The sequence below is a fragment of the Mauremys mutica genome, unplaced genomic scaffold, assembly GCF_020497125.1.
Source record: "Mauremys mutica isolate MM-2020 ecotype Southern unplaced genomic scaffold, ASM2049712v1 Super-Scaffold_100070, whole genome shotgun sequence".
Classification (NCBI taxonomy): Eukaryota; Metazoa; Chordata; order Testudines; family Geoemydidae; genus Mauremys; species Mauremys mutica.
Genome location: NW_025423259.1, coordinates 835,148 through 904,917, shown reverse-complemented (window position 1 = coordinate 904,917; position 69,770 = coordinate 835,148). Strand labels below are relative to the sequence as shown.

The 69,770-nt window shown below is 52.1% G+C and overlaps 2 protein-coding genes across 8 annotated transcripts; both read right to left on the bottom strand.

The window, feature by feature from the left end:
• Positions 1-27,129: 27,129 nt before the first annotated feature.
• Positions 27,130-29,029, bottom strand: LOC123358477 (erythroid membrane-associated protein-like). Its single transcript, XM_045000940.1, has 2 exons — positions 28,649-29,029; positions 27,130-28,127 (listed from the first exon to the last, which is right to left on the bottom strand). Exons 1-2 carry the CDS (start codon positions 28,731-28,733, stop codon positions 27,562-27,564), a joined length of 651 nt encoding a protein of 216 aa, XP_044856875.1. The 5' UTR covers positions 28,734-29,029; the 3' UTR covers positions 27,130-27,561.
• A 6,022-nt stretch (positions 29,030-35,051) lies between these two features.
• LOC123358482 (butyrophilin subfamily 3 member A2-like) lies at positions 35,052-61,147 on the bottom strand. 7 transcript variants are annotated; one of them, XM_045000943.1, is made up of 10 exons: positions 58,595-58,770; positions 55,572-55,853; positions 53,604-53,711; positions 49,476-49,508; positions 49,147-49,179; positions 49,010-49,042; positions 39,988-40,076; positions 38,363-38,382; positions 37,244-37,264; positions 35,052-35,223 (listed from the first exon to the last, which is right to left on the bottom strand). In XM_045000943.1, the coding sequence occupies exons 1-7, from the start codon at positions 58,758-58,760 to the stop codon at positions 39,991-39,993; spliced, it is 741 nt and encodes a 246-aa protein (XP_044856878.1). In that variant the 5' UTR covers positions 58,761-58,770; the 3' UTR covers positions 35,052-35,223; positions 37,244-37,264; positions 38,363-38,382; positions 39,988-39,990. The 7 variants fall into 7 exon arrangements, with proteins under 7 accessions (XP_044856878.1, XP_044856881.1, XP_044856877.1 ...); XM_045000946.1 differs by lacking the exons at positions 35,052-35,223; positions 58,595-58,770 and adding an exon at positions 60,987-61,147 and having other exon boundaries at positions 36,795-37,264; XM_045000942.1 differs by lacking the exon at positions 35,052-35,223 and having other exon boundaries at positions 36,795-37,264.
• Between the last annotated feature and the right edge of the window lie 8,623 nt (positions 61,148-69,770).

The following is a 69,770-nucleotide window of genomic DNA, read 5'->3' as shown; positions in this document are numbered from 1 at the left end:
GTTCAATAAGTGTTCTCTCCTGGATTTGGAGAAAAACAGATGCTGTACTGTACAGAAGCAAGAAGCCTGCTAAACAACCAGTGGGGCCCCTTGACGATGAAAATACAAAACGAGCGCTTAAAGATGATAAAGTCATTGCGGAGAAACTAAATGGATTCTTTGCTTCAGTCTTCACGGCTGAGGATGTTAGGGAGATTCCCAAACCTGAGCTGGCTTTTGTAGGTGACAAATCTGAGGAACTGTCACAGATTGAAGTGTCACTAGAGGAGGTTTTGGAATTAATTGATAAACTCAACATTAACAAGTCACCGGGACCAGATGGCATTCACCCAAGAGTTCTGAAAGAACTCAAATGTGAAGTTGCGGAACTATTAACTAAGGTTTGTAACCTGTCCTTTAAATCGGCTTCGGTACCCAATGACTGGAAGTTAGCTAATGTAACGCCAATATTTAAAAAGGGCTCTAGGGGTGATCCCGGCAATTACAGACCGGTAAGTCTAACGTCGGTACCGGGCAAATTAGTTGAAACAATAGTAAAGAATAAAATTGTCAGACACATAGAAAAACAAACTCTTGAGCAATAGTCAACATGGTTTCTGTAAAGGGAAATCGTGTCTTACTAATCTATTAGAGTTCTTTGAAGGGGTCAACAAACATGTGGACAAGGGGGATCCGGTGGACATAGTGTACTTAGATTTCCAGAAAGCCTTTGACAAGGTCCCTCACCAAAGGCTCTTACGTAAATTAAGCTGTCATGGGATAAAAGGGAAGGTCCTTTCATGGATTGAGAACTGGTTAAAGGACAGGGAACAAAGGGTAGGAATTAATGGTAAATTCTCAGAATGGAGAGGGGTAACTAGTGGTGTTCCCCAAGGGTCAGTCCTAGGACCAATCCTATTCAATTTATTCATAAATGATCTGGAGAAAGGGGTAAACAGTGAGGTGGCAAAGTTTGCAGATGATACTAAACTACTCAAGATAGTTAAGACCAAAGCAGATTGTGAAGAACTTCAAAAAGATCTCACAAAACTAAGTGATTGGGCAACAAAATGGCAAATGAAATTTAATGTGGATAAATGTAAAGTAATGCACATTGGAAAAAATAACCCCAACTATACATACAACATGATGGGGGCTAATTTAGCTACAACGAGTCAGGAAAAAGATCTTGGTGTCATCATGGATAGTTCTCTAAAGATGTCCACGCAGTGTGCAGAGGCGGTCAAAAAAGCAAACAGGATGTTAGGAATCATTAAAAAGGGGATAGAGAATAAGACTGAGAATATATTATTGCTCTTATATAAATCCATGGTACGCCCACATCTCGAATACTGTGTACAGATGTGGTCTCCTCACCTCAAAAAAGATATTCTAGCACTAGAAAAGATTCAGAAAAGAGCAACTAAAATGATTAGGGGTTTAGAGAGGGTCCCATATGAGGAAAGATTAAAGAGGCTAGGACTCTTCAGTTTGGAAAAGAGAAGACTAAGGGGGGACATGATAGAGGTATATAAAATCATGAGTGATGTTGAGAAAGTGGATAAGGAAAAGTTATTTACTTATTCCCATAATACAAGAACTAGGGGTCACCAAATGAAATTAATAGGCAGCAGGTTTAAAACAAATAAAAGGAAGTTCTTCTTCACGCAGCGCACAGTCAACTTGTGGAACTCCTTACCTGAGGAGGTTGTGAAGGCTAGGACTATAACAATGTTTAAAAGGGGACTGGATAAATTCATGGTGGCTAAGTCCATAAATGGCTATTAGCCAGGATGGGTAAGAATGGTGTCCCTAGCCTCTGTTCGTCAGAGGATGGAGATGGATGGCAGGAGAGAGATCACTAGATCATTGCCTGTAAGGTTCACTCCCTCTGGGGCACCTGGCATTGGCCACTGTCGGTAGACAGATACTGGGCTAGATGGACCTTTGGTCTGACCCGGTACGGCCTTTCTTATATTCTTATGTACTCGTATCATAAGATGTTGACGACGACATTCCTTCCATTCCAACAAGAACTCACAAGGACATTAAACAGCAGCTATTACAGTTAGACATGTTTAAATAAGCAGGTCCAGATAACTTGTATCCAAGAGTTTTTAAAGACCTGGTGGAGGAGCGTGGTGGACTATTAATGTTGATTGTAATTAGGACTTGGAACACTGGGGAAATTCCAGAAGACTGGAATTAAGCTAATGCTGTGCCAATACTAAAAAGTGTAAAAGAGATGACCCAGCTAATTACAAGAGTGTCAGTCTGATATCAATACTGAGCAAAATAATGGAGCAGTCGATACTGGATTTCGTTAATAAAGAATTAAAGGAAGGTAATATAATTAGTACCTATTAAAAAATGGTTACTTACCTTTGTAACTGTTGTTCTTCGAGATGTGTTGCTCATATCCATTCCAGTTAGGTGTGTGCGCGCTGCGTGCACTTTCGTCGGAAGACTTTTACCCTAGCAACCCCAGTGGGTCGGCTGAGCGCCCCCTGGAGTGGCGCCATAACGGCACCGCATATATACCTCAGCCGACCCACCCGACCCTCAGTTCCTTCTTGCCGGCTACTCCGACAGTGGGGAAGGAGGGTGGGTGTGGAATGGATATGAGCAACACATCTCGAAGAACAACAGTTACAAAGGTAAGTAACCGTTTTTTCTTCTTCGAGTGATTGCTCATATCCATTCCAGTTAGGTGATTCCCAAGCCTTACCTAGGCGGTGGGGTCGGAGTGAGACGTGGCGGTATGCAGGACCGCGGAGCCGAAGGCTGCATCAGCTCTCGACTGTTGGACCAGGGCGTAGTGTGAGGTGAAAGTATGGACGGACGACCAGGTCGCCGCTCGGCATATCTCTTGTATAGGCACTTGCGCCAGAAAGGCAGCGGAGGATGCCTGGGCCCTGGTAGAGTGGGCGGTGAGATGGCCCAAAGGGACATTAGCCAAAGTATAGCATGTGCGAATGCACTCTGTGAGCCACGAGGAGATCCGCTGTGACGAGACAGGAAGACCTCGCATCCGGTCAGCAATTGCCACAAATAGTTGCGGGGATTTGCGGAACGGTCTTGTCCGATCAATATAGAAAGCCAACGCTCTGCGAACATCGAGGGAGCGGAGTCGTTGCTCTCGCGGAGATGCGTGAGGCTTCGGAAAGAAAACTGGCAGGAAGATATCCTGGTTAATGTGGAACGCGGACACGACCTTTGGGAGAAACGCCGGATGTGGACGTAGCTGCACCTTGTCCTTATGAAAAATGGTGTACGGCGGGTCCACCATGAGTGCTTTGAGCTCAGAGACCCGCCTGGCGGATGTGATAGCCACGAGAAAAAACGTCTTCCATGAGAGGTACAGCAAGGAGCAGGTGGCCAGTGGCTCAAAGGGCGGAGACATGAGCATGTGGAGGACCAGATTGAGGTCCCAGGTGGGAGTTGGATGACGCACCTGGGGGTAGAGACGATCAAGGCCCCTTCTGAAGCGAGTAGTCAACGGGTGAGAGAACAGCGTATATCCCCCCTCACCGGGGTGGAAAGCGGAGATGGCCGCTAAGTGCACTTTGATGGAGGACAGTGCAAGACCTTGTTGTTTCAGCGACCAGAGATAGTCAAGGACCATCGGAAGCGGGAGTTCCGAAGGAATAGCGTCACGCGCTTGAGCCCAGCAAGCGAAGCGCTTCCACTTGGCCAGGTATGTAGACCGAGTGGAAGGCTTTCTGCTGCTCAATAAAACGTGCTGTACGGGAGCAGAGCAGCGCAACTCCATCTGGTCTAGCCACTGAGGAGCCACGCCGTGAGGTGGAGGGCCGGCAGGTCCGGGTGACGGAGAGTGCCGTGATCTTGTGTTATGAGATCTGGGTGAAGCGGCAGAGGAATTGGGCTGGCTACCGATAGACGGAGCAGCGTGGTGAACCAGTGTTGTCTGGGCCACGCTGGCGCAATTAAGATGAGACGTGCCTTGTCCCGTTGGAGCTTCAGCAGGACCTTGTGTATGAGGGGAAAGGGAGGAAAGGCGTAGAACAGGTGACGAGTCCATGGAAGGAGAAACCCGTCCGACAGAGAGCCCGGTGCCAGGCCTTGAAAGGAACAAAACTCCTGGCATTTGCGGTTCAATCGGGACGCAAACAAGTCTACACGGGGAAATCCCCACCGTTGGAAAATGGCATGAGCGATGTCCGCTCTCAGTGACCACTTGTGGCAGAGAAAGGACCTGCTCAGGCGATCCGCGATGGTGTTCTTGACGCCGGGAAGGAACGACGCTACCAGGTGTATTGAGTGGGCTATGCAGAATTCCCACAGTAGCATCGCCTCATGGCAGAGAGGGGAAGAGCGGGTCCCTCCTTGCTTGTTGATATAGTACATTGCCGTTGTGTTGTCCGTAAAGACTGAGACACAACGGCCGTGGAGGCGAGATCGGAACGCCTGGCATGCTAGGCGTACTGCCCTGAGCTCCCTGACGTTGATGTGCATATTCAATTCCTGCAGCGACCAAAGGCCTTGAGTCCGAAGATCGCCGAGATGGGCTCCCCATCCGAGGGACGAGGCGTCCGTTGTCAGGGATAGGGAAGGTTGAGGAGCCTGGAATGGGACCCCCGCACATACGTGGGAAGGGGTCAGCCACCAATCCAGGGATTGAAGGACACCCGCTGGGATGGTGAGTAGGGTATCCAGAGGGTCCCTGTGTGGGCGGTATCTGGAGTGAAGCCACAGCTGAAGCGGGCGGAGGCGGAGCCTGGCAAACGGAGTGACGTGTGTGCAAGCCGCCATGTGACCGAGGAGGCGGAGACAAGCACGGGCCGAGGTCATCCGAGAGGCCTGTAGGTCGCGGATTAGCTGTGTAAGGGCCTGGAACCTGAGCTGCGGAAGGAAGGCTCTGGCTAGAGAGGAGTCCAGGGTCGCGCCAATAAAATCCAACCTCTGAGTTGGAACTAAGGTAGACTTTTCTATGTTGAGAACTAGGCCCAGGCTCGTGAATAAGTGTCTGATCTCTGCGACCTGGTGCTGGACCGTGGCCTGCGAGTCCCCCCTGATAAGCCAGTCGTCCAGGTAGGGAAAAACGGAGATGCCGCGTCGACGGAGGTGGGCGGCGACAACGGCCATGCACTTCGTGAACACCCTTGGGGCCGTGGAGAGGCCGAAGGGGAGGACCGCAAACTGGAAGTGTAGGTGAGCGATTGTGAAGCGGAGAAAGCGTCTGTGCGGTGGGAAGATGGCGATATGAAAATAAGCGTCCTTCATATCGAGGGCGGCATACCAGTCTCCCGGATCCAAAGTAGGGATAATGATCCCGAGGGATACCATGCGGAACTTCAACTTCAGCATGTAGGCGTTGAGGTCTCGCAGGTCGAGGATGGGTCGAAGGCCTCCTTTGGCCTTGGGAATCAAAAAATAACGGGAATAAAACCCCTTGCCCCGTTCCGCATCCGGAACCCTCTCGACCGCTCCGATGGCTAGGAGCGAGTGCACCTCTTGTAAGAGGAGTTGCTCGTGAGAGGGGTCCCTGAAGAGGGACCGGGAAGAAGGGTGGGAAGGTGGAGGTGAAACGAATTGGAGTTGGTAACCATGCTCCACCGTGCGCAGGACCCAGGCATCGGTGGTCAGCCGAGCCCACGCTGGGAGGAAATAGGAGAGGCGGTTGGAAAAGGGTAGGGAGGGATCTGGAGAGAGATCCGATATGCCGTCCCCGGGCGCATCTTCAAAAGGATGGTTTAGGGCCCGATGGCTTAGAAGGGGTTCGCCCTTGGGACGGTTGGTTGCCAGGCCGTCGCCCACGGCCCCCGCGACCCCGCCGCCGACCAGAGTCTTGCCTGTAGCGAGGCATATAGTAAGGGCGGTTAAACTGGGGACAGAACGGACGCCTCTGGGTAGCCGGGGTATGCATCCCCAAAGTACAGATGATAACCCTGTTGTCCTTTAGATTTTGAAGCTTGGAGTCCGTCTTTTCTGAGAAGAGCTCCTTTGAATCAAAAGGAAGGTCCTGAATGGTGTATTGAACCTCAGGAGGAAGCGTCGAACTCTGGAGCCAAGAGATCCGGCGCATGGTAACACCGGAGGCTACAGTACGTGCTGCAGAGTCAGCCGCATCCAAGGAGGCCTGTAATGAGGTGCGTGCTACCTTTTTACCTTCCTCCACGAAGGCTGCAAACTTCTGTCGGGAATCCTGAGGCAGGAGCTCTTTGTATCTCTCTACCTCAGCCCAAGTGTCATGGCCGTAACGGCTTAGCAAGGCCTGCTGGTTAGCCACACGGATCTGAAGGACACCGGCAGAGTAAATCTTGCGACCAAGCAAGTCCATGCGCTTGGCCTCCTTCGACTTAGGAGCCGGGCCTTGCTGGCCGTGCCGCTCCTTGTCGTTCACAGATTGCACCACCAAGGACGAGGGGGCAGGGTGCACATACAAATGTTCGTATCCCCGGGAAGGGACCATGTATCTGCGTTCCACCCCTCAGGCTGTGGGCGCAATAGACGATGGAGTCTGCCATAAGGTATCAGCGTTCGCCTGGATAGTCCTTATGAAGGGGAGAGCTATGCGGGTTGGAGCGTCCGCGGACAAAATGGTCACTATCGGATCACTGACTTCCGATACCTCCTCAGCCTGCAGATCTATTCGCAGTGCCACCCTGCGGAGGAGCTCCTGGTGCGCCCCTAAGTCAATTGGCGGGGGACCTGCTGATGACGAGCCTGCCACCGTCTCATCCGGGGGAGAGGAGGAGGAGGAATTGCTGGGCAGGATGGCGTCTTGGTCAGCCTCCGGCCCCTGTGAAGGTTCTTGCCCCAGGGGTTCCTGGACAGGCTGGTTCCCGTCCTCCGCACCGGATGGCACCTCAGTGTCAAGTGGGGGGCGGCTTATAGTAGCCTCCGGGATGCGTGACTCGTGCGGTACGGTATGCATAGGAGGCACAGTAGGACCTTGGCTTTGGTGGTAGGCCCAAGGGGTCCAATAACCCCACTGGTTTGGGTCCTGGTCCGCGGGATGGGATTGTCGAAAAACTCCCGAAGGGGCCTGAGAGTCATGGTCATCGACATAGTAGCTATCGGCGTGTGAAGAGGCCGAGGCGTGTCGAGAGAGCCAAGGTGGAGCAGATAAGCCTTGTGCAGAAGTGCCCACGGATCTCATTTCCCGCCTTTGTGGTGAACGGTGCCGGGAGGCATCCCTATACCGAGAGCAGGAGCGAGAATGGGACCTGCGACCGGCGCGGTGCCGGGAGGTCGACCGGGATCTCCGTGTTCGGTGCCGGGAGCGACTCCGCGAGTGGCGGCGGCCATATCGGTACCGAGAGCTTGATCGGTGCCGGGAGTGACGACTCGGAGATCGAGAGAATGATCGGTGCCGCGAGTCTGACCGGCCCCGCGTGGTTGAGCGGTGCCGGGACTGCGAGCGGCGGTGCGATCGGTGCCCAGATCCGGATCGGGAGCGGCGTCGAGAGCGGGAGCGGGATCGGTGCCGGTGAGAGTCGGTGCCGGCAGGTGGCCTAAACATGGACGGCTTGCCCATGGAGCGGGGCGCCCGCACCGGCGGCGCCGGGGGCGGTGGCACAGCCGGTTCTGTCATAGCGATGAGGTCCCGTACCGCCTCGAATGTCTCCGGAGTCGATGGCAGTGGTATCTCTACCGCGGCCGGAGCTGGGGAGGTTACAGGTGCCGGGCTCGACGGCCTCTCAGGGGCTGGAGTCGCCGGTGCCGGCAGAAGCATCTGCGGCAGAGGAACCGGTGCCGTGGCAGGTTTCGGTGCCGGGCGGTCCGGACGGGGCGCACTCTGGTGCTTCGTGGCCGGCGGTGACGTGGAGGCAGCGGCCTTTCCCTTCTTCGCCTTCGGCGACAGAGAGCGTCTTTGGCCCGTTTTCGGTGCCAATGTCGCTTTAGGTGGCACAGTAGAGTGACCCGGCGCCGTGGCGGCGCTGCGAGAGTCTGTCAGAACAGCGGGCGGTGCCGCGGCCGGAGGGGTTGAGGCTGCCTCCATTAGGAGCTGTTTAAGCCTAATGTCTCTTTCCCTCTTAGTGCGAGGCTTGAAAGCCTTGCAAATCGGGCACTTAGAAGATAAGTGCGACTCTCCTAAACACTTCAAACAGGAGCTATGAGGATCTCCTATAGGCATAGGCCTGCGGCAGGCCGAGAACGGCTTGAAACCCGGGGAGCCGGGCATACGCTCCGGTCCCGGGTGCGGGTGGGGCTAACCCCCGAACCCGCTAACTATCTAATACTAAACTGTTTGAAACTATGAAAACAAGAAAACCTAAGCTAATATAAGAACTATGTACAAATTTTAACTGAGAAACTATGAGGAAGCTAGGGAAGCGGAGGTCAGACAAGCTGCTCTCCGCTGTTCCAACGACCGACACGGGCGGTAAGAAGGAACTGAGGGTCGGGTGGGTCGGCTCAGGTATATATGCAGTGCCGTTATGGCGCCACTCCAGGGGGCGCTCAGCCGACCCACTGGGGTTGCTAGGGTAAAAGTCTTCCGACGACAGTGCACGCGGCGCGCACACACCTAACTGGAATGGATATGAGCAATCACTCGAAGAAGAAAAAAGGTTTAGAGAAAATAGATCCTATCAAACTAACTGGATATCCTTATTAGATGAGATCAAAAGTTTGGTTGCAGCTAATATTATTGATGTAATATATCTAGACTTCTGTAAGGCATATGACTTGATTCAGCACAATATTTTGACTAAAAAACTAGAATGATACAAAATAAACACGGCATACATTAAATAGATTAAAAACTGGGATTGTAAATGGGGAACCATGGTCGAGTGGATTTATTTCTAGCGGGTTCCCACAAGGATTGCTTTTTGCCCGTGTGCTATTTAACATTCTTATCAATGACCTAGAACAGAATATAAAATCATCACGGATAAAATTTGCAGTTACCACAAAGATTGTGGGTGGTGGTAACTAATGAAGTGGCAGTAGATTCAGGCTCCAGCACTGGGAGTCTGGGAAGTTTTCCCAGCCCTGGCTGGAGGGTTATTTCCTGTTCCAGAAAGAGGAGAAGTTCCATTCCCAAATCCCGTGCCTTGAAATTAGGCCCTATCTGACACTACACCCCATATTCAGCATAGTGGTATGGTTATAATATGATTAGGACATAATTATGATGCATTTTGTGCAAGATGCGTCATGTGCTGAATATGATTATCCTATTTGTGTGCATGGATCATGTTTGTATTTGAAGTTATGGATATTGACTCTGTATCTGTATTTCAAATGTGCTTACTCTGGGTAACAACCACAACGAGCCTTTCAGGTACAACAATGAAGAAGCCAGACAGAGCTGATGGCTTATCAACAAAGACAATGGACCATGGAAGAGCTTAGCCTTCCAGTGATTGTTTCAGCCAGCCTATGAGTCATGGCTACTATGACTCGGCAGGACATGCTAGGACATGTGACCAGACCACATGACAACAAACTCCATTTTGGTACCTGTATTTTTCCACAAACTGGACTGGGAACTTAGTTTGGAACAAATGGTTCCCGCCATATGGAAAAGCTACATAAGGTGGGGTGTGATGGCATCCCTTGGTCTCATTCCCCACACAAGAGAACTCCTGGAAACACCTGAGGAACAAAGACTGAACTGGGGGAACTGCTGCTCCCAGGGTAAAGGGATTTCTAGCTTGTGTATGGAAACTTGGGGGACTGCTTGTATCATCAGTCAGGGTGAGAAATTGCTAATTCAAATTCTATCCATCTAGTATGTTAGGCTTAGTTTGAGGTTTTGGTTATCTGCTAAGTAATCGGCTTTGATCTGTTTGCTATCACTTAGAATTGTTGGGATACGTTAGGGTTCAGTAAAAGAGCTGGGAAGCTGCTAATGTGCTGACATGCATTGGGGACAAAGGCATAAGCAGGCAGTAATTCTTTGCTTAACAAATAAGTTGCCATATTTTTCCTCTCTCTGTTGCTTGTAAGAATTGACATTGATGCAGCTGCATGAGAAATGTAGTTGCTGGAATAAACGTCCTTTGTGTGAAAGAAAGTAAAAGAAATGTTATCTCCCCCTCCCTCCCTTTCCCAGCTACATAAACAAGCCCTGGCTTATGGCCCCTTCCTCCCTCCCCGAGAACTGCTCATTGACCCTTCCTCCATACCCTGAGAACTGCTGTTTAGGGAAATTTGTGGCAACACGTTATTGCAAAGAACGGTATTTTCAAGGTAAAAACGCCTCTATGATATGTGTAATACTGTGATAGTGGATAGGGGTGGGTATACTAATTGTATGAGTGTTTCTACTACTTAATAAGGAGTTTTGGGGTGTTGTAACAGATGTAGGTGTTTACATACAAACTTAGATAAAAGGCATGTGATGTAACTAATCCAGTGCTTACTCGATAGTTGGGTCAAGGGGAACAACTAATGCAATAAAGAAGCCTGTATTCATATCCGCCTCTGGATCAACCGGCTCCTTTTTTGTTCTAACAATAATTACTTAAAATCTACCTTTCTGCCATTAATAAACTTGTTTTATGCTTTATCTTAATCAGTGCATTTTGAGTGAAGTGTTTGGGGAAAAGCTGAGCTTGGTTAGCACAGGCTTGTTGTGCACATCTCTCCCATATCGAGGGGAAGGGGAACTATATTAATGAGCTTACATTATACAGATCCCTGTGCACTATAAGATGGGATAATTCTGAATTTATACTACAGCAAGTGTGCAAGGTTGGGGAGCTGGGAAATTGGCTGTCGTCGTCTATCTGTCCTTGAGTGGCTCAGGTAAAGCACTCAGGTAGCTTAGTTGGCTGCATGGCGCCACCTGCTGTCGTGTTGGGTGATAACAGGCCCTGGAGAGGCTGGCAGAATCTCCAGCAAAGCCGTGTGAGAAGGGCCAGCCCAGCTTGAGGGTTACAGGGCACAGCGGTTCCCAGAAGCCCCCCAGACTGCCCCCTGGGGGTGACAACCCATCACACCCTAGAGTACACAAGTCTCAGCAAGTTTGTCACATCCTGTCCCCTCCTTTCTCCACCCGAGATATTTCCTGCCTCCCACCACCTCCAGCAGCTCCTACCCTCCTATGCACGTACTGCTCCTCTCCCTCCAAGCAGAACCCACCACCAGCTCCCTGGTAATCCCTTACCTGAGCCAGCTCCATTGCAGCCATTTCCTTCCCTTTGGGAGGATGAAATGATCTGGAGCAAAACGTGGACGTTAATCTGTAGCCTGCCAGGACGAGAAGGGCAATGTGAGAGAATGCAGAGGGGGCTTTTGTCCATTCCATATGCTGATTCCCCCCTGATTTTTCCCTGTTAATGGACACTCTAGGTTCTGCCACACTGTGAAGCACAGAGTGACCTTATTCCAGTACAGGCCTAGCCCCCTCCCACCAGGGTGTAACCCTCTGAGACACGGTGAAACCCTCCCAGTAACATCCTCTGTTATACTTACCAAGTTTGCAGACAATACCAAGCTGGGAGGGGTTGCAAGTGCTTTAGAGGCTAGGCCAGGGAGGGAGAGCTCAGTGGTTTGAGCATCAGCCTGCTAAACCCAAGGCTGTGAGATCAATCCTTGAGGGGGCCATTTAGGGATTTGGGGCAAAAATCTGTCTGGGGATTTGTCCTGCTTGGAGCAGGGGCTTGGACTAGATACCTCTTATGGTCCCTTCCAACCCTGATATTCTATGATTAAAATTCAAAATGATCTGGAGAAAAGGCCTGAAGTAAATAGGATGAAATTCAATTAGGACAAATGCAAAGTGCTTCATTTAGGAAGGAACAATCAGGTGCACACGTACAAAATGGGAAATTCCTGCCCAGGAAGGAGCACTGCGGAAAGGGAGCTGGGGGCCAGAGTGGATCACAAGCTAAGTATAAGTCAACAGTGCAAACGGGCAAACATCATTCTGGGATGTATTTGAGGGAGTACTGTAAGCAAGACACAAGTAGTAATTCTTCCACTCCACTCTGTGCGGATTAGGCCACAACTGGAGTACTGTGTCCATTTGTGGGTGCCACATATGAGGAAAGATGTGGAGAAAGTCCAGAGAAGAGCAACAAAAATGATTAAAGGTCTAGAACACATGAGCTATGAGGGAAGATTGAAAAACCTGGGTTTGTTTAGTCTGGAGTAGAGGGGACATGATAATAGTTTTCAAGTACATAAAAGGTTGTTACAGGGATGTGGAAGAAACAATTGTTCTTAACCTCTGAGGATAGGAGAAGTAGTAATGGCCTTAAATTGCAGCAAGGGCAATTTAGGATGGAGATCAGGAAAAAAACTTCCTAACTGTCAGAGTGGTTAAACTCCAGAACAAATAGCGTAGGGAGATTGTGGAATCCCCACCATTGGGGATTTTTAAGAGGAGGCTGGACAAACACCTGTCAGGGATGCTCTAGATAATACTTAGTCCTGCCTTGAGGGCAGGGGACTGGCCTAGATGACCTCTCGAGGCCCCTTCCAGTTCTATGATTCTAAGAACCAAAGGCCAATGAAGAGCAGAATCAAAGGAGTCACTCTGGGGATTCTCCCTGTCACTGTCCCCAAGGCAGCTCTCTCAGGTTAACTAAGTTGTTGGATGCTTTAGCCTTTGTAGAGTCTCTCCTGGCAGTGCCCCTTTCATGGGCTGGGCCTAGTTTTAGCTTTTGGGAAGCGTGACCCCGGGGGCTCTGAGACTGGGCCTTCTTGCCTCAGCACATCTTGTTCCTTTCTGTGGCTCCCCAGTGAGTCCAAATGAGTAGATACTCCTCATACAGACTGTGAACATAAGAGCTGCCCACTGCATCAGACCAATGGTCCATCTAGCTCAGCGGCCAATGCCAGGTGCTTCAGAGGGAACTAACAGAACAGGTAACCATCAAGTGATCCACCCCGTCACCCATTCCCAGCTTCTGGCAAACAGAGGCTAGAGACACCATCCCTGCCCAGCCTGCCTGTGACACTGGCAGATGAGGTGTTAGCTCTCACACATGCCTCTGTGTCTTAACTGAACATGGACAAACACACAGTGGAATCAGTCTGACTCACCTGTGTTAGTATTGTTAAAACAGGTATTAGGATTATAAGAACATGTTTAGACTTCATTGAATGCTTGTGAGTTGCTGCCTGGGTTAATATCTGACTAGTTGCATTGGGAGCCTCTGTGGCTCTGTAAATCACCAGACAGGAGAGAGACTTTACCTAGGTGAAGTGCTGATTGGCAGCTGAATGCATTACACCCTGCCTGGCAGGAAAGGTCCATCCACACCAGAGAGACTATTATGGGACGTTAAAGACAACACAAGACTGTTGTTGTGCTCTTGACTTCCCATTAGCTGAGTTTCCAGCTCAGAGCACATGGCAGGAAGAGGATGAAAAACCCCCACACAGAAGGAACTGATGATCTGTAGCTGCTTGGACTCTGGGGAGCAAAGTTTTTACGCATCAGCAAGAGATCCCCAGCTGATTAGCCGGGGTTAGTCCTAAGGAAGATATAGAGCTTGCTTATTATAGAAGCTTCTATTACCTTTTGAAATTTAAGACTGCAACTCGTCTGCATCTATAGGATTACCTGCTTTAACTTTGTAAACAACTCTCCTTTCCTTTTAAATAAGTCTTAATACAGGTTATGACAGGACTGGCTACAAGTGTTGTCTTTGTTGGGAGAGCTAAGATTCAATCGACCTAAGGAAGTGACTGGTCCTTTGGGACTGGCAGTAACCTGAACATTGCTGTGATTCGTGGGGTAAGGCAGGGGTTCTCAACCAGGGGTCTGGGGCCCCCTGGGGGGCCGTGAGCAGCTTTCAGGGGGCTGCCAAGCAAGGCCGGCATTGGACTCGCTGAGGCCCAGAGCAGAAAGCTGAAGTCCCAGCGCATGGGGCTGAAGTCAGGGCCCTGAGCCCCACCACCCGGGGCTGAAGCCAAAGCCTAGGCCAGGGGTCTCAAACTCAAATGAGCACGAGGGCCACATGAGGACTAGTGCATTGAACCGAGGGCCGCATCACTGACACCCCCCTTTGCTGCCTCCGGCCCCGCCCACACTCCACCCCTTCCCTGCCCCAATCCAACCCCTACCCCGAAGTCCCCACCCCAACGCTGCCCCCAGGGGGTGCAGAAATGGAGCAGGGTGCGGCGGGGGCTCAGGGCAGGGAGCTGGGGTGCAGGAGGGTTGTGGGATGTGGCAGGGGGCTCAGGGCAGGGGGTTGGGGTGCAGGAGGTTTGTGGGATGAGGCAGGGGGCTCAGGGCAGGGAGCTGGGGTGCAGGAGGGGTGTGGGATGCGGCAGGGGGCTCAGGGCAGGGAGCTGGGGTGCAGGAAGGGTGTGGGATGCGGCAGGGGGCTCAGGGCAGGGGGCTGGGGTGCAGGAGGGGTGTGGGATGCGGCAGGGGGCTCAGGGCAGGGAGCTGGGGTGCAGGAGGGGTGTGGGATGCGGCGGGGGCTCAGGGCAGGGAGCTGGGGTGCAGGAGGGGTGTGGGATGCGGCCGGGGGCTCAGGACAGGGGGTTGGGGTGCAGGAGGGGTGTGGGATGCGGCAGGGGGCAAAGGGCAGGGAGCTGCAGTGCAGGAGGGGTGTGGGATGCGGCAGGGGGCTCAGGGCAGGGAGCTGGGGTGCAGGAGGGTTGTGGGATGAGGCAGGGAGCTCAGGGTAGGGGGTTGGGGTGCAGGAGGGGTGTGGGATGCGGCAGGAAGCTCAGGGAAGGGAGCTGGGGTGCAGGAGGGGTGTGGGATGCGGCAGGGGGCTCAGGGAAGGGAGCTGGGGTGCAGGAGGGGTGTGGGATGCGGCAGGGGGCTCAGGGCAGGGAGCTGGGGTGCAGGAGGGGTGTGAGATGAGGCTGGGGGCTCAGGTAAGGGGTTTGGGTGCAGGAGGGGTGTGGGATGCGGCAGGGGGCTCAGGCCAGGGAGCTGGGGTGCAGGAGGGGTGTGGGATGCGGCAGGGGGCTCAGGGCAGGGGGCTGGGGTGCAGGAGGGGTGTGGGATGCGGCAGGGGGCTCAGGGCAGGGAGCTGGGGTGCAGGAGGGGTGTGGGATGCGGCGGGGGCTCAGGGCAGGGAGCTGGGGTGCAGGAGGGGTGTGGGATGCGGCCGGGGGCTCAGGACAGGGGGTTGCGGTGCAGGAGGGGTGTGGGATGCGGCAGGGGGCAAAGGGCAGGGAGCTGCAGTGCAGGAGGGGTGTCGGATGCGGCAGGGGGCTCAGGGCAGGGAGCTGGGGTGCAGGAGGGTTGTGGGATGAGGCAGGGGGCTCAGGGTAGGGGGTTGGGGTGCAGGAGGGGTGTGGGATGCGGCAGGAAGCTCAGGGAAGGGAGCTGGGGTGCAGGAGGGGTGTGGGATGCGGCAGGGGCTCAGGGCAGGGAGCTGGGGTGCAGGAGGGGTGTGAGATGAGGCTGGGGGCTCAGGGAAGGGGTTTGGGTGCAGGAGGGGTGTGGGATGCGGCAGGGGGCTCAGGGCAGGGAGCGGGGGTGCAGGAGGGGTGTGGGATGAGGCAGGGGTCTCAGGGAAGGGAGCTGGGGTGCAGGAGGGGTGTGGGATGCGGCAGGGGGCTCAGGGCAGGGGACTGGGGTGCAGGATGCGGCAGGGGGCTCAGGGAAGGGAGCTGGGGTGCAGGAGGGGTGTGGGATGAGGCAGGGGGCTCAGGGCAGGAGGTTGGGATGCAGGAGGGGTGTGGGATGCTGCAGCGGGCTCAGGGCAGGGAGCTGGGGTGCAGGAGGGGTGTGGGATGCGGCGGGGGCAAAGGGCAGGGAGCTGCGGTGCAGGAGGGGTGTGGGATGCGGCAGGGGGCTCAGGGCAGGGAGCTGGGGTGCAGGAGGGGTGTGGGATGAGGCAGGGGGCTCAGGGAAGGGAGCTGGGGTGCAGGAGGGGTGTGGGATGCAGCAGGGGGCTCAGGGCAGGGAGCTGGGGTGCAGGAGGGGTGTGGGATGAGGCAGGGGGCTCAGGGCAGGGAGCTGGGGTGCAGGAGGGGTGTGGGATGCGGCAGGAGGCTCAGGGCAGGAGGTTGGGGTGCAGGAGGGGTGTGGGATGCGGCAGGGGGCTCAGGGAAGGGAGCTGGGGTGCAGGAGGGTTGTGGGATGTGGCAGGGGGCTCAGGGCAGGGAGCTGGGGTGCAGGAGGGGTGTGGGATGTGGCAGGGAACATTCCTTGGCCCCGGTGCCCACTGCTGCCACCCCGGAGCCGCTCTAGGTAACCGGCGCCGGGCTGGAGCCTGCACCCCAACCCCCTCCCCTGAGCCCCCTGCCATATCCCACACCCCTCCTGCACCCCAGCTCCCTTCCCTGAGCTCCCTGGGATGTGGCAGAGGGCTCAGGGCAGGGAGCTGGGGTGCAGGAGGGGTGTGGGATGCGGCAGGGGGCTCAGGGAAGGGCGCTGGGGTGCCGGGGGGGTGTGGGATGCGGCGGGGGGCTCAGGGCAGGGAGCTGGGGTGCAGGAGGGGTGTGAGATGAGGCTGGGGGCTCAGGTAAGGGGTTTGGGTGCAGGAGGGGTGTGGGATGCGGCAGGGGGCTCAGGGCAGGGAGCTGGGGTGCAGGAGGGGTGTGGGATGCGGCAGGGGGCTCAGGGCAGGGGGCTGGGGTGCAGGAGGGGTGTGGGATGCGGCAGGGGGCTCAGGGCAGGGAGCTGGGGTGCAGGAGGGGTGTGGGATGCGGCGGGGGCTCAGGGCAGGGAGCTGGGGTGCAGGAGGGGTGTGGGATGCGGCCGGGGCTCAGGACAGGGGGATGGGGTGCAGGAGGGGTGTGGGATGCGGCAGGGGGCAAAGGGCAGGGAGCTGCAGTGCAGGAGGGGTGTGGGATGCGGCAGGGGGCTCAGGGCAGGGAGCTGGGGTGCAGGAGGGTTGTGGGATGAGGCAGGGGGCTCAGGGTAGGGGGTTGGGGTGCAGGAGGGGTGTGGGATGCGGCAGGAAGCTCAGGGAAGGGAGCTGGGGTGCAGGAGGGGTGTGGGATGCGGCAGGGGCTCAGGGCAGGGAGCTGGGGTGCAGGAGGTGTGTGAGATGAGGCTGGGGGCTCAGGGAAGGGGTTTGGGTGCAGGAGGGGTGTGGGATGCGGCAGGGGGCTCAGGGCAGGGAGCTGGGGTGCAGGAGGGGTGTGGGATGAGCCAGGGGTCTCAGGGAAGGGAGCTGGGGTGCAGGAGGGGTGTGGGATGCGGCAGGGGGCTCAGGGCAGGGGACTGGGGTGCAGGATGCGGCAGGGGGCTCAGGGAAGGGAGCTGGGGTGCAGGAGGGGTGTGGGATGAGGCAGGGGGCTCAGGGCAGGAGGGTGGGATGCAGGAGGGGTGTGGGATGCGGCAGGGGGCTCAGGGCAGGGAGCTGGGGTGCAGGAGGGGTGTGGGATGCGGCGGGGGCAAAGGGCAGGGAGCTGCGGTGCAGGAGGGGTGTGGGATGAGGCAGGGGGCTCAGGGCAGGGAGCTGGGGTGCAGGAGGATTGTGGGATGAGGCAGGGGGCTCAGGGAAGGGAGCTGGGGTGCAGGAGGGGTGTGGGATGCAGCAGGGGGCTCAGGGCAGGGAGCTGGGGTGCAGGAGGGGTGTGGGATGAGGCAGGGGGCTCAGGGCAGGGAGCTGGGGTGCAGGAGGGGTGTGGGATGCGGCAGGAGGCTCAGGGCAGGGGGTTGGGGTGCAGGAGGGGTGTGGGATGCGGCAGGGGGCTCAGGGAAGGGAGCTGGGGTGCAGGAGGGTTGTGGGATGTGGCAGGGGGCTCAGGGCAGGGAGCTGGGGTGCAGGAGGGGTGTGGGATGTGGCAGGGAACATTCCTTGGCCCCGGTGCCCACTGCTGCCACCCCGGAGCCGCTCTAGGTAACCGGCGCCGGGCTGGAGCCTGCACCCCAACCCCCTCCCCTGAGCCCCCTGCCATATCCCACACCCCTCCTGCACCCCAGCTCCCTTCCCTGAGCTCCCTGGGATGTGGCAGAGGGCTCAGGGCAGGGGGTTGGGGTGCAGGAGGGGTGTGGGATGCGGCAGGGGGCTCAGGGCAGGGGGTTGGGGTGCAGGAGGGGTGTGGGATGTGGCAGGGGGTTGGGGTGCAGGAGGGGTGTGGGATGCGGCAGGGGGCTCAGGGCAGGGCGATGGGGTGCAGGAGGGGTGTGGGATGAGGCAGGGAGCTCAGGGCAGGGAGCTGGGGTGCAGGAGGGGTGTGGGATGTGGCAGGGGGTTGGGGTGCAGGAGGGGTGTGGGATGTGGCAGGGGGGTGGGGTGTAGGAGGGGTGTGGGATGCAGCAGGGGGCTCAGGGCAGGGAGCTGGGGTGCAGGAGGGGTGTGGGATGAGGCAGGGGGCTCAGGGCAGGGAGCTGGGGTGCAGGAGGGGTGTGGGATGAGGCAGGGGGCTCAGGGCAGGAGGTTGGGATGCAGGAGGGGTGTGGGATGCGGCAGGGGGCTCAGGGCAGGGAGCTGGGGTGCAGGAGGGGTGTGGGATGCGGTGGGGGCAAAGGGCAGGGAGCTGCGGTGCAGGAGGGGTGTGGGATGCGGCAGGGGGCTCAGGGCAGGGAGCTGGGGTGCAGGAGGGTTGTGGGATGAGGCAGGGGGCTCAGGGAAGGGAGCTGGGGTGCAGGAGGGGTGTGGGATGCGGCAGGGGGCTCAGGGAAGGGAGCTGGGGTGTAGGGGGGTGTGGGATGCAGCAGGGGGCTCAGGGCAAGGAGCTGGGGTGCAGGAGGGGTGTGGGATGAGGCAGGGGGCTCAGGGCAGGGAGTTGGGGTGCAGGAGGGGTGTGGGATGCGGCAGGGGGCTCAGGGCAGGGAGCTGGGGTGCAAGAGGGGTGTGGGATGCGGCAGGGGGCTCAGGGCAGGGGGTTGGGGTGCAGGCTCCAGCCCAGCGCCGGTTACCTAGAGCAGCTCCGGGGTGGCAGCAGTGGGCACCGGGGCCAAGGGAGGCTCCCTGCCTGCCTGCCCTGGCCCCCGGCCCCGCGCTGCTCCATGTCCCTGCAGCCTAGGGGGGGGGGCGGTCTGGGCTCCGGGCGTGCGCTCTCTTGCCGCTCCTCTAGGTACCTCCCGCGATGCTGCCATTGGCCGCGGTTCCCTGTTCCCGGCCAATGGGAGCTGTGGGGGGCGGTGCCTGGAAGGAGGCAATGCAGGAGCCCTCTGCCTCTTTCCCCCTCCCCCGGCCGGGAGGGGCGAGCTGCCAGCTGCTCCAGACAGCGGCACGGGGCTCGCAGCGCCACGGGGGCCATCCCGCGGGTAGGCAGAGGGGAGCTTGGTTGGCCACACCCAAGAGCCCCGCAGGCCGCATGCAGTCCGGGTGTTTGAGACCCCTGGCCTGAGCGATGGAACTTTGTGGGGGCCCCTGTGGCATCCCCCCTAACGCCAGCTCTGGTTACTGTGGCCCACGTGGGCCGTGGAGTTTTTATAGCATGTTGGGGGGTGGGGGGCCCCCAAAAGAAAAAGGTTGAGAACGCCCAGTTCAAGGGACCATCTGTCACGAAGGTGAGCTCACCTGCGTGGTGAGATATAGGGGATCACCCACGGGGACTGGCTGTGGTTCCACGTTGATGCTGTTACAGAGCCTGAAGCGTTTACACTGGATACTTGGTTGGTGAAATCTCCATACAGACCTCACACCCAATTTGGGGTTTGTTCCCAGCTTCTCACCAGTCTGCCTGAGGCTGGTGCTCGTGCTCTCCAGTCACTGGGGACAGCGCTACAGAGACTAACGGGCACAACGCCACCAGCAGCAATTGGCAGCAATGCAGAGCAGGCTTCACAGGGACACAGTGTGGGCCAAAGGGTCTGTGGTCTCCACCAAGCCCCCGTTCTCCTCCAGGGCACGTCAGCATCCCGGCAACCTTCTAGGAGGGTCAAGGCTGCCACCCATCTCCAGCACAGCATCACCCGTGCCCCACGATCCGCCTTGTCTCCTCAGACAGAGGTGAGTGACGGAGGGTGCACAAGGGGTCCGGTTCGGGGAGGGATAACAAAACACACCCTCTGGGGTCACCCCTCAGGAAGTGACGGTGACAGGCCCTGTGGTGGCAGTAAAGGGGGAGGGGAGGGCGTGGGAGCAGCACCCTCAAAGGCAATGCTGGAGACCCAGTAAACTCTGAAGGGGACTGAGAGTCTCCCAGGGCCCCATATCCTGTTGGGATCTGTCCAAAGTCCCCCCCACTTCTTTTCTTTCATTCCTTTATTTACCCTTGTATGCTGACAGTCGACTCTTGTGCTGTTTCACCTGGTGCCCCAAGAGAGGAAGAAAGGGCCCCGCGGCCTCAGGCAGGGTTGACAGCTTAGAACAGGGGTCCCCAACGTGGTGCCTGCGGATGCCACAGCGCCCACCAGGGCGTCTAAGTGCGCCCGCGTACTGGCCGGTGAACCGAAAATCAGCTGCATTTTGCTGGCAACGCCTCTGGGTGTGTCCCCTGGGTCAGGAGAAGTCAGTGTCCAGCCCTGTGGGGCTGTGCTCCTGGCTCATACCTCCAGCACTCACTGCTGCCCCTCCCTTACCAGCTGCACTGTTCAGCCAGCCCCAGGCCTCTGTGAGGTCACTTCCCCCCGCCCCCACCTCAAACCTTCAAACTGGGACATGGTGCACCAGTACCAATCAGAGTGCACTAGTGTAAATTCTGTCTACACTAAGGGTTTGCACTAGTGCCTAAAACACCAGGGTGGCAGAGACCTTCAGAAACAGCAGTACGGTGGCACTAGAACTGGGCTCTATTTCTAGCTCGGTCACAGACAGCCTGGGTGACCTTGGACACGTCAATGTTTCTCCTCCCAACTTCAGTCTCTTTACCCAGCTGCCACTCACTGGGGTCTCCTCTCTCCAGAGCTGCTCACCACTACAATCTGTGTGGGTGTCCCCAGAGCTAAGGCAGGTCAGCTCTGGAATAGTCTTACAAGGGGGGCTGGGGAGTCTCTTTCCCTGGAAGTTTTTAAGAACAGGCAGGACAAAGCTCTGTCAGAGATAATCTACAGATACTTGGTCCTGCCTCAGCAGAGAGAGCTGGACTTGATGACATCTTGAGGTCCTATCTAGCCCTACATGTCTAGGATGCCATGCGATATATAAGTATAAAACAACATACAGAGAAAAACCAAATGAAAACATGGTGTCAGGCCATTCAAAAAACAACAACAACAAAAAACTACACTGCACAGCATAAAATGACACAATACTAAGGAGAAGAAAGCAACACAATGCAAACTAACACACCTTAGAACAAAAGCACACAATGGAAAATAGCGCAACTCAATCCAGCACAGCACAGGCACCAACAAGCTGAGGCAAAACAATGCACCATAAAACTGCTACACAACATGGTGCCATCACAGTTCCAAATGGCCCCACGCAAAACAGCTCAGCGTAGAACAGGACACAACACAAAAGAGAATTATTTCAGTGTAGGCCTGGAAGGGGTCTTGAGAGGGCGTCTACTCCAGCCCCCTGTGATGAGGCAGGACCAAGTATCCATAGACATTCCCAGACTGGTGTATCTCTAATCTGGTCTTAAAAATCTCCAATGAAGGAAATTCCACAGTCTCCCTTGGAAGCCAATGCAAGGCAAACACAGACCAAACAACGCTGCACACACACAAGCTGGGCTTGGGGTTAAGGGGAGAGGCAAGAATTCAAACAATCTGGGTTCTGCCCCAAATTGTCCATGGAAACTTGAGCAAATTACTTCAGCTCTCTGAGCTTCAGTTTCCCCATCTGTAAAATGGAGAGTCGCCTCCCACCATTGGCCTATTTAGCCTTTGAGCTTTTTGTGGCAAGGCCTCTGTCCCTGTGGGCATGTCCACACTGCAGTCAGACACCGGCGGCTGGCCCGTGCCCGCTGACTTGGGCTCACACGGCTCAGGCTGTGGGGCTGTTTCATTGTGGTGTCCATGTTCCGGCTGGGGCTGCAGCTCAAGGTCTGGCACCCTCCCACCTCACAGGGTCCTACAGCCTGGCTCCAGCCTGAGCCCACACATCTACCTGCAATTAGACAGCCCCTTCGCCTGAGCCCGTGAGCCTGAGTCACTTGGCATGGGCCAGCTGGGGGTTTTTAATGGCAGAGTAGAGATACCCTTGGTGTCTGTGCAGCACCTGTCACAATGGGGACCCTGATCTTGGTCAGTGTCTGTGCAGAGCCCTGCACAACAGCGGCCTGACTTCAGTTGGGGACTCTGCAACTCCCGGCATTACAGGATCCCAGATTTTGTTTAGGGCCCCTGCAGCAACTGGTAAAATGTGAGGGCAGGATCTCTGCCAGGGTCTGTGCAGTGCTCAGTACAGTGGTGGGACGTGATCTGGGTTGGGGTCAGTGCAGTGCCAGACCCAACAGGGACACAGATCTCAGTCGAGGTTTCTGAAGTGCCCAGCACAATGGATGCAGCTGTTTAGGTCATAGTCGTGCGCTGCCTGGCACAAGGGGGGGCCGTGATCTCGGTCCAGGTCTCAGTTTTACCTGGCACAACAGTGGGGTCTGATCTCACCTGCGGTCTCTTCAGTGCCTGGCAGAACAGGGCCCAGATCTCAGTTGGGGTCTCTGCAGCAGCTGTCAGAACAGGCCCACGCTCAGTACGATAAGAGCCCTGATCTCAGTCACACACCTGGAGAGAAAAGCGGGAAGATTTTTGAGCATTTTATATCAGTATTTCAGAACTGAGGAGAAAATGGGGCACAAACTAAATATTTGCCAATGTAAGAGAGAAGCACCAACCTCTGGGAGATTTTGTGTCACCATTTAACAGTTGAAGAGAAAAGATGGGAACTTGGAGGGGATTATACAAGGATATTGAATCAACAACAGAATGGGAGGGATTCTTCTTGCCCCACACTCACATGGCCAGCAGGGAGCCCTGGGTGATGTCTTTTCACAGGGGAAAGGAGGGGGCTGGAGTCACAAAGTGACTATCAGTGGGGAGGGGCTGGCAGTGGGTCTGGGAATGTGACTAGCAAGTGGTGGTGGTGGATGTAGGAATGTTACACTTCTTAAGCTGAAGTGGTTCCCACACCCCCACACTCAATCAGAAGACACACAGATAAAGCGCTGACCAGGTGCATACCATTGGAATAGGCAGTGCATAAAGCACCAATCAGGGGAGGGGGCGAAGTAGTTGAATTATATTAGCACATGCGCATAATAGAATAATTTATGTAACCATTATAATAAAAGATGTAAAAAACCCCCGCTTGGGGCGCTCCACTAAAATAAACTGACAGACTTAGCTTAATTCATTACTACAGTGGGGGGGGGGCTGCTGGGTTGGGCAGGGCGGGGGAGGGGAAGGAGCTGGGAGGGGAAACCTGGGGCTGGGCCGTCTCCATGGGGGACACTTGCTCCTCCCTCCCCTTCCTGGCCCTTCCCAGGCCCCGTTGCCAGCAGAGAGTGGCCCCCCCAGCCCAGCCCAGAGGTGTCCCTGTCTCAGGGCCCCCCCAGCCTCTGCCCATTCACCCTCTGCCCAGCTCAGGAATCACTGGGGGGAACCATTTCCCACCCGCACAAGGACAAATCCCTGCAGGTGGAAATGGGGGGAAACCCCCCAAACCTGAGACCTGAACTGGCCATTGGCGAAGGGGAGAGAAAATGGGGCACAATCGGGGGGGGGGGGGGGACAGGGAACTTCTCAGGGGTTGGGGGAGGGGGGGTCACCCTGGGCGCTGCTCGTGGCTCTCTAGGGAGAAAGGGGGCAGGACGGGGGAGGAGGGGGGTCCCCACGGGAGGGGGCAGCGGTAAATCCGAGGGGATCTCAGCCCCCCCCTTTCTCTCCCCGCTCCTCGGGGGTCACCTGCCCCCCCCGGCCATGTCCGGGCTGCACCGACATTTCCCGCCCGCCCCCAGCCTGGTCTCACCCCCCCGCCCCGCCCCGCCCCGCCCCGCCCCGCCCGGCACGGCACCGCGCAGGGACCCCAGGGTTAATGAAGGGCTCTCCCGCCGCGATCTGCGCATGCCCAGAGCTCCAACGGCACCAACCCTTCTCCGGCCCGGGAGAGGCTCCAACGGCCCCGCGCGAGCCAGGCAGAGCCCCAGCGCCCAACGCTCCTTCGCAGCCCGGCTCCGGCTCCGGCTCCCCCGCCGACGTCACTTCCGGTCCAGGGAGGGTCAGGAACTACATCTCCCAGCCTGCCCCGGGGCCGCTTCCGCTCTCTCCGCTGTCCAGGTAACGAAGGGTTCCAGCAGCTGTTACTACGCATGCTCCGTGCGAGCTGTGCTACTATTGGGTTATCCGGGAGAACAAAGCTGCTCCGCGTGAGCCGGGCCCGGGCTGAGCCGCTGCTGCTCCCCGGGGGGGTCTGTGCGGGGGGGCCCGGCCGGGGGGGTTTCTCCAGCTGGGCCCCGCCCCCCGGGCAGCCCCGGGCTCTGCCCGCCCCAGCCCCGCCCGGAGCCCCCGGGGAGCGAGAGACCCCGGGGGGGGGGCGCTGGGGGGGCGGGCACGTGACTCTGCCCCGGGGAACCCGGGAGAAGCCTCGGAGCCGCCTCGTCCCCAGCGGAGCCGCAGCAGGATCCGCCCCCCGCTGGGATGGGGGGGCCCGGCGGGGGGGCCCTGGGGGGGGGGAGAAGCTGGAGTTGTAGGGGGGGGAAGGTCGGTGGGGGGGGGTGTTGAACTGTCTCTGGGCAGCCAGGAAATTCCCGGGGGGGGGAAGTGGCGGGCGGGGGAAGGGGGGAGGGGGGTTAATTGGATCCTGTCCCTGTTGGTGCCACTTGCCTCTCGCCCCCGATACAAATTCTCTCCAGTTCTGCCCCTTTTCTCGCTCAGTGTCTCACCCGGGCTGTAAAATCCGGGGAGATTCGCCCCTTTCCCCGCCAATGAGCCGCTCTCCCGTCTCCCCCATTTCCCCCTGGTCTCTCCAGGATTCTGATTTTCCACCCTCGGTTCCAGTTTGTGACACGTTTTCTCTGCAAATCTCCAAGATTCATATAAAATAACCTAAACGTTTGCCCCACTTCTCTCTAGTTGTCTGTTTCTAATTGAATAGGCCCTGAGATTTCCCCCTGTCTCTCTAATTATAAAATACCAAGAAAATCTCAGTTTTGCACCTTTTCTCAGATTCTTGAACATAGCTTGGTGGGGCAGGGCTGGGCTGGCAGGGGCTGTGGGTCAGGAGCGAGGGGCACCATCAGAGGTTGACGGGGGGCAGGGCTGGACTGTAAGGGGGCTGCGGGTCGGGAGTGAGGGGCACCATTAAAGCTTGAGCCAGGGGCACCCCCCAGCTATAGCCCTGTACTGTATGTACAGGATGTTTCTAAACACACAGCATGTGCGCACTACTCTTCCTCCCCCCCCCCCCCGGTGTAGTATTAAATTGCTTGGTTTACATTGTGATCCGCAAAGCTGAGTCAGGTGCCTGAACACCTCACACAATACCTGGGCGCCACAGGCACCTTCCACTGTGAGTCACAAAAGCCAGTTCACTAGGTGGGGAGCCATGTGAGCTAGTCAATGGGAGAGGCTGACAAGGGGGAGGTACTAGCACCGCATGAGGAATATTCAACATCATTAAAATATAGTCAGAAGTAAAATTTCATTGCTCAGTGCTGCAGAACAGTCAACGTTTCCAGCAGCTGGGACTGCACAAAGAGACTAAAAAAAAATCTACAAAAGAAATCAAAGACATTGAAAAAAAATGTCACCGCAGAGCTGGTGGGGCAGGGCTGGACTGGCAGGGGACTGCGGGTTGGGAGTGAGGGGCTGGGAGAAGCACATTGTCCTAAGCCCTGCCCTCCCACCCCCCAGATAGATGCCTAAATCTGGGTTGCAGGGGGGTGGCTGTCTCTGCTTAGCACTCCACAAATGGGAACCCAGCCCCTGCCGTCAGGTGATTCAGGTGCCTAAGGCATTTCTTGCTGGACTGGAGGTAGGTAGCTGCCTCACGCCACACAAACTGGCGGTAGGGAGAGAAGGAAGAGGTGGGTTTGGTCACATCAGCTGCTTTATAACGTTTAGCTCCACGGTTCATGCACTCCCCTGGGCTGTGGGAGACCCAGGTTCAGTTCCCCCTGTCTGGAAGAGCTGATGAACGTGAGTACCAACCTCAGGCCAAACAGGTACAAACTACTCAACCTTATATGCTGCTTCCATGACACCATGTATCAGCGGGTGCCAACTCATCTGATTCCTTTCCTGTAGCCCACAGGGTAAGCAGAGCTGTGTGCCTGCCCCTATATTATTTACTTGGTTCCAGGCTGGAGTGCTAGAAGTCGCCGCGTGTGCTATCATACAGGTGTCCAGTGCTGGATGAAACTTCTGGGGGCCTGGCACCAAACGTGTGTGGGCCCCCATGGGGAATAACTGTAAAAGACAGGAGATCGACACAGGACTTGTCTTTGACACAGCACACAGGTGCACAGGTTTTATTAAGCATATTTGAAGTTTAAGTTGCAGATGGAGGTGGCTGCCACTAGGGTACCAGCAGTGGTAGCCCGAGGGGGAAAAAAAGATACACACACAAGTGGATATAAACTAAATTATAAAAGAAAACAGAGAAAATAAAACACCGCTAACAAAAGCCAGAGCACCCAAAATACTGGCCATGTGCTGCTCCCACGAAAAAGGCCCATTCCCACTATCTCACCATTCACATTTCTCATAGGAACCACCAGGGCTTGAATTACATTTTGATATGAAATTGGGGTGAATTTAAAACTATTTAAAATATTTAAAAAATAAAAAAAGATCAAAAATTTAATACATTTTATTGACAATATAATTAGTCATACTAGAGTTGCTTGTCCTCCCCCCAATTCGAGAGGCAAACAGACTGGGATCAGGACCAGCTGTGCCCCCAAAAGACCAGGCCAACCCTCCAAATCAGACCAGAGCCACATCCCTCCCCCGAACAACCCCCTGGAACTGGACCACTTTGAATCAGGCTCTAGGACACCATAAACTGTTGGGACTACCTAAGACAAAAATACCATTTCTCATTCTTTATTCTTTGGTTTTTGAAAAGTAAACGTAAGAGTGGCCAGGGTAGGTCAGACCAAAGGTCCATCTAGCCCAGTATCCTGTCCGCCGAAGAAGTGGGCTGGAGCCCACGAAAGCTTATGCTACAATAAATTTGTTAGTCTCCAAGGTGCCACAAGTCCTCCTGTTCTTTTTGCGGATACAGACTAACATGGCTGCTACTCTGAAACCTGTCTTCCAACAGTGGCCAATGCCCGGTGCCCCAGAGGGAATGAACAGAACAGGTAACCATCAAGTGATCCATCCCCTGTCACCCATTCCCAGCTTCTGGCAAACAGAGGCTAGGGAAACCATCCCTGTCCAGCCTGGCTAATAGCCCCTAAGGGACCTGTCCTCCATGCACTTATCTAGTTCTTTTTTAACACTTTTATAATCTTGGCCTTCACAACATCCTGTGGCGAGGAGTTCCACAGGTTGACTGTGCGTTGTATGAAGAAATACTGCCTTTGGTTTGTTTTAAACCTGCTGCCTCTTCATTTGATTTGGTGACCCCTAGTTCTTGTGTTAGAAGAAGTAGTAAACACCACTTCTGTATCTACTTTCTCTACACCAGTCATGATTTTATAGACCTCTCTCATCTCCCCCACCCCGCACACCTTGTGATCTGGGCTTTTCCCTCCCTGCTGCTGCAGCCTCCTTCCCACCCTTGGGCACAGCACCCACACACCCCTCTGCCTCTGCAGCCAGCTCCCCCCTCTAGGGCTGCTTGGTTGCCAATATTCCTGATGCTGGGAACTGAGAGGGGAGGGGATGGCAGGAGAAACGCCTGGGGGCTGGTCAGTGCTGGGACGGGACAGTCTCTGCTGCAGGTGTCACTGTCCGGGACAGAGACTCCCTCCAGCCTGAGCTGGGACTGGGCAGATTATCAGGGGACACGTATTTGTGCCCCCTTTATTGTTTTCAGGGTTGAAATAAGGGCAGAGAACCCCAGAGAAGGTGTCAGTGAAAGTGAAGAGATGGGACTTGTCAGTCACATTGTAAAAGGAGACCTCGCACGCCTCATAGTCCAGGAAAATCCCCAATCGTCTGGCCCTGACGCTCACGGGCAGGACGGTCGGGGGGGAGGTATTGGCCTTGAATAGCCCAGCATGCTGACATATTGTCCAGTATCCATTCTCCGGTAGAAATACAATATGCCCCTTCCTGCGCACAGCTTCCCTACAGACCCCCAGAGTCCAGAGATTCTTTCCTCCAACCTCCACCTCCCAGTAATGTCTCCCGCCCGGGAATCCCTCAGCGCCCAGGACAATCGCCATAGTATCAAATCTCTCCGGATTGTCAGGCAGATCCTGGCGCTCGTCTCGGTGTGTCACACGTTTCCGATCCTCAGCCAGAACGAGGTAGGGATTTGCTGTGCTGGGATCCAGAGTCACATCCACTGGGGAGAGAGTCATAGAGTCACTGCCGGGGCCAGAGGCTGGCCATTCTAGGGGGGCACAATCTAAAGGGGAGGACATGTGCCCACCCCATGTGTCTTCTCCCCTGTGCCCAGCCCGGGGCTGCCCTGCTCCTCCTGCCCCATGTTACCTGTGGGAGGGGGGGGGAGAGCTCTGTCCTTCTCCCACTGCACCTGTGCCCCAGGGCCTGGGCGGGGAGTGGGACAGAGCCTTTCTGATGTGGCCGAAGCCAGCTGCTCCTGGTCGCTGCCTCTGTGCAGCTGAGCCAGCCAGGCTGGGGTGACAGCTCCTGCTCCCTGCCTGGGCCCACCTGCTGGGGATGGGGGCTGAGCTGAGGGGACTCTGGCTCACTCAGCACCTGGTCCCACATCCATCCTCCTGCTCCCCACTGCCAGGGCTGGGGCCAGGCACAGAGGGAGAAGGGAACTCCCCCTTCTCCCTGCAGCAGGCCAATCTGGGCAGGCCCCCCCCCCCACATGTAGCCTCGAGAAGTGGCATGTACACCCTGGCAGCTGGAGCTCCATGCACTGAGTGGGGTACGAGGACATCCCAGCGGCTGTGTGAGCCCCGCACGGTGCTGCTGACATGGCTCAGCCCTGACCCCTGCTGGAACCTCTCTCCCTGCGGCCCATGCAGGTCTTGGTCTCCCTGTGGTTGCCATTAATGTGAGTTATGATGTGAGCTCCTGTCCACTAAGAACTGGCCTCGGGCTGGGCTGAGATCGGTGACAGGGAAGTGAAAGCTCCCATCACTGCCCCCTGCCAAACCAGCCCATCCAGCTTCCCCCCGCAATGCGGTAACAGCAATACTCACACTTGGCAACACCCTGAGCGCCCCCAGCGGGCAGGGCGAGGGCCTGTCCAAGGGGCACAATCTTCAGGAAAAACAACGAGGAGTTCGATGGCACCTTAAAGACCAACAGATTTATTACGGCATCAGCTTTCGTGGGTAAAAAATCCCATTTCTTCAGATGCGCGGAGTATGAAGAAGTGGGTTTTTTCCCCACGAAAGCTTACGCCCTAATAAATCTGTTAGTCTTTAAGGTGCCATCGAACTCCTCGTTGTTTTTGTGGATACAGACTGACACGGCTGTCCCTCTGAATCTTCAGCAAGGGAGACTGAGGCTGGAGATTAGGAAACACTTTCTCACTCTCAGGGCAGTGAAGCTCTGGACCGGCCCCAAGGGAGCCTGTGGGATCCCTGTCACTGGCGGTTTGTAAGAACAGGTTGGACAAACCCCTGTCAGGGATGGTCTAGGCCTGCCCCAGAGCAGGGACCTGGATTAGGCGACCTTGCAAAGTCCCTTCCAACGCGGCATTGCTATGAGTCTAGGTTACAGCTGTTCTGGCACTGGGTCCAGGGCCCTGGCGGTTCTAAGCACGGTGTGTGGCACACGGTGGAGTTAACAATGTTAGTGATCACAGCAGCTGGTAGCTCAGCGTCCCTGCCAGGGCCTGTAACCGGCTCAGCTGGGTGTTACTGGCTTGTGTGGACAGGAGCTAGGGTTGCCACCTGTCCAGGTTTTCACAGGATCAGCCCATTGTTCAGGTCGCTGTCCTGCGAAATCTGAGTCTGTGCAGGATGTTAAAAGTCCTGGGTTTGTCAGTGGCTGTAGTGGGGGAAGCTGTGGGGTGGCAGTGACTGCTCAAAGGGAGCGCTAGCTTCAGACTGTCTTGGGACCAGCAAGCGGGAGATGAGGAGCTCAGAGCTGGTAGGGCCCAGTCACCACGGTGGAAGTACCAACCGTGACGTTTAACTGCCGGATGGTAACGGGGTGGATCTGGTGCCAGGTCCTGCTTTGTGAGGCTGGTGCCCAGGGCAGTGACAGGAACAGAAGCCTGAGAGGGCTGGTCTCCTCTCCCAGGGTGGGATGGGACATAGTGCCCGGGGTGAGGAGACAGGGGGTGTAGGTGGAGCAGGCAGATGTCCCATTTTTTACACCTCAGAGGGGGCAACCACAACAGGACCCCCAACACTGTTTGTGTAACTGACCTGAGTGCCCCCCTCCCTCCCAGCTGTGTGCGGTAGGATACCCCAGAGTACATGGAGCCATGGCCAGTGGTGCTGCAATGTGTGTGCATGTCCCTTGGGGTCTCTAATCCCTGCTGGAGCTGCCCAGACTCTCCCAGCCTTCACCAGTACATACGTATGGTCAGGCAGCATGCTGGGGGCAAATACACACATACAGTTGTTTGTAGCCTATCGAATGTCATAGGAAAATGCTCTATGTAGGGAAAGGAGCCAGGAGCTCCCACGGGGAGGTGGATCTCCCCATGGATAAAATATCAGCGACTTGTACAGTACCTGCGTAGAGCTGCGCGCTTCTCCACCCTGTAACTAAACACAGACAGAGGGGTGAGAACGCCCGTGAACACCAACACTCTGAACAGGAAACAATGTCACACAAGGGTGATAATGGGGGGAATGGAACTTACCGATCTCAGCCTGGTGTTTGGCTAAAAACAAAACACAGAGAAACGAGTCAGTATCACACTATGTTGCAGAAGGAAAGCGAGTCAAGAGACTTTAAAGCAGAGAAGTTAAAATCCTTAGACTCAGCCAGGAGGCTACATCAGCAACCAGAGCCTGGCAGCTCCTGGGCAACAAAGGAATCAGCAAGGGGAGAAACACAGTAACCCCATCCTGCCAGCTGCAAGAGGTTGTGAGAGCCAAAGGGGGATTGTAGTGGGGCGGACTGCCCCACTCCCTGTGAGAGTGGGCTGCGGCAGGCCAGGGCACCTGTGCAGACAGGGCTTATTGTGAGCCAATCAGAGAGGGGCTTATTGTGAGGCAATCAGGGCCCAGTTTGGAGACAGCCAATTAGGGCCAGGCTCAGACATATATAAAGGCTGCCCAGAGCTGGAGCAGTCAGTCTGTCTCAGGCCTTTGACAGGGGAAGGTCAGTCTCCAAGGAAGGAGACTAGCACCACGGACAGCGCAGTGCTGGCCAGGCTCGGGGAGGCTAGGGAGCTTGAACCTGTAGCCTGCCAGGCTGCAGGCCCTGAAGGGAAGGACCTAGCGGGTGCAAGGGGCCGTAGGGGAAGCGGCCCAGGGAAACAGACAGTGGAGGGGAGAGAAGGACAGTGAGGCTGATGCCAGAGGGTCCCTGGGCTGGGACCCAGAGTAGAGGGCGGGCCTGGGTCCCCCCGCTTCACTCCTTGCAGGGCACCCAGCCATTGGCTATAGGGAGCAGCCATATTGCTATGCCAGATCCCTGACAAGAGGGATTGGACTCAAGGGCGGTTGGACATAGTGACTGAGGTGTGGGACTGCTGAGCACTGACACCCCCCCCCCCGGAAGGGGGTGCAGATGGACTAAGGGGCACTCCCGGAGGGCAGTGGCCTCGAAGAGGATGCCGCCGAGCATGCAGCAATGCGGATCCAAAGACAACAACAGAGGACAGAATGATGGATGGGACACTACCAAGAGGGGGCGCTCCACTGGAGAGAGCTAATTCCCAGAGTCACCAGCAGGAGGCACCCAGGTGGTGAGTCCTGACCCGTTTACACGGATCCTTCAGCAAATGGAAAATATTAAAATATTAACCCTGTGAAGTCAGTAAAAGGAGAAAAGTGCATCGGGTGAAGAGTATGATGGGACTGAATAGGCCAAAGTTTAACTAGAAGAGTGAATGGCCAGAGATATAAAACAAGTACCAGGGATTTATTTCAGTCTAGCAGAATCAGGAAGCTTGTGAGGGAATCAATGGGTCCCTTGGATCAGCAGGGATAAAGGGAGCGGAGCAATTCAGGAGGGTGAGGATAATGGTGAGAATAACCGATTTCTTTATATTGATTATCACCATAGAGGGTGTTGGGGAGAGACATACTGTGGTAGAACACACCCCTGTACTCACACTCTATGCACTATTGTAATAATCTTTGTACAAAGTATGCCTTGAAAGGTATCATTTGAAAACTCATCATTTGCTGATCAGTACTTCCCTGGTAAAATGTGTGACAAATTTGTCTGTGATGTTTTAAGATTCCCCTGTACAGTGTTATTAACCCAAGTTCCAAGCCCCACAGCTGAGCCCAAACAGAAGTTGGCAAACAGGTCTGGCCTAAACAAAGGAATATGTGCTCTGCTTAATTTGCATTAATCAAGCAGGAAGGGAAAACAAAGGAAGAAAAATACTAACAGGAAATAACCTCCTACATAGATTCTGTGTCTCAGCTGGAAATGTTTTTTCAAGGTGTGTGTATTAGAGGGGAAGAACTGAAACTATAAAAAGGAGGGAAACCACCCCAAGGCCCCCCGTTTTCTCTGTCCCTGCACATCAGATTCACTGCACCTGAAGAGAAAAAGGAAGCCCTCACTGGACTCTGGGGAAGGGGACCTGACCTGAGAGTTTGGTCAGTAACCTGCTGGAGCATGTGATAAGAAAATGCTTGAATTTAATATAGTTTGTTAAGTTAGGCTTCAGTAAACATCTTATCTTTATTTTTCTTGTAACCATTTCTGACTGTTATGCCTCATCACCTGTACTCACTTAAAATCTTTCTCTTTGTAGTTAATACATTTGTTTTACTGTTTTATCTAAACCAGTGTGTTGAAATAATTATGTGAGATAATAACATGGCATATTATTCCCTTAAAAGAATAACATCTTAAAATATTTTGTACTGTCCAGGAGAGGGCTGGGCAGTGCAGGACACACATTTCTGGGGGGAAATCTTCGACTGGGGCTGTGCTCAGGTCACCCTGCAGTATAACAGAGGCAGAGGTTGCAGAGAAGGTTGAAAGATTTCTTCACCATATCGCCACCAAATCAACAAGAGGTGATGCCATTTTAGATTTAGTATTGGTGAGTAGTGGGGATCTCGTAGAAGAACTGGTTGGAGAGGAGAGCCTTGATTTGAGTGATCATGAGCTAACTCCATTTAAACTAAATGGAATGATAAAAATATGGCTGCAACTAGGATCCTTGATTTAAAAAAAAAAAAGGGAATTAGAGAAGTGGACTGGACTAAAGAACTCAAGGATCTGAATATGGAGGAAGCTTGGAATTACTTTAAGTCAAAGTTGCAGAAGCAATCAGAAGCTTGCATCCCACGGAAGGGGAAACACATTTTTAGGGAAGGGTTGCAGACCAAACTGGATGAGTAAGCATATGAAACAGGCATTAAGAGAAAGCGGAAAGCCTACAAGGAATGGAAGATGGGATTGATCAGCAAGGAAAACTCCCTCTTGGAGGTCAGAAAGTGTAGGGAAAAAGTGAGAATTGCTAAAAGCCAAGCAGCGCTGGACCTTATGAAGGGAATTAAAACCAATAAGTAAAAGGTTTTATAGCCACATAAATAAGAAGAAAAGAAGTGGGACCATTAAACACTGAAGATGAGGTGGAGATTAAAGTAATCTAGGCATGGCCCAACACCTAAATGAATACTTTGCTTCAGTTTTTAATAAGGGTAATGAGGAGCTTAGGGGTAGTGGCAGGTTGGCTAATGGGAATGAGGATATGGAAATAGAAATGACCATATCCAAGGTGAAAGTCAAACTCAAACAGCTCAATGAGATCAAATTGGGGGCCAGATAATCTCCATCCAAGAATATTAAAGGAACTGGCATGTGAAATCACAAGCACAATAGCAAGGTTTTTAATGAATCTGTAAACTCAGGGGTTGTACCCTATGATTGGAGAATTGCTAATATCGTTTCTATTTTTAAGAAAGGGGGGAAAAAACTGATCCAGTTTGACCTCAATTGTATGCAAGGTCTTGGAACAAATGTTGAAGGAGAAAATAGTTAAGGACATAAGGTAATTGGGATAAAATACAACATGGGTTTACAAAAGGTAGCTCGTGCCAGAGCAACCTGATCTCCTTCTTTGAGAAGGTAACTGATTTTTTTAGACAAAGGAGATGTAGTAGATCTAACCTACCTGGGTTTCAGTAAGGCATTTGATACATTTCTACATGGGAAATAGTTAATTAAATTGGAGAAGCTGGAGACAAATATGACAACTGAAAGGTGGTTAAGGAACTATTTAAATGGGATATGACAACAGGTCATACTGACAGGTGAATTGTCAGGCTGGAGGGAGTTACTAGTGTAGTTCCTCAAAGATCAGTCTTGGGGACCAATCTTATTTAACATTTTCATTAAAGACCTTAGCACACTCCCACTTTTTGTGCCAATACAATTTTCAGATGACACAATGTCAGGAGGTATTGCCAATATGGAGGAGGACTGGAATATCATACTCCTGTTTTCAGGGTTGTTCAGATTTGTAATTGCACTGTTAAATTTCATCCCATTTCTAAGTGCAGGGTCATGCACTTCGGGACTAACAACTTTTGGTATAAGGTGAAGAAGTTTAAGTTGAAAGTGACAGAAGAGCAGAAAGACCTGGCTATATTGGTTGATCACAGGATGTCTATGAGCTACCAGTGTGATCTGGCCATGAAAAATCCTCATGCAATCCTAGGAGTTATTTCTAGTAGAGATAGGGGAGAAATGGTTACTCTCCCTGTGCAGTACCGCAAGGAATCATTACAGCTATTCACACAGGTTATTGCGCCCGTGTCCTGGCCCCCGGGAGAGCACCTGCCGAAATGTCACCGAATTTCAGCGGGGATGCCTCTCGATGACGCCACTTGCCGTCGACACCTGGAGGGTGTAGCTCAATAGTCAAGCTCCTCGCACTTTCACACTGACTTTGACATTTTATCCCTATAAGGTGACCAGACGAGGAGAGAATACCCCTTGGGAAACAGGGCTGAGCATCACTTAGTATCAGCTTTGCTTACCTGTGAATCTTTGGGTTATGACACTTGCTGAAACAGAAATGGGAGTTTACACAAAAATTACAGACTCAAGACAAAAATTGGGGGAGGGATAGCTCAGTGGTTTGAGCATTGGCCTGCTAAACGCAGGGTTGAGTTCAATCCTTGAGGGGGCCACTTAGGGATCTGGGGCAAAAATTGGTCCTGCTAGTGAAGGCAGGGGGCTGGACTTAATGACCTTTTCAAGGTCCCTTCCAGTTCTAGGAGATTAGTATATCTCCAATTATCTTATCTTAAAAATTGCTAAAAAATTAAGCTACACAAACTAAAACCAGAGCTTACTTTGTTCTGCCGGAGGGGTCCATGGGAATGAAAAGGGAGAAAAAGGAATAAAACAACAATAAACAATTAGTAGAGATGATCAGTGATAAAACTACCCCATTCTAAACCCAAATTACATTGGCTTCTGTGTGAATTCTGCCTGAGTAAGGACATCAGGATTGGGCCTCTAATTATTAATTACAGCTTCTGCTTTATTGCACTCAATCTTGCATAACCTCCATCCTAGAAATCAATGGGACTGCACCTGTGAGGATCACTCATGTGAGTCAAGGTGGCAGAATTGGGCCTTTAGTGAAAAAGGGGCCAGGTTTCCTCCCCTGCTCTGGTCATTTCATGCAAGGATGGTGCAGACTGGCCGAACTGGGCCCTAACAGGACATCAGAGAATTCCTCCAGCATAGGGACTGCTCAGCTGGGGGAAAGCAGCATAGCCCACTCCTGTGCCAACTGCCCCCACCATGCCAGCGTGGTGTAGGGGCATGTCAGGAGTCATAGGGTTTAGACAGAGGGGCAGAACTGGATCACACAGCCAATGCTTGGGGACCACAGACAGCTGGAGTAAACAGGGGCTGCAGTGATTGATGCTGGGGCATCTTGAGACTTCAGGAGCCATAACCAACTCCCTACTGCCCCCCTCCCCAGTACAATACTCCAAGCAGATCTTGGCACAGGAGAGATTCTGGCCTCCAGTTCAAAGACCTCTTCTTTTGCATTTCCATCATCTGGTCATGCAGGGATGATCCCAGGCATTCTGAGCCTGCTCCTGGCCTCCGTGAGAGCAGAGGGTGCTCACCTCTGCGCAGGATTAGGCACATGTTCCTTCTCCTACAAGTGCTCTGTGGAAGCCAGCAGGGGTCAGAGGGCCCAGTCCTGCCCCAAGCAAGGCAATGGGTGCAGGAGTGTGGCTGTGGCGAGCTTGGAGGCTTGGGCCTTTTTTGTCAGAGATAATTATTGTTAACATCAGCCGTCTTGGGTCAGGCCAAAGGTCCACCTAGCCCAGTGTCCTGTCTTCCCATAGCGGTCAAAGCCAGGTGCCCCAGAGGGAATGAACAGAACAGGGAATCACCAAGTGACCCATCCCCTGTCGCCCATTCCCAGCTTCTGGCTAACAGAGGCTAGAGACACCTTCCCTGCCCAGCCTGGCTAATAGCCATCGATGGACCTGTCCTCCATGAACTTCTCTAGTTCTTTTTTGAACCGTGTTAATGTCTTGGCCTTCACAACATCCTCTGGCAAGGGGTTCCACAGGTTGACTGTGTGTTGTGTGAAGAAATACTTCCTTTGGTTTGTTTTAAATCTGCTGCCTCTTCATTTCACTGGGTGACCCCTAGTTCTTGTGTTATGAGAAGAGATAAATAGCATTTACTTTCTCTATACCATTTATATGTCTCTATCACATCCCCCCACTTAGTTATCTGTTTTCCAAGATGAACAGTCCATTTTTTTCATCTCTCCTCATACAGAAGCTGTTCCATACCCTTTATTCATTTGTTGCCCTTTTCTGAACCTTTTCCATTTCTAATATATCTTTTTTTGAAATAGGGTGACCAGAGCCATCTATAGTTGGGTTTGTTTTCCAATGTGCATCACTTTACATTTATCAACATTGAATTTCATCTGTCATTTTGTTGCCCAGTCACACAGTTTTGTGAGATCCCTTTTTAACACGGTCAGCTTTGTACTTAACTCTCGAGTAGTTTTGTATCCTCTGCAAATTTTGCCACCTCACTATTTACCTCTGCTTACTATTACAAGATCTCTCTGAAGACAGAAAGTGAAGTTTGTTTTTTTTCCAAGGGTTAATGTGAAAAATAAAACTTAATATTCATATTTCAGTGCCACAAATTTTCCATTTATTATTTCTATCTAAAAATCTCTACTGTATGTTATCAGTCCTAGGCCTGGATTTCCCCTTGTCTTGTGTGTCACTGTAACAAGTACCACACATCAGTTTACTTTATACACAGCATTTTCAGTGTTCACTTTCCAAGATTAAGCTTGATGAAACCTAGTAAAACCGCACTTACCTGCCATTGCCTCATGTTCCACTGGAAAGTAAGACAATGTGAATTAATCCTGAGTCACAAAAGTTAATGTGCAATAGTCAAGATACAAGTAATATCCCCCTCACTGGTGTTATGACTGTTTTTGAGAGGTTTTTTTTTTCCTTAAGATGCTAAGCGGAGCACAGCACAGGGGCTGGCTGCTTGTGGGGAAAGTGACCCAACTTCTCTTGTCCCTGTTGTTACATGTAATATTTTACACACATCAGATACTGTACAGAGAAATCTGGACCACAGATCAGGGCTTCCTGGCTCCATGAGATAGCTCTATATCCCGCCCCCCCCCCTCCTTCCTGTGACAGGTGGGCAGGGGATTACAGGTCCCCCATCACTTGCCACTAGGGGTTTCTCACATCATTTGAAGCAGCTGGCAGTGCAGGTCAGAGACAGAATCCCAGGGTAGGTGGGCCCTGATCTGATTTGCACTGGCCACTTCTGTATTCTTAAGAACACATGTTTTTAGGGCTTAGTTCAGCAAAGAAATTAAGCAGATTCTTAAGTACTTTGCTTAATTGGGACATTTAGTGAATATACATTTAAGGGACTATTCATCACAGATAACTATCCCTGAATAAAAACTGTTTGCTTGAAGTTAAGGGTTTTTTGAAAATTACCTATAAATTGTTATATATGGCAAATAAAGTTAACAAGTAAAAAGGTGTTTTTCAAACAGGAATTTGCCAGGCGTCCAGATTTCTGAGACAGCTTTTAAAATCTCAGCCTCATTGTCTGAAAGGCTGGAAATTCATAACGCCATTCCCAGCACCAGCCTTCTCCCAGCCACTGTCAGTAAAATTTTCAAAACCACCTAAGTGACTGAGGCATCCAAGTTCTGCTGAAAGTCATTGGGACTTTAGCTCCTAAAGCACTGCACACTTTTGAAAGTATTTACACTCTGGACATATTGAGTAAGGGGCAAAGATGGAGAATGTCTTTGCACAGAGAACAAACCAATCTCAATTTCAGTTCATAGTGAGATCCCTTAATAGCTGCCTGGAAGATCCAAGAAATTCATTGCAAAGTTTGAGATTTTTCCATCTCTTCCCCATCCCTCCCCCTTAAAATGTAATGAAGAAATGTTACCTTTCTCTGAAATATGTTTTCTAGAAATAAATAACAAGAGAGACATAAAGTGACATAGTTGACTTAAGTGATGGCAAACTTACAGCAGTATTTTTTTCCCTACGGATCACTATACGCACAGACACTCGCTTTCTATCTGTTCCCCTTGTCTATATTATACTGAGGCCATAGGGCTGGATCCACAAGGGGTCTTAGGTATTGTGATGCTGAGCATCACAGAGTCTAACTTTTAGTTGTCCAGAAAAATCATAGGGAAAACAATGAGATTCACAGAGCCTGAGCTAGGGGCCTTGGCTTGTGACAGAGACATGCCCAAGCAAGCGTATTACAAGCTCATCAAAGAGAGGGTCATTTGTGGTCTCTGCCAAAAGCAAAGACCTAGCTGATTCTCATAGTTATTGTGAGATGTCTGTACAAGGGAAAAATAGTTTTGTAACATGTAGAATATTATGTTCCCCAAAACTACTGAAGGTAAAACAGCTCACCTGAGGCTGGGTGAGTCTCAGAACTCACTCATTTAGCAGTGAGGACACTGACATCCAGGGCCGGTGCAAGGATATTTTATGCCCTTGGCGAAACTTCCACCTTGCGCCCCCATTGCGGCAGCTCCCCCCCTCCGCCCTGAGGTGCCCCACTTGTGGCAGCTCCCCACCCTCTGCCCTGAGGCACTGCCCCCGCCCCAGCTCACCCCTGCTCCGTGCACGAGCACCCTGAGCATGCCATGGCCGCTTCACTTCTCCCGCCTCCCAGGCCTGCGGCGCCAATCAGCTTAGGCGCCACAAGCCTTGGAGGCAGGAGAAGTGAAGCGGCCATGCCGTGCTCGGGGAGGAGGTGGGGCAGGGGTGAGCTGGGGCGGAGAGTTCCCTTGTGTGCTCCCACCCCCTTACTTGCTGCAGGTGGCCCTCCCCGCGCTCCCCTGCCCCAGCTCCTTCCGCCTAAATGCCGGTGGCGACCAGGGGGCCGAAGATCCGGCCACCATGGCCGCTGCCGAAGAAAATGGCGCCCCCCAAATGCTGGTGCCCTAGGCGACCGCTTAGGTTGCCTAAATGGTTGCACCGGCCCTGCTGACATCCCTGGACCCAGGCCATCCCTATGTTTACACCCTGGGGCAGATGCGGGCATGAGCATTTACAAAGACAAACGGACCCCAAGAGAAGACTCTGACTGGGGACCATCAGAGTTGAGCTGAAGTTAATGAAACACCCTAAGTATGAAAAGACAATAGTTTAGGATTGTATAAGAGGAGAAGAAAGCGCACAAGATATTCCCCATTATGGAAGAGAGACTCTGCTAGCAGGAGTGTCTCATGAAAGGTGGATCCAGACTCTTTGGATTGGATAAGTGCTGTTTGGATCGACCACTGAATGAAACATACCTTGTTGGACAGGAAAGTACTTTAAGACGTACAGGGTATAAGAGTGCATTTTATATTTTGCTTTTACCTGTCACCTTATGTTTGAAAATCATAAGAGGGGGAAGGATAGCTCAGGGGTTTGCACATTGGCCTGCTAAATCCACAACTGTGAGTTCAATCCATAAGGGGGCCATTTAGGGATCTGGGGCAAAAAATCTGTTAGGGACAGTACTTGGTCCTGCTGGGAAGGCAGGGGAATAAACTCACTGACCTTTCAACATCCTTCCAGTTTTATGAGAGAGGTATATCTCCATATTATAATCCTTTTGCTTGCTTTTATTTGAATCTTTATCTCAAGATCTGTAAAATAAACGTGTTTGGTTTTACTCTAAGTGCCTTGTGTTAACAGTGTTGAACTGAGGTGAAGCCAGTGAACTGGGGTGCCCTGCTTCCACGGAGGCAGTGGACTGGTGCATTGCAGGTGTCCAGAAGACAAGGGACTGGGCAATTCAGTGTATCAAATTGGGGTGTGTAAGTTGCTAGTCTGCAGAGAGAGAGAGGGAGGGTGGGGCTTGCGGAGCCCAGAGAGGAATGCCGGTGTTGCCAGAAGCTGTGGGAGCGTTTCCTCTGGTGGGCACAGACAAGGCTCCCACTGTAAGCAGGTGGTCATCATTGACCCCAGACACCTTGGGTAACCCCAAAGGTGTGTCAAGGCTCCCTATACACTGAATTTCAGTTAAAAAATCACAGATTTTTGCTCTTCTCCCCTCTTGAAAACTGCAGGAACTTCCAGTTCCATTCTCCTAGATTGTCCAGTCCTTGTCCTGGATCTGGGGGATGAGGGAGGTGGGAGGGGGTCAGCACTGCCGCACAATGGTCTCTTCCACAGCATTCTGGACTCATTCTTTCTGAACTCTGGTTTCACTGAGACAATTGTTAATCCAGAGTCACTGTATGGAAAGACAAGGAGTGACTCTGGATGGACAGTGGGGCAAATGAGATCAGCAATTCTCCCTGTGAGGAGGGGCTCTCATTAGCTGCTCTCCCCAGAGAGCTAAAGGAGGGAAGCTGCTCAAACGCTCTGTCCCTCTCTGCTCAGGATACTGGGGTTCAGCTTCCTGGGTCAGACGCTGCAGCCTCCATTGTGATCTGGGAGACCAGGCTTAGTAGCTGCTGCTCCCCCAGCAGGGTTCTGTGCTGGGAAGTGACCTTAATTAAAGCTGCTTCTCTGCCCGGCCCAGGGGATGACTTTCTCCAGCTGGTCCTAGCCCCCTAGGGCAGCCCTGGGCCCTGTTAATACTAAATTCTGAGCCAGAGTCTCCAGGTAACTGAAAGAAACGAAGGGAAAGTGCTGGGGACTGGCAAGAAAGTGACTCTGCACAAACAGCCCCTCCCTATTTCTCCTCCCAGTAGCAATTGCCAGGAGAAAATCCAGCCCTGGGAGAGCAAAGCCCCCAGGAATGGGACTGTCCCAGCCAGAGGGGCAGGGAGAGAGGACAGGGGAAGGAGAGTCTGAAAGGGGCAGTGGTAGAAATGAGGGGGGAGAGATTTCCAGCTCTCTAGTCCGCCCAGACACATGTATTGCTGCATCCCTGGGCAGAACCACTTTCCAGGGGACAAAACAAGGATCAGACAGAGGAAAAGCCAGTTCCTGACTCCACATTCCCCCTGCTGGGGTGTGGCTGCCGTGGGGTCAGTGTCCGAGGGAATCCCCCACAGTGACTCCTTTGGTTCTGCTCTTTTCTAGCCTTGTGTTCAGAGACTTTGTTATGGGGTGAGGGGAGGGAGAAGGGAGGTTAAAAATGTCTCTGTGGGCTTAGCCTGGCAGGAGGGGCCAGATCTACATTGTAATAAACAGATTGAGCATTTCCCAGCATGGCAGGATCTAGGGTGTCTGTCTGCAGGGAAAGGGCCTGGGGGAATTCTGATGTGAAATTAACTAAAACCGGTTCTGAAACGCCCACAACTGCCCTTCTCCCCCAGACAGGCTGCAGAATGATGTCCATGTTTTGCTCCAGCTCATCACAGCCTGGCGTGGGACAGGGAAGAGAAATGGCTGCAGTGGAGCCAACTCAGGTAGAGATTATTGGGGGCGTTGCTGGTGGGTTCCTGCTGGAGGAGAGGGAGAGCAAATACACCGGAGATGGGAAGGTTTGCACAGTCTGGTTTGGAGGTTGGAGCAGGGCAGGAAATTCACAGCGTGGGGAAAGGAGGAGGCCAGGGTGTGGCAAACCCGCTGGGAGTTATTTAATAAGTGCCCTAGATTCTAGGAACAGACCCAGGAGGTTGGGAGGTGGAAATGCCCTAATTTGTGAAGAAAGAAAATAGCCCAGCTATATGGAGCTAGTCAAACTGACCAGAGTCCCAGTGCTGGAGCCTGAGCTCACTAACCAGCGGCTGCTGTGAGATATGAAGGGGGCACCCATGAGTCAGGCTTATTGGAGCTGCCTCTCCCTTCATATCCTGCTCCTCACAATGGGGAGTTTATTGGGCTTCCTACCAGGGAGCTCTCCCTGGACCCTGCTAGGGGCTCCATCTCCTGTATCAGTCGGTGGCTAGTAGGTGTGTGATGGAGCTGCTGGGAGAGACAAGGGGCTCTCTTCGTCCCCTCACCCTGGTATTTGCTGGATACGCTGAGCGGGGTGGGGGTGGGACTCTGTTGACTGCGATCCACCCAGAGCTTCCATTTGATTCGCTCCTCTCTGCCACAAATGGTGGGGCTGTGAGTGGGGAAAGAGGTCCTGAGTGTTGGACTCTTGCTCTTTCAGGGGCCGGTGACCTTCGAGGAGGTGGCTGTGCATTTCACCAGGGAAGAGTGGGCTCTGCTGGACCCCGCTCAGAGAGCCCTGTACTGGGATGTCATGCAGGAGAACTATGAGACTGTGACCTCGCTCGGTAAGGGTTCCTGTCCCCTCGGTTCTTTCAAATGATACCTCACAAGCCATACTGTGTACAAAATTGATCATAATTTTCTAGAAGAGTGAACACAGGGGTGTAGACAGATACAGTGTCTGTGTGTGTGTGTGTTCCCAGCAGATATGTGGGTATTTCAATCCCTCACAAGCATAGTGTTCGGCATCTTCAAGGACCTGGGGAACTGGTCCTGGGAATTCACTGGTTTACCAAGTGTGACACTGTATGGAATTGTGAGACATTTTGGTATTAATAATAAAATAATAATATAATCTGATAAAATTGCAATGAAATCGTGCTAGATATGCCATGTAAGGTGTCAGTGAAAATGTTATGATTTGCCAAGTATGATAATTTTGTTTCTATGTTTGTATCACCTTTGTATTGTGAGTTATAGATATGTAGGGTATATCTGTATTTCCAGACTTGTGCAGTGTTTCTGGGTGACACCCCCAGACATATTGGCATCAGCACTGCCCCCTGTTTGATGGCCCATTGAGAGTCATCAGCTGTACAATGAGCCCATGGAAAGGACCAAGGGGATACACCTATTGAGTCAGCAAGACATGCCGGGGTATGCCTGTGTAATGAGAACTTCAAGGCTTTTCCATGCCACGTGCTGTGAATCTTGTATTTGGGACACAGGAAGTACAGGCCACATGGCAAAAGGAATGTAAAGGGCAGCTGCATCATCTCCATTTTGTCTTCATTCCCCCTTCCTACCTCTGGAGCACCTTCTCTACAAACTGAACCCTGGAACAAAGGTAGGGTCTCACCCCCACTTTGAGCTTGTGAGTTCAAAGATGGGGACCCGCAGGTATTCTCCCCCCACCCTAACCTTTAGGGTAGGTTTCCTTCTCGCTGCCACCACTCGATTATTTTGGTGAATCGAGACACCCCTCTGTCCCCCCCTGTCTGTCTCCCTTCAAAGACACTCCCTGGGAACACAGATCCACTCACAGAGGAGGAACCTTCCCCCTCCCTTCTCTTCCCTCTCTCCAGCCTGCTCCGGAGAGAGAGATACCTTGATTCAAACTCCTTGAATCTCTACACACAGGGAAGCAGCCCACTTCCCCCCTCCCTCTCCTCCTTCCAGAGACTTTCCCGGGGAAGCACAGATCAAATCACAGAGGGAGGAAGATTCCTTTCCTTCCCTCTCCCTTCCCTGCTTTCTCTGCTTGGAGACAACCCTTGTCTCCACAGAGTGGCGCCTAGCTTCCTTCCCCTGAATCCACAGGTAAGGAACTTAACCAAGTCCTGAACTTAAAAGAGTTTATTAAAAGAATAAAAAAAAGAAAAAAAATACACAATCTCTATGAATCCAAGATAGACATTCATAGGGTCTAATCTTATTAATCCCTGGAGAAATTTCTCCCTTTTCCTCAGTACAAACAATACAGGCAAAATTACGAATAATCAATACAAACACACAGAATTGCAGACACAGGATTCTTATATGAAATTACCCAGTACTTCTAATACTCACTAGCTTGAATAGAAGAAATTAGTTCAGAGAGATGAGCAGACTTGATTAAGCATCTGGCTGGTGTAGTTCCAGACGGCTAAGAACACAGAACAAAGAACACAGAGACCCAAGTTCCCGCTCTCTGGGATTTTCAAATTCTCTTCCCTGATTGGTCCTTTGGTCAGGTGTTTCACCAGGTCTGTGTTAACCCTTTGCAGGTAGAACTTAACCCTTAACTAACTACTTATGACACGCCCCCCAAATCACCAACAGTGGGAGCACTGGCGGTGATTTCCTCCTAACCTGTAAAACCAACAGAGTAATAAACACATGCACTATTACATATACTACTAAGCATATAACATGTAAAGAACACTTTTTAGCCACTAGATTCTGGGAAACTGTCACGAGAGAGTGCATCAGCAACTTTGTTGGAAGCTCCTGAAATGTGTTGAATTTCAAAATCAAAGTCTTGGAGAGCTAAACTCCATCTGATAAGTTTTTTGTTGTTTCCCTTGTTAGTATGAAGCCACTTTAGTGCAGCATGATCGGTTTGTAGCTGGAACTGCCGTACCCAAACGTATGGGCGTAGCTTTTCCAAGGCATACACAATGGCGTAACACTCTTTTTCACTGACGGACCAGTGGCTTTCCCTCTCAGACAGCTTCTTGCTGAGAAACACGACAGGATGGAGGTTGTGATCCGGTCCTTCCTGCATTAGTACCGCTCCTACCCCACGTTCAGATGCATCGGTGGTAACTAGGAAGGGTTTGTCAAAGTCCGGGGCCCTTAATACAGGGTCAGACATGAGCATCGCCTTAAGCTGGATAAAGGCTTCCTGACACTCATCAGTCCACTTAACTGCATTTGGCTGGGTTTTTCTGGTCAGATCAGTTAGTGGAGCAGCGATTTGGCTGTAGTGTGGTACAAATCGCCTGTAATATCCGGCCAAACCTAAGAAGGATTGGACCTGTTTCTTTGACCTTGGGACAGGCCACTGTTGGATAGCCTCCACCTTGGCCTGTAGGGGGTTGATGGTTCCTTGACCCACCTGGTGTCCTAGGTAAGTCACTCTGTTTTGGCCTATTTGACACTTTTTGGCCTTAACAGTTAGTCCTGCCTGCCTGATGCGCTCTAAAACCATTTTCAAATGTTCTAGGTGTTCGGGCCATGAATCAGAAAAAATGGCCACATCATCAAGGTAGGCAACTGCACAGTCTTCCAATCCTGCTAGTAGACCATCCACCAGCCTTTGGAAGGTGGCAGGTGCATTCCGCAGTCCGAACGGAACTCATACAGTAAACTCATACACCCCTGCATGGGTGATGAAGGCAGATTTTTCCCTGGCGGGTTCATCTAGTGGTACCTGCCAGTATCCCTTGGTTAAATCAATGGTAGAGATGAACTGGGCACGTCCCAACTTTTCCAATAGCTCATCAGTGCGTGGCATTGGATAGTTGTGTGGACGAGTTACAGCATTGAGCTTACGGTAGTCCACACAAAAGCGTATTTCCCCATCTGGTTTGGGAACCAGAACTACTGGAGATGCCCATGCACTGGTAGAAGGGCGGATGATACCCATCTCCAACATGTTGTCAATCTCCTGTTTAATAGCAACTTTGGCATGAGGTGACACCCGGTAGGGTGGGGTCCTAATCGGGTGAGCATTACCTGTGTCAATGGAGTGGCAGGTTTGCTCAGTCCGTCCTGGGTTGGCTGAGAACAAGGGCGCGAAGTGAGTGCACAGCTCCTTGATCTGTTGCCGCTGCAGATGTTGCAGGGTTGTGGAGAGGGTCACCTCTTTCACACCACCATTTCTTTTACCTTCGTAGTAGACACCTTCAGGCCACTCGGTGTCATCTCCTTCCTGAACTGTAAAGTGACAGACCTGTAATTCTCTGGGATAAAAGGGCTTTAGAGAGTTAACATGAAACACTTTAGGCTTTAAAGAGGAATCAGGGAATGTTATGAGGTAGTTAACAGCTCCCAGGCGCTCCTGGACCATGTATGGTCCTTCCCAGGACGCTTCCATCTTATGGGCCTGTTGCGCCCTCAAGACCATGACCTGGTCTCCTACCTTGAAGGACCGCTCCTTGGCATGTCGATCATACCAGACCTTTTGCTCCGCTTGAGCATCTCTTAAGTTCTCTCGAGCAAGGGCCCAAGAGTCTCGGAGGGTGTTTTGAAGGTTGCTTACAAAGTCCAGAATGTTAGTCCCTGGAGGAGGTGTAAACCCCTCCCATTGCTGCTTTACCAGCTGTAATGGCCCCTTAACCTCATGGCCATATACCAGCTCGAATGGTGAGAATCCTAAACTGGGATGTGGAACAGCCCTGTAGGCAAACAGCAACTGTTGTAACACTAGATCCCAATTATTGGAGTGTTCATTGACGAATTTGCGGATCATGGCCCCCAATGTTCCATTAAACCTTTCCACTAGGCCATTTGTTTGGTGGTGGTACGGGGTGGCAACCAAATGATGCACCCCATGAGTTTCCCACAGGTCTTCCATGGTCCCTGATAGGAAATTTGTTCCCGAATCTGTAAGAATTTCAGAGGGCCAACCCACCCTGGTAAAAATGTCAGTTAAGGCCTGGCACACAGTTTGAGCCCTGGTGTTGCCTAGAGCTACTGCTTCCGGCCATCTGGTAGCAAAGTCCACAAAAGTCAGTATGTACTGCTTTCCTCTGGGGGTCTTTTTTGGGAAAGGACCCATAATATCCACAGCTACTCACTGAAATGGGACCTCAATTATGGGAAGTGGCTGGAGAGGGGCCTTGACCTGGTCTTGAGGTTTTCCTACCTTTTGGCATACCTCACAAGACCGGACATACTTGGCAACGTCCTTGCCCATCCCCTCCCAGTCGAAGGACCTTCCCAACCTGTCTTTGCTTCGGTTCACCCCAGCATGGCCACTGGGATGATCATGGGCTAAGCTTAAGAGCTTTTCCCGGTACTTCGTCGGAACTAGCAACCGTTTTTGAGGATGCCAGCCCTCCTGGTGTCCACCATAAAGACTTTCCTTGTATAAAAGTCCTTGGTCCACAACGAACCGGGATCGGTTAGTGGAGCTGAGAGGCGGTGGGTTGCTGCGTGCCGCCGCCCATGCTTTCTTGAGGCTGTCATCGGCTTCCTGCTCTGTCTGGAACTGTTCCCTTGAGGCGGGAGACACCAGTTCCTCTGGAAGTGATGTAGGTGATGAGATTGTTTCTGTTGACTGTGAACCGCTCTCCGCTGGTCCACGAGGTGTTATTTCAGGCTCCGGCTGAGCCTCTAGGGTAGGGTTGTGCACTGGTTTTTCCAGTTCAGGCCCGTTGTCGCCCTCTGGCGGTGGAGTTGTAAGCGCTGGCGTCGGTGCTGGCGCTGGTACTGCCGCTGGTTGCTCTTCCAGTTCCGGTTCTGGGACTGGATGTAGTATGGCTGCTGTAGGTGTTGGCATGGGATCCGGTTCCACCACCTCTGTCTGGGTCTCTGGTAACACAGACGGGGTCTTGGTGGATGGCTCAGGAACAGGGATGGGTGCAGCAGCTCGTCTGGCTTGGCTGCGTGTAACCACTCCCTCTGTTTCTGGCGGCTCAACGTGATGGGCCAAGTGGTTGCCCAGTATCATGGGGACAGAATAATTGTCATAGACAGCAAAAGTCCACGTCCCTGACCAGCCCTTGTACTGGACAGGTAAACGCACTGTAGGTAATGTTACAGGTTTTGACATGAAGGGGTGAACTGTCACTTTGGTTTTCGGGTTGATGAATTTGGGGTCCACGAAGGTTCGGTGGATAGCTGACACATGTGCTGCAGTGTCTCTCCATGCGATAACTTCCTTTCCGTCCACTCTCAAAGTTTCCCTAAAGCATACGGGTATTTGAGAGATATCTACTTCCGGGTTTCCTTGGTGTGCAGGTGCAAGGAGTTGGACCCGGTTCAGGTTCTTTGGGCATTTGGCTCTGATATGCCCCAGTTCATTGCATCCAAAACATCGCCCACTTGATGGGTCACGGGGTGGTGTTGGTTTACTGGAAACTGGTGAGGTAGAAGAAGAGGTAGGGTGTGACTGTGCTTGGGTTGTAGGTGTGGGCTTGATTGGCCCTCGATGGTAAGGTTTAGTCTCGGTGGGTACCTTGTGTGAATCGCTCCCTTTGGCAGTAGCTTTCGTGTTGTCTACCGATGCCATCCATCTGGCTCCAATCTCTCCTGCCTCAGTGAGAGTTTTAGGTTTACCATCTTGGATGTAGCGTCTAATGTTCTCAGGAACACCATCTAGGAACTGCTCCATCAATATCAGGAGGTGTAGGTCGTCTAGCTCCTCAACCTTGGATCCTGATATCCAGGAGAAATAGTGTCTTTCCAGGTAAGCAGCGTGCTCTGGAAATGACATCTCTGGTTTCCATTTCTGGGCTCTGAAACGCTGACGGGCGTGATCAGGGGTGATGCCCATTCTGAGTCTGGCCTTGGTTAGGAACAGTGGAAAGTCGTCCATCTGGTCTCTAGGCATTTCAGCTGCCACAAGGGATAATTGTCCGCTGAGCTGTGACCTCAGCTCCATCATGTATTGGTCTTTAGGAAGATGGTATCCAATACAGGCCCTCTCAAAGTTTTCTAAATTTAACTGAATTTTAACTGCTGGGTTAAAGATTATAAGGGAGGTCCTCCTCTACTCCCACCGCTACCATATCAGGCCCCATAGGTGAGAGAGACACTCCTCCACCCATCTTCCCCTGGTTTGTGGATCATGCTGAGATTCAGGTGAGAGGTAGGTGCTCAGATGCCTAGACTGAGACAGCAGCATGCATGCCCAGAGACAGAAACTTAGACAACAGGAGAACTTTTAGACCTCAGGTTTATGCCCTGAGTGAGTTTAGATGCCTACAGGATTAGGCGTCAGCCACGTGGGGTTTTGTGGATCGCAGACACTGACCTTTCTGTTTCGCCAGTTCAGATTGCAGTCTCTCTAGGGGGAGAAAAGGGGGAGATGTGAGATTTCACCCTGCCGTATTTATGATGGTGACACTCCCCCCCTCGCCCCCAGCTAATGTAACTGGCCCAGACACTCACCATTCTCATGCTCCATTTCAGTTAGCAGAATCCCTAGAGGGATAAAAGGGCAGAGGTGATATTTAAGTTCTACGGCCAGAAGGGACCATTGTGATCATCTACTCTGACCTCCTGCATAACACAGGCCAGAGAACGTCCCCAAAATAATTCCTACGGCCGCTCTTACAGAAAAAACATCCAGTCTTGATTTATAAACTGCCAATTATGGAGAATCCACCCCAAACAACCCTTGGTAAATCGTTCCAGTACTTAGTTAATACAGGTGAGATTTCACCCTGCTCTGTCTGAGATGACCCTACTCAGGTAAGGTTGTGGGTCCAGACACTTACCCTTCTGATTCTTCATATGAGTTTGCAGGGTCTCTAGGGGGAGGTGGGAGGAAAAAGGTGAGATTTCACCTTGTTGTGTTTATGGTGCAGTTCCTGCTATTCATGTAATTTATGCAAGTGAGGCAGGCAGTCAGACAGGACCCACAGACAGATCTGTCTTGATGTTCCTTCACTCAGCATCCCTACTGCCCGGGCCCCACTGACTAGCATGTCTAGGGATTGCTCTGCGTGTCTCTCCGAGGGGCCATCCTCATTATGTAGGGATATTAAAGAAGGTTTATATTAAACATGGTTTATATGAGAAATGATTTATTGATTTATTGTTAATTAATACTTTATAACTTAAGGTTTATGTTAGAAGTAAATTTGTGATCCCCAACATTTAGCTTCTAACCTGCAAGCCACCAGCTGTGTCTGTGTAAAGCCTGCTCAAAGAGATACTTGGTATAAAACTTGTTAAACATTCATTATCTCTAAGTAAGCCAAAACAGTAGCTGTTATAGTGTATAGATAGAGACCCCCACCCTCTGTAAGTTTTCATCTCACTTTATCTTTGATTGTTAAAAGACAGGGAGTCTCACATAAATTGGTAACACCCCAAAGAGTAAAGAGACAGTGAAATAGATGTGATTAAGATAGAGAATGTATGTGACTGAATGGTTAGGGAGTCACCAGCCTGAAGAATTCAGTGTTGGCTGAAGAAGGTGTCAAGTGGGATCAACCAGATGACCCACCACACCTCAAAGGAAGGAAAAACAAGTATCTGACAGAATGGAGCCAGCCATCTGCTGATTGATTTAGCAACAGCAGAATGAAGCAACTCCTATCAACTAACATAGGGAAAAATCCCTATAAAACTGGACTCTAAAGACTGAGGACTTTGAGTCTATGGTTCTGATACCAACCTCCAGGAGCATCAGATGCATCTGACACAGACTCGGCTCCATCCTCATGACCAAGATACCTGACCAGTAACTTGGCATGAGCAACATCTAGGCTGGTAACTATAACATCTATACAGAACCTGAATGAATGATTGTGTGGATGAATGTGTGTGTGTGTGTGTGTGTATAAGGAATAAGTAGTAATGGAAACAAGTAGGAAAACATTGTCTTTTGTTTTGTTATGGTATTTACAATAAATGTGGCATCTTTGCCTTATCCCTCTTAATAAGATCCTGCTGGTTTTTATTATATTGGTACAACAACTGCCCGGGCCCCGTCACACTCCTGTCAGATCTGGCTGCTGTGGGAGTGGGGTAGAGAAGGTCTCTGCTCCCCTCTGTGCCCATCCCCTGAACGGCCACAGCTCCCCCCACCTCCTGACTGTGGGGCCGGGGACAGGAAGTGAGCAATGGTAATGGGACATTGACCTGGGCTGGATAAGGGATGGGATCTGGTTGGCTCCATCCAAGCCCAGCTCCTGGCCTTGTGGCTGGCGCCTGCCCCCTGGCCCTAGTGATACCTGGGAAACAGCTCCCCGTAGGGCTGGGTGCCCTAGCTCAGAAAGGGGTGGATCCAGCCCTCGGATCCAAACACAGCTGGAAATGAGAGAAACGTGTCAGGTGAGACATTTCCCTGTTAGCAGCTTCTCTCCTCCTCCATCTCTATTGTGTGAGGCATTCAGAGGGGACCAGTGTTGTTACTGGAGGCTCCTCGACTAAGCCCCACCCTTCAGCTCAGTCCACCACAAGAATTCTTGCAAAGCTGCAGAAACACTCCAGGAACTAGAGAGACAGCCTGGAATTCTGTTCTCTAACCCTAAGGCAATTATATATCTACGGCTCCCTGGAGAGAAAAAAATCAGCTTGTTCCACGCTGTGTTCCAGTCATTTACCAGACTAGCAGGGTGGGATGAATGAGAAGAGATGCTGAGAACAGAAAAAAAAAATGACCAGGTACAAAATTTCTCATTCTGCTGCACAGCTTCTCTCCCCATTCATCACTAATGGGAAGTACGCAATCACAGAAGGTGGGGCTGAGGGAGTATAAAACACAAATGTAATATTATTGCAGTAGAATAACTTGCAGAAATGGAATCTCCCCCCACCCCCCAGCAAAGGCTGTTTCATTTAAGGAATTATGTGGGAACCAATACAGTAACACCTTCCTATCAAAGGCAGGGGCGGCTCCAGGCCCCAGCATGCCTAGCGCGTGCTCGGGGCGGCACGCCGTGGGGGGCGCTCTGCCGGTCGCCGGGAGGGTGGCAGGCGGCTCCGGTGGACCTTCCGCAGGCATCCCTGTGGAGGGTCTGCTGGTCCCGTGGCTTCGGTGGAGCATCCGCAGGCATGCCTGCGGGAGGTCCACCAGAGCCACGGGACCAGCGGACCCTCCGCAGGCACATCTGCAGAGGTCCACTGGAGCCGCGGGACCAGCGACCGGCAGAGCACCCCCCACAGCGTGCCGCCGTGCTTGGGGCAGCGAAATTGCTAGAGCCGCCCCTGATCAAAGGATGCTTCTGCAGAAGAACAGAAACCTGCTTTGCAAATCTTCCTCAGATGATGCTCAGTCGCTTCTTGTAATACCTCTAGAGACCTTGTAGAGGGAGCTTTGATTCCTTCTGCGAATGGGTTCCCAGATGCCAAAAGGTGCAAACTTTTAAACATCTTGCTGCAGGAACTTTGAGGCTGCAAGGTCCTGGGATTTTGGATGGCATGCAATGAACTATGACTAATGGCTAAAATGAAGTGACGGGGAAACTGTTTCCAAGGAACAATGGGAGAAAAACTTTGCCTGGGCAGAAAGAGTTTTCGTCACGAAAACAGGAGTGTGGCTCTTGTACGGCTGGAGGCACTAACTCCAAAAGCTGTCTGTCTGAGGTAATGGCAGCTAGAAAAGCTAGCCACAGGCTTGTCTCATCTGGCCAGTATGAGGAATCCTAACACCTGATGATACTCAGCTGGGGAGTCCAATATGCCTGCCTACACATCCCCCAATGAGGCTGTTACCCACTTTTCTGTGGTGCTAGGACCCCTATAATCACCCTGGAAGAACACTAGTGTAGCTGAGATTACTAGAACATTGTGGTCTTTCGTATTTGTAATGTGGCAGCATCCCGAGATGAGGCCCCATTGTACTGGGCACATCACAAAGAGACAGAACATGCCGCAGAGAGCATTCTCTTCCCCCCGCCCCCATTTCTGAAATGTGACACAATGAGATCAGTGAGTGAAATTCTCTAGTTGAGTTCTGTCTGGAGACTCCCTGCAGACGTGCACCTCTCCTCCAATGCCCATGCTGTTATCTGTAGGTCATCCAAGTCCATCTGAAGATGGACTTCCTGCTTCAAGGTGCAATGGAGATTCCTTGAATGTCTATCAAGTCCAAAGGACCTTCTGAGCCAATGGAGGACTAGGAGAAAGACTTCAGCTTTTTCTTTACCCTACTGCCATTGCCTACAAGAGAATCTTTGCTCTCTGGTTATTCTGGAGTTCTTGCACCTTCCTTTTGAAGCAGCTGATGCTTGCCACAGTCAGAGACAGGACCCTGGCTTGGATAGACCCCTGGTCTGATTCCATATGGTCATGCCATTGTTTCTGGCCAGACACCACTGACAGAGCTAATGACGTGAACTAAATGCATGTGCACGCTGAGACTTTGGCCATGTGGAATCAGACCAGAGTGGCTTCAGCATGCTGCTTGTACTTACCTTTCCGCTAGGGCCATACAAAGGTGTTCCAGGAACGCTGCCTAATTTTGCATTGGACCCAGTGTGTGGTTCCATGTCATCAGAAAGAAGTCCTGGAGACAAGTATCAGAGGGGTAGCCGTGTTAGTCTGGATCTGTAAAAGCAACAAAGAATCCTGTGGCACCTTATAGACTAACAGACGTTTTGCAGCATGAGCTTTCGTGGGTGAATACCCACTTCTTCAGATGCAAGAAGAAGTGGGTATTCACCCACGAAAGCTCATGCTGCAAAACGTCTGTTAGTCTATAAGGTGCCACAGGATTCTTTGTTGCTTTTAAAGTCCTGGAGACACATTTTCAGAAATCCCACTTGGGATGACACTGATGCATGCACCAGCAATCCTCGCAGCTGGAGATAATTGGCTGTGGATGATGACTGCCCAGGAATGGCTGATGCAAATCTTTCCCTAGCGCACTGCAGTCTCCCTTCTTGTTCCTTTACCTTTTGCTCTGCGTTGTGTCCAGATGCAGTAGAGGGCCAGGGCAATCACAAGAGCCAGGATCACTACCAGAGCCACCACCCAGGGAGAGACCCGTGGAAAAAAGAGATCTGCAGGAGAAATACTGATTTAGGAACAAACACATGTAGAATGAAGACAGGACATTGAGAAAATGGTGACACTGACTGGTTAAAAGAATCTCACAGGGAAACACAACGTGAAATGTGGCTTCTTTGAGTTTTATTATTAAGCCAATGAAATTCCGAGTGCTAATCTGGTTACCAAACATGGTTAATTAATAAGAATGGGGATATTAGTGGTAGGCACGGGGCATGGCAGAGCTCCACTACACCCATCTGCCACTGGTGTAACTTAGAGCAGCCCCTAGGCTTCTCTACCGGATGTCAGGGCTGCAACCAGTGCAGACTGGCCCTCGAGATCAGAATGCTGTAACCAGTTACTGATGCTCCACATTCTCCTGTGCTCAGGGAAGCTCAACCACACAGGGATTTTAATAACAACAAAGCCTGAGTCTGAGGGCAGGTTTACATTGCAGTGTGTAGACATACAGTGTGTTCCTTGCTCACTGGGGGCAGGGGTTTCCTACAGAATCTAGAATCACTAGGGGGTGATTAATACAATATTCCGCAACAGTGGCTATGCAAATTCCCCAGTCCTTGAAGCTTGACCTTCTGGGGAATAGGAGGAGGGACGGGTTTTATCTGTTTCCAGGAAGTTGCGGGGACAAAGTGAGACTTTTGGAATAAAAGGCAGTTAAACCAGACTCAAAGGTCAGGGCTTTCTTCCTGGGTGAGCAAATGGACAGCACCTTCTTTACACTGGTGCTGGAGCCTGAGCAGACCTGCTGGGGGAATCACAGTGAGGTGCAGAGGGGACTGCAAGTCAAAGCCCCCAGGCTGGAAGGAGAGAGATGCAGGTATCTGCCTATGAGAGATGACAGCTGGGAGCTGGAAACCTTAACTGGATGCCCTCAAGGAAGACCAGGAAGGGAGTCAAAGGTGACTCTGTGAAACTGATGCACTGGGCATGCCACAGGGAAATGTTACAGCCCTTTGAGATGGAAGATGAATAGTGCTTTACAAATGCAAAATTATTATTACAGTGACAAAATATTGGTTCTATAATAATTGTTATTAGCTAGGAAATAGTACAAAAAGCCTGAACTGTTTTTCTAAAATGTTAAGCTGGATTTAGGTAACATTTTGTATTTACACATTATAGGCTTGATTGTTTATGCCTAGCAAATCTCCCTATCAATTTCATTGTACAATGAATGCAGGATCAGGCTCATGAAATGAGCCAAAAACCGCCGTATGTGCACAGGGGAGGTCCGGGTCATGCTGCCTGTGGAGTTCTGCATTTCCTGACTTTTGTGCAATTCAATACAAGTTACAGTTTGAGCCCTCAGTTCTAACTCTTTAAGGCAATGGGAGTTTTGCCAGGGTTTGAACTGTAGTAGGGGATCCATAGTGCAGCCATTCCACCGTTGTGATCTTTTCAGGTGCAGTCTAAGCAGCAATGCTGAGATCCTGACCGGGGCCCTTTTTCACTGTTCAGGAAAAATGACTTCAGTGGCTAGATTTTGTCAAAAATGCTCAACACCCAGCAACTCCCATTGGGAACACAGGAGAATTCCCTCTGCTGCCCGACTGAGAAGAAAGGAGATTGCTGGTTTCTCAGCTTTTCTGGCTAAACACCCTCAGCTACTATTGAAGTCAAGTGTTTGTCTACACTAGAGTTTTTTACCTGGAGTAAACTGTCAGTTAACCCGAGGTAGCTTTTACAGGTCAGTCCGGATAGCCCACAAACGTTATATAGAACTATTTTGAGTCACCAGGTATATCCAAAGAGAGTTGAGGATGCTCAAGACCTCACTACTAGGAGACACTCTAGTAAGTGCTCCCCACTAACATCTGCAGTGTCTCAGTCTGTCCATGTGCGGCACTGACCTGCTATGTAAATTGCTGACTCTCTCTCCTGGTTGACACACGGGTTCCTAACACAGCAGGACACTTTCTGGTTGGACTCTTCTGTTATAACAATGGCAATCTCTGTTTGAAACAGGCCACCGGCTGCTTGGGATATGTTTTCAGAGGCTGATGGTAAGAACTGCCCCTGAAGATCTCTCCACTGAGCCTCGGGCTGTGGGTACCATCTGGATGAACGACACACCACCTTGATCCCTCCGTCCTGATGTCCCTCCACAGAGATGTCAGGGCCAGAGCCCAAACCTAGAGGGGAATGCAATGAACTGATGTTAATTCTACAATATTGTGTTATGAGCCAAATGTTTCATGACAGTATCTTCAAGAACACCCCTTTGGGAAGGGGGGAGGCATGGATTCTCGTAAACTAGGAATTTCTGGGACACCTGGAAGATGTGAACAGCACTGACCGAGGTAAGGAGGAGATGATGTAGGATGGGGTGGCCAACCTGTGGCTCCGGAGCCCCGTGTGGCTCTTCAGAAGTTAATATGCGGCTCCTTATATAGGCACCGACACCGGGGCTGGAGCTACAGGCGCCAACTTTCCAATGTGCAGGGGGTGCTCACTACTCAATCCCTGGCTCTGCCACAGGCCCTGCCCCCACTCCACCCCTCCCTTGAGCCTGCCATGCCCTCACTCCTCCCCCTCCCTCCCAGAACCTCCTGCACGCCATGAAACAGCTGATCGGGAGGTGTGTGGGGGGGGGTGCTGATTAGTGTGGCTTCCCATGGGTGGGAGGCGCTGGAGCAGGGGGTCGGAGCTGATGGGGGGCTGCTGAAGTATTACTGTGATTCTTTGGCAATGTACATTGGTAAACTCTGGCTCCTTCTCAGGCTCAGGTTGGGCACCCCATATGTGTGGTATTGTTCTATCCACTCTCAAGGCCTGATCCAGAGCGTATCGCCTCACATTAACAATCTGGGCTTTGGATTAGGCCTGGAAGAGCTCTGTAGTGTCAGACTAGATTGGTTATAGAGACCATTTCTTTTTGTTTTAATATGATCGATGCTCTGCATTCTCAATCCATCTTGTGTTAATGAGTATTTGAGTCTCAGGGCGAGTCTACTCACAGGCTGGCACCAGCAAAACGAAACCAACTTCAACTCACATCTTTGGTTCTTTCAGTGAAAGTCAGTGTGTAACGCTCTTATTTTCTGTCTCATTTTTATTTCATTTAAATCAGTTGTGAAATGGGACACTGTTAATCTGAAACGACACACACGTAGACTTGCACTGAAATCACAAAGGTGTGGATTCAAATTGATGGGCCGAGTTTGTGAATGCTGTTGGAGAAAAACTCATTTCTCACTCTCTGGTTGGGTGCAGCAAAGTCAGAAACTTTTTTTCTCGAGCAATTGCATAGAGGGAGAGAGTGCGCTAGGACACAGGGTTTCCCCCTCCTAGGCAGGTCTCTCCACAGGTAAACAATTCCAGCATTTATACCAGCTGCATTTTGTTTATACATAGGTCATCCTGATAACTTATTTTTCTTACTTATTTTGACTCTAATCCACATTCTATCTTATTTACACAAGGTCGCAACAACTTCTCGCACAGTTCCTTCCAACTCGCCTCACACAATCCTCGCTTCTACAAATCTCGCATTATTAGGGTTACAGTTAGTCTGACTCTTGCTAACAGAGACTGTCTTGCATTAAGATCCCCTACAAATCCCTGTCAGTTCTTGCTCTACTTCCACAATGCCTTACACTCAACTCAGTGGCATCTCTCTGGTTTTCTGTCTGTGTTTGTAATGTGACACCTTTTGAACCTAGTCAATTCCAAAAGTGCAGGGATTGTTCTAGGTCTCACTGGGCACTTGATTTAGGGGAAAACTGGAAAACCAAATGGGGGACAAATTAAGCCTCTGCCAAATGATTAGCCCAACCACGACTTCAAGCCCCTTTGCAAGTGTCCAGAGATCAAACAATTGTTTGGTCGCATCATTAGCAACTTCCAGCATAACTAGTGTGTCACACACTTTGTATCTTGTGTAGGCTGAGTGCATTGCACGCATGAGGGGCTCCTTGCATACCTCCATACCCCCCACAAGTCACTGTCCCATCCCCCTCTATTTCAGGGACACCCTGCAACTCCCCCCAATCTCCCCCATACCAGGGGTTCTGTGTGCACAGCCCCATTCCCACTTCCCCCAATGCTGTCCCTTTCCCCCATGCCAGTGGCTCTGTTTACTGTCCAATTTCCATGTCTTCCACACTGGGGTCCCCATCCTTCCCATCATGCCATGGTTTCTGGGTGTCTCTTCTCCCCCATAGATTGGAAGGGTAGGGTGGATGGCTGGTGCCCTCTCTCCCCAGACTGGAGCAGGTGTTGAGGAGGCAGGACTTTGGGAAGGAGGAAGGAAGGAATGACCTCTCCACCCCCTCTGGCTGTCCCCACTGGCTGAGTATCCATCCCATGGAGGGAGAACAATTATCTCTCTTCTATCACTGGAGGTGTCAACATGATAAACTCTGTTGGCAGGATGAGTAGGGCTGTTATGCTTCAAGGTGTTAATGGTGCCATCAACAGGTAGCAGCTCCATATGTCCTCATTTCCCCCATTTTTGTTTTCTGATTGTCCCCAAGATCAACAGGATTCTGGCCTTTGATACTGAGAAAATTCCCTAAAATGTTGGAATTGATCAGAGGTGGCATTCAGAAGTTACTGTGTTACAGACAGACCGACAGACAGAGAAACCCTATGTTCTGGAGTGTAAAGCCTGCACAAGCTCAGTCAATTTTTATTATGATAACCTTCACTTGCAAAGCAAAGTTTAGAAGCAGCCTCAGAGTACAGAGCATTCCAGCAAGCCCTTCAATGTGTCCTGAGAGCAGACACTGACTCTACTGGGAAAATTACGGGAAGCCAAAAAAGAATTCAGAGCATTGGCCGGCAGAGAAACCACAAGCACCATCTCCCAAGAGCTCTCACTCAATTTATTATCCTTTCTGAAGTAAAAACAGCAGTGAAACAAGTTACTAACCTTCCACCTGCAGGAGCACTGAGGCGTCTTGAAAAAAGGTAAGTGATTGAAATAAACAAACGTACAGGCCCTCGTCAGAAGGTCGGATATCACGTATTCTCAGGGAAACACTTCCATTGGTGATGTCATCTTTCAGCAGCTCTGTCCTTCCTTGATAGTCCAACATTTGATTTTCAAAGCGATCCTGCCCATCTTGGTACAGGTGCACAACTGCAGAGTCCTGGGATCGGACCCATCTCACCTCCATGCTCTGAGCGCTCATCCTGGGGGAGAGGTGGCAGGGCAGGACGGCCTCCCCACCGACAGATGCTGTGATTGGACGATCAGGTCCAATCACTGTGAACTGTGCTGTGAAATGTGTCAGGGATAAAAAGTCAATTAAATCAAAGAGGAGTTGAGTGGTGTGTTAATTAAGCAGTAAGACCCACAGTAAGAGAGAGCATCGTGTATTAGAATGCATGACATGTACCCACGCAGTGCCCTACACACGTGTACGATGGCAGAGCTCGTATGTGAATTTTATGCATTACTTGTATGATCTCTGACTATGGCTCAACACTTCTCATGGACACCCTGGGGATAATGGTATGGGGGGCCTGATTCTCTGATACGCCAAGGCCTTTTCCTGCTGCTGCAGCGCAGGAACCGTCCCAGCTGCTGTAGAGATGGTGTAAGCGCTTGCAAAGTGTAAAGATATGAAAACAGATCATCACCACACAGGTGGTCACTTTAAAGGTAAACTTAGAGATAATGGAAAGAGAGGATGCGGCAGATAGGAAAGTGCAGGAGGCGGAGAACTGGTCATTGTGGAACTGCACAGACTGGGGGGTCTCTGTGTACAGACTCAACATCGACCTGTAGTGGTGCTCCCTGTGTTCTGTGTATTCGAAGCTGCCAGAAACCAGCCAGAGCAATAGGCTGGATGAGTATCTAGGCCTGAGAAGACTGAGTAGAGGCAGCAACACTGGTGAGCTGGAGCCGGTTCGCAAGAACCGGTTGCTAAATTTAGAAGCCGGCGTAGAACCAGTTCTTAAAGGGGCGGGCGGGTGGCCAAACTCTGGTCTGCGGGCCACATCCGGCCTGTCTGGGCCGCTTGAGCTCCTAGCTAGGGAGGCTGAGGCTCGCCTGGCCCCTCCCCCGCACAGAGCCACGGGAGCCCTGGGGAAGCGGCGAGGGGGGGCTCCAGCAGCTATTTAAAGGACCGAGGCGGTAGAGGCAGCTGGAGCCCTGGCCCTTTAAATAACCCCTGGAGCCCCCTGCTACCCCAGGGCTCAGGGGCTATCTAAAGGGCCCGGGGTTCCCCTGCTTTGACCACCCCGGCCCTGTAAACAGCCGCAGGAGCCCTGGGGAAGCGGTGGGACTCCAGCGGCTATTTAAAGGGCCGGGGCGGTAGAAATAGTGGGAGCCCCCAGAGCCCCGCAGCCCTACCCCAGGGCTCCAGCAGTGGGGCTCTGGTGGCAATTTAAAGGGCCTGGAGCTCCAGCCCCTGCTGGGAGCCCCAAGCCCTTTAAATTGCCCCCTGGGGAAGCCGAGCCACCCTGGTGCGGTGCACCGGCTCTCGCCGGCACGCCGTACTGGTGCACACTGGCTTGCTTTCACCTCTGGGTAAGGGGGTGGGGCTGCAAGCTCCAGCGGCTGTGCGGCATCCATACACAGCAGCATGGTAAGGGGGCCGGCCGGGGCTGGGAGGAGGGGTTGGATAAGGGGTAGGGAGCGGTTGGAGGGGGCGGAGGTTATGGGGGGGGTCAGGGGATGTGGAACAGGGGAGTTGGGTAGGTGTGGGAGCCCCGGGGGTCTGTCAGGGTGGTGGTGGCTGAGGTTGAGGCAGTCAGGGGGCAGGGAGTGGGGCGAGTTGGGTAGGGGGTGGGGTCCTGGGGGGCAGTTAGGGTGGGGGGGGTCTCGGGAGGAGGTGGTCAGGGGACAAGGAGGGGTGGTTGATGCGTTGCGGGTTCTGAGGGGGGCAGTCGGGGGCAAGACGTGGGTTGGGGTCAGAGGGGTGGGTGGCAGGGGGGAGACAGGCACGTGGGGCTTGCACTCACCACGTGGTTCCCTACCAGGTCTTCGGCAGCACTTCGGCGGCGGGTCCTTCACTCGCTGCGGTTGAAGGACCTGCTGCCGAAAACCCAGAGCGAGTGAAGACCCCTCTGCCGCCGAACCACCGAGGACCCGGTAGGGAACTGCTTCTTAGGATTTTGGGAACTCATCACTGGGTAGCAACCATGGTTATTAGGGACCCAGCTGTGCCCTGCCGTGTCTCCATTTGTGTAAAGAGCAGGAGACACCAGGCGCGGTGAGCAGACATGGTTTGCAAGACAAGGCAGTGATGTGAGATGGATGTTAATAGCCAGCAATAGACCAGCAGCAAACCCAGCCAGGAGGCCGGAGCTCCTACCTGACACCAGCCTCTGCACCTGTAGAGCGAGGCAGAGAGCGACGTAGCCGGGCAGAGCGGAGCTCACTGTGGAGCCGGGGGAGAAGGAGGGAACCTTCCCCATCATCATAGCTGGGTCTGGGGAACAGGAGAAATAACAAACCAGATGGCGGGTGAGTGTGATGCAGTGACAGTGCCACGAAGCTGCAGGGAGGAGGTAACAGGCCTCACTGCTGCCTAACATACAGCCAAAGGGAAGGGATTTTCCCTACAGTCCTCGTCTGGCCCGGCTCTGAGCTAAAACCCCCGAGCTGCTGTCTGGTCTGTTTAGATTGTAAGAAGCTCTCCAGGGCAGAGATGGTCTCTCACTATTGGGCTGTCCAGGGCCCAGTACAATGGGGCCCCCATCTTGGTTTGGGCATTTAGGTGTTACCGTAATCCCAGTGAATGAATAAATAAGAAGGGAGGTATTAAGGGAAACAAGCCAGTACAGGCAAAGCTCTTGATCTTAGGCCACTTATTGCTTTGGGGAAAGCACCCAAAGAGGATGGATCTAGAGGGGGGATTTGATAGCTGCTTTCAACTACCTGAAAGGGGGTTCCAAAGAGGATGGATCTAGACTGTTCTCAGTGGTAGAAGATGGCAGAACAAGGAGTAATGGTCTTAAGTTGCAGAGGGAGAGGTTTAGGTTGGACATTAGGAAAAACTTTTTCACTAGTAGGGTGGTGAAGAACTGGAATGGGTTACCTAGGGAGGTGGTGGAATCTCCTTCCTTGGAGGTTTTTAAGGTCAGGCTTGACAAAGCCCTGGCTGGGATGATTTAGTTGGGGATTGGTCCTGCTTTGAGCAGGGGGTTGGACTAGATGACCTCCTGAGGTCCCTTCCAACCCTGAGATTCTATGATTCTATGATTCTTTGGAACCCCCTTTCAGGTACTTGAAAGCAGCTATCAAATCCCCCCTCATTCTTCTCTTCTGCAGGCTAAACAATCCCAGTTCCCTCAGCCTCTCCTCATAAGTCATGTGTTCCAGCCCCCTAATCATTTTTGTTGCCCTCCGCTGGACTCTCTCCAATTTATCCACATCCTTCTTGTAGTGTGGGGCCCAAAACTGGACACAGTACTCCAGATGAGGCCTCACCAGTGCTGAATAGAGGGGAATGATCACATCCCTCGATCTGCTGGAAATGCCCCTACTTATACAAACCAAAATGCCATTAGCCTTCTTGGCAACAAGGGCACACTGTTGACTCATATTCAGCTTTTCGTCCACCGTAACCCCTAGGTCCTTTTCTGCAGAACTGCTGCCCAGCCATTCGGTCCCTAGTCTGTAGCAGTGCATGGGATTCTTCCGTCCTAAGTGCAGGGACTCTGCACTTGTCCTTGTTGAACCTCATCATATTTCTTTTGGCCCAATCCTCTAATTTGTCTAGGTCCCTCTGTATCCTATCCCTACCCTCCAGCGTATCAACCACTCCTCCCAGTTTAGTGTCATCTGCAAACTTGCTAAGGGTGCAGTCCACACCATCCTCCAGATCGTTAATGAAGATATTGAATAAAACCGGCCCAGCACTGACCCTTGGGGCACCCCACTTGATACTGGCTGCCAACTAGACATGGAACCATTGATCACTACCCGTTGAGCCCGACCATCTAGCCAGTTTTCTATCCACCTTACCGTCCATTCATCCAGCCCATACTTCTTTAACTTGCTGGCAAGAATACTGTGGGAGACTGTATCAAAAGCTACCTCCCCTGGAGGTAGATGGCAGAAAGGTCACTGGGTACTGGGACATGGGCACCGAGGTGACGCTGGCCCGGCCCGAGGTGGTGGCCCCAGATCGGATGGTGCCTGACACCTACCTGACCCTGATAGGCGTGGGCGGGACCCCATTCAAGGTGCCCGTGGCGAGGGTACACCTGAAGTGGGGGGCCAAGGAGGGCCCCAAGGACGTGGGGGTACACTCACATTTGCCCACGGCGGTTGTTAATGGGGGGGGACCTCGAGGACTGGCCCAGCAACGTCCGGGGTGCCCTGGTCGTGACCCGTAGTCAGAGTCGGCGCAGGGCACTGCGCCCTGACACCGGGGAAGGTACTCTGCCCGAGGAGCAGGACCCTAACCTGGTGGGGAGGGAATGCCCAGGGACACGGCTCAGAGGGGCTGCGGCATCAGACCCAGCCAGCGAGAGAGAACAGGTCCCCATCCCTGTCCCAGCTGCCGAGTTCCAGGCCGAGTTGCAGAAAGATCCCTCCTTGCGGAGGCCAAGGCACCTGGCCGACCTCAGTGCGGTACAGACCATGAGGAGAGGATGCAAGGAGAGGTTCCTGTGGGAGAAGGGGTTCCTGTACCGAGAATGGGCTCCCCCCGGGGAAGTGGAGTCATGGGAAATCAGGAGGCAGCTGGTGGTTCCCCAGAAGTTTCGCCACAAGCTACTGTACCTGGCCCATGACATCCCCCTCGCAGGGCACCAGGGAATCCGGCGCACCAGGCAGAGGCTGCTACAGAACTTTTACTGGCCTGGGGTCTTTACCCATGTCCGACAGTACTGCCGATCCTGTGACCCCTGCCTGAGGGTGGGGAAGGCCCAGGACAAGGGGGAAAGCAGCTTTGAGGCCTTTGCCCGTCATAGAAGAACCTTTCCAGAGCAGTGGCCTTGTCCTCTAGCGAAGCAGACACCATAGCAGATGCGCTGCTGACCATTTTCAGCCGGGTGGGGTTCTCCAAGGAAGTCTTAACGGACCAGGGGTCCAACTTCATGTCGGCCCTGCTCCGGTGCTTGTGGGAGAAATGTGGGGTCCGGCACAACTGGGCCTCAGCGTATCACCCCCAGACCAATGGGCTGGTGGAAAGGTTCAACGGGATGCTAAAGATGATGCTCAAAACATTCATGCACCAGCACCCGCAGGACTGGGACAAGTACTTACCTCACCTGCTGTTCGCGTACAGGGAGGTACCCCAGGAATCTACCGGGTTCTCACCTTTCGAACTGTTATATGGGAGGCGGGTAAGGGGGCCCCTGGACCTTATGAGAGACGAAATGGGAGGGGAAGGCCACTCCTGATGGAGAGTCAGTGGTGGAGTATGTCCTGACCTTCCGGGAAAGACTGGCCGAGCTCATGGGCCTGGCTAGGGAGAATCTGGCCCGGGCCCAGAGGAAGCAGAAGGTCTGGTATGACAAACTCCAGGCTGCCTGGGAAGGGCCCTTCAAGCAGGGGCGGCTCTAGAAATTACGCCGCCCCAAGCAGGGCGGCGCATTGCGCCGCCCTTCCTGGTCCTGTGGCCGGGGCAGAAGTGTCTGAGGCGGGTGCGCTGGTCTTGCGGCTCCCACACCCGCCGCAGTCATGCCTGTGGGAGCACAAGTGGAGCCGCGGGAAGAGGGGACCCTCCGCAGTCATGCCTGTGGCAGGTCCGCTAGTCCTGGGGCTCCGGTGGACCTCCCGCAGGCATGACTGCGGGAGGTCCGCCGGAGCCAAATGCCGCCCTGCCGGCAAAATGCCGCACCACGCGCCTGCTTGGCACGCTGGGGTCTGGAGCCGGCCCTGCCTTCAAGGTTGTCAAACAACTAAATGAGGTAAACTATGTGGTGGAGCTGTCGAACCGGGCGCACCACCGCCGGGTGTACCATGTGAATATGATGAAACCATACTATGACAGGGGGAATGTGGTGTTGGCCGTGTGTGGACACTGGGAAGAGCAGGGAGATGACCCTTTAGTGGATCTATTCCCAGTGACAAAGGCTGGTTCCCTCTGGAGGCAATTCCCCTCTCTGATCAGCTGACCCTGGCCCAGCATGCTGAGATCAGAGGGGTGCTGCATCTGTACTGACAGCTGTTTTCCAACCAGCCTGGGCGCACTAATTTGACTGTCCACCGGGTGGAGACGGGTCACACCCCCTATAAGATGTTCCCCTTTTCAGGTCACTGGGAAAACTGCCCAGGACCTACAAAGAGAGGTCAGGGACATGCTGGCTTTGGGGGTGATCCAGCCGTCTTCCAGCCCTTGGGCCTCGCTGGTGGTGCTGGTCCCCAAAAGGGATGGGTCGATCCGGTTCTATGTGGACTATCGAAAGCTCAGTGCCATCACCGTATCTGATGCCTACCCCATGCCCAGGCCTGACGAGCTCCTAGACAAGCTGGGAGGCGCTCGGTACCTCACCACCATGGATCTTACAAAGGGCTACTGGCAAGTGCCGCTGGACGCAGATGCCAGGCTGAAATTGGCCTTTATCACCCTCTGGGGCTCTACGAGTTTCTGACCCTGCCCTTCGGCCTCAAGGGAGCGCCGGCCACCTTCCAGCGCCTGGTGGATCAGTTCCTGCGGGGGATGGAGAGTTTTGCCGTGGTGTATATTGACGACATCTGCGTCTTTAGCCGGACCTGGGAGGACCACGTGTCCCAGGTTAAACAAGTGCTGGACCGACTCCAGAAGGCTGGGCTAACCATAAAGGCTGAGAAGTGCAAGGTGGGGATGGCTGAAGTATCTTACCTGGGCCATTGGGTGGGGAGCGGCTGCCTAAAGCCAGAACCAGCCAAGGTGGAGGTAATCAGAGACTGGCCTGCTCCCCAAACCAAAGAGCAGGTCCAGGCCTTTATTGGGATGGCGGGGTACTATCATAGGTTTGTGCCCCACTTTAGCACCATAGCACCCCTATCATTGAGCTGTGCAAGAAGGGGAAGCCAGACAAGGTGGTCTGGACCGAGCAGTGCCAGCAGGCTCTCCAGGCGCTGAAGGAGGCTCTGCTCAGTGGCCCAGTTCTGGCAAACCCAGATTTTCACAAACCCTTTCTGGTGTTCACCGACGCCTCAGACACAGGGCTGGGGGTGGTGTTAATGCAGGAGGATGAAAAGGGGGAGAGACACCCTATCGTGTACCTGAGCAAGAAGTTGCTACCCCGGGAGCAGAGCTACGCGGCCATCAAGAAGGAATGCCTGGCCATGGTGTGGGCCCTTAAGAAACTGGAGCCATATCTCTTTTGGCACCACTTCACCGTGTGCACCGACCACTCTCCCCTGACCTGGCTGCACCAGATGAAAGGAGCCAACGCCAAGCTCCTGAGGTGGAGCCTGATCCTGCAGGACTATGACATGGACGTGGTCCATGTGAAGGGATAGTGCCAACCTGATAGCGGAAGCCTTGTCCTGGAGAGGGGGCCCTGAACTTCCTCAGGTCACTGGGCAGAGTGACCCCGCTCAGTACAGTCTCGAGGGGGAGAGCTGTGATGGAGTAGGGGCTGTCGGTGTGTGGGTTGGGAGAGCCAGGGAGGATTTTAGGTGAGGGACAGGACCTGAGCCTGTAACCTGAGCTAGGCAGGGGGGAGGGGAAGTCAACATCTTTGCCCTGGGAGCTAGACAAAGAAAAAGAGCTGAGTGGAGAGGGTTGAGTCAGTTTCGGTTTTGGGCTGGGGGGGTGAGAGTTCAGGGAATCCTATGCTGGGATCCAAGCACCCTGAACCCCAGAAGGACTCGATTGAGGGGTCCTGGTTGTGCTGTAACCTGCATTCCTGTTGTCCCATAAACCTTCTGTTTTACTGGCTGGCTGAGAGTCACTGTGAGTCCCAGGAGGAGGGGTGCAGAGCCGGACTCCCCCACACTCCGCTAGCTAATTTTTTTTTAGTAATTTTTTTTTACTTTTTTTAATTTATAAAGGAAACTTTTAGTTTTTATTTATACATTTTTAAAATTATGAATATATACACAATGCCCTTCTACAGTACATTTGTTTTATTATTTAATAGATGCTACATATACTTTTTTAGTAAAATAACTTGATTACAGAGCTTTGGAGCAACAAGCCGGGACAAGCACACCCACTTTGAGGAGTTTATTTAGTACAGCCTCTGGTGTTTAATAGCTTTTCACCCTTTTCAGCCCTTTGGCTAGAAATTTGATATAGCCAGAAGGATTTTATGTACAATATGGGGAGTGGGGTAACTTTATATGTTTTTGCTTTTAAAGACCATTGGTATGCAAATTTTAACAACCATTTTTTTAATTAAAAGATTTGGCCAATAATTTTTTTTTTATTTAAGCAAATGTATTAGACTTTAGTATATCACTGTGGCAAAATACCTGCCCCTCTGCTTGTTAGCTCAGTCCGTCCTAGCTTCAGAGGCACAGGCTAGGCACAAGGGAAAAAAAAACCCTTCTCAATCTCACAAGGCCGGGCTGATTCCTTCTCAGCCAGCCTCCCAGTTCTAGTTTCTTTTCCCCCCCTGGGGAGAATGCCCTCCGTCCTGCAGCGAGTCTCAGGGTTCAGCTGTCCCTCCTTGCTGGCAGCTGCCCTGCTTCTCTCGTCCTCCTTCCCCCCTGGCTTCCTTGTCAGGGAGGGTTTAAAAAAGGTCTCTAGCAACTGGGGCCAGCTGAACCTGATTAGTTTCTTCCCAACCCCTGCCCCAGCTGAACCTTATTTTGCTGGCTAAGCCTTCCTGGCTAATTGTTACCCCTCTCCAGGTAGCTAATTGGCCTGAATTTGCCACAATCACATATTATTTATTTATTTAAACACTTTGTATTTTAAGTTGAAAAAAACAAGTATTTGCTTTTTGATTTAACCCTTTTGTTTGATTTTAAACTAGACTATTTTATGAAAATATTAAACACAACAGTTCTGGCCATGAGACAAACACCACAAGACAGGAACATAAAACGTAATTTTTATTGTGCCAGTAAATGCATGGTACGTTGAATGCTGTTCAGCTGGCATTAGGTTTTTTTGATTATTTGAAAGTCAAAAAAACAGAGGTCTACCCCTTCTGGGCAGTTAGTTATTGTTTAAAATATACAAATACCTTTGTTGATTTTAGGCAAAACAGAGGAATTACCCCATTTTTTTTTGTATTTGTTTTCTAGCTAGCCCAGGTTTTAGTGGCTGTTACTTTATTAATTAGATAATTTGCATGACTAGAGATGTTTTTTGGCTTGCTTTTGGATTTAAAGCTATTTACAGCTTAAAGATTTTTACTTTAAAAGGGACACAATTAACTTTACCAGAATTTTGATGGCTTTTTACTTTTAATTTTTGCTTTTAAACATACAGTGATTTGAAAGAACAACACTTTTTACAGAGACCTTTAGCGCCTAACAGGGTTTTAATTACCTAGCACTGGATACATTTCTTTAGCTAATTTGACTAAATTGTTTATAGCCAAATGATTGCAATTAAATAATTTTTTTCCTGGATTTATTTACAAACATTTTAAAGACACCAAGAACTTTTTTTTTAGCATTTTTATAAAGTTCAACTGCTGTTTTTTGTTTTTAGCAACTACAGAGTTAACTTTTTACTTTTTTTTAATTACTTTCTTGTTTTTTAACGGCCACTTTGATTAACTTAAATTACCATTTTAAGTATTGTTTTGGGTCTTTTTTTTTTACTATGGTTTTAAAATTTTTAACCTGTTTTTTAATGTTTTGTATTTGTTGCCTGCCTGCTTGGGCCCGATTTTGCTTTTTTTGCTGAACTGTTTTTTTTATGGGCACTGGCTTTCTTCTACTACTAGTTTAGCTAGGAGGGTGGGCTTTTTAACTAGCCCTCACCATTTTTGGTTGGGTTTTTTTAAAAAACATTTTTACTTACAAGGCTATTTAAGGTTTTTTTCGTGAGGCTTGCCACCTGGGCAAAAACGCATGGTTTATTGGCATTTAACTATTAAATGTTTTTGTGGCTGTTATGGCGTATGCTGAGCACAAATGGTCAAATTTTGACAAGTCCTTGAAGGACCGGTACTTGCTTAGCCAGTGCTTTTTTTTTTTTTTGCCTGGAAGTTTTGTTTTAAGGCCTGCAAACTTGCCCTGGGCGTAGATTTGAGTTGCTGCCTGGTTTATGATTTATGCTTTTAATTGCTTAATTTTAGTTATTAAGTACACTTTTTTTTTTCAACTTCTCTATTGCCCAGTTTGGCTACGACTGGGGGTAGATTTACCTGCCACCCTTTTTGGTTAATCAGGGTGGCGAGAGGAACGCAAAACTCCTGTTTAGTTTTTAGACTTACTGTGGCTTGAGAGTGGGCACCCCTTTAATTATGCAATTTTTAACATATAACACCAACAACTGTAACGCCAGAAGGGACCATTATGATCATCTGGTCTGACCTCCGGCACATCGCAGGCCACAGAACCTCACCCACCCACTCCTGTAATAGACCCCTAAGCTCTGGCTGAGTTAATAAAGTCCTCAAATCGTGTTGCACAGGGTACGCCTGGAATCCAGTAGAGGGACGCAGAGCACTCAGGATGGATGTACATGGATACGGAGAGGGATGGATGGAGGGAGCATGGTCAGCCTCTTTGAGGAGGATGAGGATGGAGGAAGTGTGGCTGGCCAGTCTGACAGTGATGAGGGACACGAATGTCCCCTTTGGAGGTACCGGAAAGAAGAGACTGAGTGGGCAGGGCCAGGAAAGAGGCCATGGTGAAATGAGTGTGTAGACACATGTCAGCATCGTACATGACACTTTGGGGATGGATGCCCACAGAAATCAGCAGCAGGGGAATAGAGGAAGTGATGTAAGGAAAGCAGCCAGGGGGCTGTCTGCATTGCCCTGGGCTGTGCATTGTCCAGGGATGGGGCCAGTGAATGGAGGCATCAGTGGGCATGGTGGGAATGGGAATGGGTGCATGGGTATGTACTGCTTATACTGGCTGAGACGCATTACTGAAATGAGGGACCTGGCAAGTCAGGGGTATGTAGGAAAAGGGGTGGTGCCATGCAGGGGCTGGGTCACTGTACTCCTAGGAACACCTTCTGAATGACCTAAATAATAGAATTATAAGAAGGAATGTTAAGAAGCCATCCAGTCCAGCTACC

What these genes read in the sequence shown, in the direction of transcription:
- LOC123358477 (XM_045000940.1), bottom strand. Translation starts at nt 28,733, where the DNA reads ATGTCAGCAGCACCGTGCGGGGCTCACACAGCCGCTGGGATGTCCTCG. An exon ending in GGAGCTCCAGCTGCCAGGGT is followed by an intron (nt 28,128 to 28,648) that starts GTACATGCCACT and finishes CTCTCTCCCCAG; the next exon opens with TGGATGTGACTCTGGATCCC.
- LOC123358482 (XM_045000943.1), bottom strand. Translation starts at nt 58,760, where the DNA reads ATGTTGGACTATCAAGGAAGGACAGAGCTGCTGAAAGATGACATCACC. An exon ending in TCATATGAAGAATCAGAAGG is followed by an intron (nt 49,180 to 49,475) that starts GTAAGTGTCTGG and finishes TTATCCCTCTAG; the next exon opens with GGATTCTGCTAACTGAAATG. An exon ending in TGAACTGGCGAAACAGAAAG is followed by an intron (nt 40,077 to 49,009) that starts GTCAGTGTCTGC and finishes TTTATTTTACAG; the next exon opens with ATCTTGAGATAAAGATTCAA.